The sequence below is a fragment of the Corapipo altera genome, unplaced genomic scaffold (assembly GCF_003945725.1).
Source record: "Corapipo altera isolate COAL_440 unplaced genomic scaffold, ASM394572v1 1, whole genome shotgun sequence".
In the NCBI taxonomy this organism is placed as follows: domain Eukaryota; kingdom Metazoa; phylum Chordata; class Aves; order Passeriformes; family Pipridae; genus Corapipo; species Corapipo altera.
In genome coordinates, this window is record NW_020884873.1 from 5758475 (window position 1) to 5830210 (window position 71736).

The 71736-nt window shown below is 41.6% G+C and overlaps 2 protein-coding genes across 4 annotated transcripts in view; both read left to right on the plus strand.

Annotated features, from left to right (window-relative positions):
• The first annotated feature begins 2234 nt into the window (after window positions 1–2234).
• Window positions 2235–45131, plus strand: DCP1B (decapping mRNA 1B). 3 transcript variants are annotated; one of them, XM_027658579.1, is made up of 9 exons: window positions 2235–2379; window positions 3929–3969; window positions 6310–6437; window positions 26049–26115; window positions 28295–28430; window positions 33908–34036; window positions 34783–35613; window positions 42133–42381; window positions 44179–45131. In XM_027658579.1, exons 1-9 carry the CDS (start codon window positions 2245–2247, stop codon window positions 44257–44259), a joined length of 1797 nt encoding a protein of 598 aa, XP_027514380.1. In that variant the 5' UTR covers window positions 2235–2244; the 3' UTR covers window positions 44260–45131. The 3 variants fall into 3 exon arrangements, with proteins under 3 accessions (XP_027514380.1, XP_027514398.1, XP_027514389.1); XM_027658597.1 differs by lacking the exon at window positions 2235–2379 and adding an exon at window positions 2476–2500; XM_027658588.1 differs by lacking the exon at window positions 2235–2379 and adding an exon at window positions 3238–3409.
• A 19796-nt stretch (window positions 45132–64927) lies between these two features.
• The window catches only part of CACNA2D4 (calcium voltage-gated channel auxiliary subunit alpha2delta 4), a 128929-nt gene continuing 122120 nt past the window's right edge, over window positions 64928–71736 (plus strand). The window contains exons 1-2 of the mRNA XM_027668482.1: window positions 64928–65016; window positions 69921–70002. Coding sequence (XP_027524283.1) covers window positions 64928–65016; window positions 69921–70002 — 171 coding nt within the window. The remainder of the gene's footprint in view (window positions 65017–69920; window positions 70003–71736) is intronic.

Sequence of the window (71736 nt, forward strand, 5' to 3'; positions counted from 1 at the left end):
TTCTGTCCTTTTTGACAACATGCCCATTTCTAGCTCCCTTCAAGAGATTCGCTGTTCCTACATTTAACATTATGAATTCTCAATTTGCTCCTATCCCCACTTCACACTACGGAAGCTTTTTCACCTGGGCTTGCCCATTTGCTCTCAGACCAGATGCTACTCCTCACTCTGCCCCACAGGCTCCTTCTGGCCTAGAGTGAAAAGGAGGGAAGAAAATAAAATGGCAGTCCTCATCCCATTTGTCCAGATACTCCCTTTCTAAAGATGTCGTGTCAGGAATATTGTAAACAATTTAGACAGCATCCATTACCTTTGCCTTGAGTTATTCCAGGGTATCCCATTCTCTGGAAGTAAATATATCACCCTACTGCTTCTTTATAGAGGAGGTGGTGACTCCTTCCAAAACTGCTACGTCAGTCTGAGGTGATGAAGTAAAAATAATTTGCTCTTGTTGGGGATTCAGGCCAGACAGTTAAGCAAATCTTTTCAGTATAAGTATGTGCTGAGTTTATTTGCATGCCTCATAAAGCTCGAGTATTTGCTGTAAACTGTTGGTATCAATAGATTAATGATAAATATATGTGTCTGACAGGAAAATGTGGTAACTGAATTCCTGGTCTTGTCCATCTGTTGCTTGTGGTTTGTATATCTCCGTATCATATTATGCTTGTTTAGGTTTCAGCTGCTTGTCACATGTATGAGTGTATATACATACACACACACACATATATATATATATCTACAGGAGGGCTGTATATGGTTTAGTTTACAATCCCTTTCCCTTCAGTTCGATGCAGGAGCCTGTGAGTGTGTGCCAGCAAACACAGACGGTGTGTGCTCATCGCTCTGAACCAACTTCTCTCCCTGTCCCGAGTGCTGAGTGTGCACTGTGCTGGTGCACGGCTGAGCCCATGGGAAGCACACACATCCCGACAGATTCCTGTGGTTACAGACACACCTGCTGGCTTTGCTCAGTCTCACACATATATCTCTCTCTCTCTGCAGGCACACGGAGTGTCCATAAAGAATCACAGAACCGTTAGGGTTGAAGGGACCTCTGGAAGTCATCCAGTCCAACCCCCATGGCAAGGCAGGGTCACGGAGAGCAGGTTACACAGGAATGCATCCACGTGGATTTGGAATGGCTCCAGACAGGAAGACTCCACGCCCTCCCGGGGCAGCCTGTGCCAGGGCTCTGCCACCCTCAGTGTAAAGTTCTTCCTGCCATTGAGGTGAAACTTCTTGTGTTTATGTCCATTACGCCCCATCCAGTCACCAGGCACCGCTGAAAAGGGTCTGGAGCCATCCCCTTGGCAGCCACCTTTGAGATATTTATATGCATTGATGAGATCCTCTCTGTCATCCTTCCTCTGGACTAAACATGTCCCTTCTGATAAGAGAGATGCTCCAGACCCCCCATCATCTTCATGGCCTCTGCTGGAACCTCTCCAGCAGCTCCTTGTCTCTCTCGAGCTGAGGAGCCCAGACCTGGACCCGGTAGCACAGACAGACACACAGACACACTCCTGTGCATGTGCCAGGCTGAGCACGCGTGGCTCCAGCTCCACCCGGGCTTGCAGCTCCCTGCCCTCCCGAGCCCTCCTGCTGTGGTGCCCCCTGCTCCTGCTCCAGCTGGGCAGGCTCGTGGGGACTCATCGCTCTCACGAGCAGGGGCTGCGGGAGCTGGGCCTGTTCAGCCCAGAGAAGAGAAGGCTGACGGGGGATCTCATCAATGCACATAAATGTCTCCAAGGCGGGCGGTGCCAGGCCCTTTTCCGTGGTGCCCAGCGGCAGGTGAGGAGCAACGGCCGCAAACTAAAACAAAAAATTTCGAGCTCGACGTGGGGAAGAGCTTCCTTTCGTTGCGGGCGGCAGAGCTCTGGCACAGGCTGCCCGGGGAGGGCGCGGAGTCTGGACCCATTCCAAGCCCACGCGGGCGCGCCCCTGTGCCACCTGCTCTCGGTGACCCTTCCTCGGCAGGCGGGTTGGATTTGGGCGATCTCCAGAGGCCTCTTGCACCCCTGACTATGCCGTGACTGTGATCCCGTGATCCGGTACCGCCCCCCCCGGCACAGCCCCTGTTCCCGCACACACACACACACACCGGCGGCAATCCCGAGCCGGCGGCGCTCGGCGCTCGATTGCGGCGCCTTGCACTCCGCGGCGGGGCCGCCACCCCGCTGGTGGCGGTGGCGATGGTGCCGCTCGGTGGTGGATTGCTCGCGCCTGGGCGCGGGGCGCAAGATGGCGGCGGCGGTGGGCCGGGGGCTGGACATCAGCCTGGCGGCGCTGCGGCAGCACGACCCCTACATCAGCGGCATCGTGGACGTGGCCAGCCAGGTGGCGCTCTACACCTTCGGACACCGCGCCAGCCAGTGGGTACGTGCGCCCGGCGAGGCACACAACCCCGCCGCACCGGGGACCGGGGCGGGGAGCGGCCGGGACACGCCCCCGCCGTGAGAGCCCCGCCCCCGCCCCGCCCCACCCGGCCATGGCCGAGGTGTGAGGGTGGGAGTGAGGGAGGGGTGTGCCTGACGCAGCTGAGAGCAGCCCCATGGGGCCCGGGCAGTGGGCTCTGGGAGGCTGCGGGGATGTAGGAGTTGTGTCCCGTGGGGCAGAGCGGTGGAGGATGGGGTTTAACCCAGGTCCATGGGAGGTTGGAGGTTTAACCAGGTCCATGGGAGGTTGAGGTTTAACCAGGTCCATGGGAGGTTGGGTGTTTAACCCAGGAACACGGGAGACTGGGTGTTTAACCAGGGTTGTGGAAGACTGGGGATTAACATGGGGCTATGGAGGCTGGGGCTTAACCCAGGGCTGGGGTTTAACCTGCAGCCATGGGAGGTTGGGTGTTAACCAGGTCCATGGAAGACTAGGATTTAATCCAGGGCCATGGAAGACTGGGTTTTAATCCAGGGCAATGGAAGACTGGAATTTAACTGAGGGCTGTGGGAGTTTAACCAGTGGGGTTTAACCAGTGTCCAAAGGAGAACAACGAAAATGGTGAAGGGCCTTGAGGGGAAGCCATATGAGAAGCAGCTGAGGGAACTTGGTCTGTTCCGCTGGAGAAGAGAAGACTGAGAGGAGACCTCATTGTGGTCTACAACTTCCTCGTGAGGAGAAGAGGAGGGATAGGCACTGATCTCTTCTCTGTGGTGACCAGTGATGGAACTCAAGAGAATGGCCTGAAGTTGTGTTTCAGGGGAGGTTCAGATTGGATGAAGAAAAATATTCTTTCTCCAGAGGGTGGTTGGGCACTGGAACAGGCTCCCCAGGAATGTGGTCACAGCACCAAGCCTGACAGAGTTTAACCCACAGCCGTGGGAGACTGGGGTTTAACCCCAGGACACAGGCCTCAGACACTCCTCTGCCCTTCAAACACCTATAATGGAACCCAAACATGTACAAAAGAGTGAGTGTAGGAGTTAACAATGCTAAAAAGATTGTCATAAGATTTAAAACCTTAATTAACTCAAGGAAACTTTTGGTATTCTAACATTCAGGCTCTTTCCAGGTGGTTCCTGCTTTGCTGTAATGGTGGGGCTTAGGGCCCATGTTTGAAGAATCTGCACAATCTCCCTTTTGTGTCATTTCCCCTGTACCTGCCCCAAACATTTCCCCTGAGGACAGGTGCCCTTTGAAAAATCCTCTCCCTGACTCTGGGCTGTGCACTGCCCTCGGGTGTAGTGGGGAGTTAATCGAGTGCATTTAGCCTTTCCATATCTTATCATAAAACTTGGGTCAGATGCGTGGTGACCTGTGCTGGCTCCAGCCTCTCACCACCAGCTGATGAAGTTGGGTTTATGTATTTGTGGCTTGGATGAGAGAAGTGAAACTGATGGTCCTGCTAAACAGAGATAAAGGGGGGGTTCGCTGACAGTGAGCAAAACACTGCCCTGATTTTAACTTCCTTAACTTTCCTTTTCTTCAGGAGAAGACTGATGTGGAGGGAACACTGTTTGTTTACACAAGGTGAGGACACTACCTTTTAACGTCTGCAGGATGTTTCCACAACCTGTGGATGTGGAAAAGCTAGCTGGGATGGAGTGTGAATGAAGTAAATGAAGTCATGAAGTAAATGCTCCCCCTTGTTCAAGGGTGAAAAGAAACTGAAACTGGTAGAAGCAAATGCGGGGAAGAAAACACTGGGAAGGAGGTACCACCTCGTATTTTGATAAGACTCCAAATGTGTTTTAAATCTCAATATGGGTAAACTGTAGAAATCTTTTGTGTTGGTTTAATTAGGATGTAGCAGTTTAAAAAGTATCTGGACAAAAAGCAATTAGTGAAATAAATAATGATATTATTTAAAGTAAGGGAATGGTACAACTTAGGAAGTATTGTTTTCCCTACTTAGGGTGCATTCATACTACTTATGTCTGATCATTTTTCATGCATATTTCATCCAACATTTTGGCTGATTTCAGTGCTTTCTTTTAGCAGCACCTCTGATTGTGGCTTTTCAGAGCATCATTTTTACATCACTTGTTCTAGCACATTTGTTCTGTTATGAAGCCTGCCCTATGTTGTAGTTTCCATGTTAGTGCCCCAGCATTTCCCTGTGACTGTTGTTGAAGTTGGAAAATAATACAGTCAGCAGATCTTGCAGTAGCTGCCGGGGTTTAACACCAAAGCAGAAAGTTTCTTCTTCAACTTTTATGTCAAAGAGGAACTGGTAGGAGAGCTGAGAGAGCTGAGATTGTTTTGAGAAGGCGAGAGATGTTTGTGTGAAGTGACAGAGAGGCCCAGGAGTCTGTGAGCTTTGTGTGAAGTGGGAATGCTGGTTTCAATCTGTAGAGATCTTTCGTAGGAGCAGTGGAAATGGTCAATAGTAATTTTTTTAAGCTGCTTTCAGGTGAGTGGAGATAAGATGCTTTTCTAATTACCACCGTGAGAGGAAAGAACCAGCTCTTTGTTGTGCAAGCAGTGGGTGGATGTGGGTAGTTACCGGCTGCAGAACAGCAGCAGTATTTCCTGGTGTGTTAGTTGTAAAGCTCAAGAACTGACAACATGTAACCTAGTACTCCTTGCATCTGTGATCTTTCACTGTTCTTTTTGTTGCCTGAGGAAATTTCCATTTACAGCAGGGGTTGATGCCTGGCTGCCCTACAGGCAACAGAATGGAACAGGTTGTTAACTGTGGGTAATATCATGCATCATCAGTTTTAACTTTAATTTTCTGTTGCTTTGAACAGAGTTATAAAGTTCTGTGGAAAAGACACTGCCAACAGATCATAGGTTGACGACCACTGGTGTTGCCTTGGTTGTTTCTCTTTAGTCACAATGTAAGGTGATGAGACCATTTTACTTGAGATAACTTATTTACTACCCATCCCATCTTAGTGAATTCTGAGGAACAGTCAAAAAGTCAGACTTCCAGCTGGGTTAACACCAGTGGAAGTGGACTGTTTGTTTGTTTTAAGTGAAGCACTGACTGCTGCAAATTAAGGATTCTTGTCAAGGATTCCACTTTTGTTTGTTTTTCTGTTGACTCTGATGCTGTAATGCAGCTTCCCCGTGCTTTGGGTTTCATAGAGAAATCCCCACACCAGCAGTTGCCAGAGATGGCACTTTTCCCAAATATTTATCCATGATCTTTCCTTTATTGTCATACTTAGTTTGGAAGTAGTATCTCCTGTCAGGATCATGACGGATTTAACAGCTCACCTTTATCTAAATGACTTGAAGTGTAACCCCCATGAACATGCATAATGATTTAGAGTCATAGAATCATGGAATGGTTGAGGTTGGAAGGGACCTTTCAAGATAATCTGGTCTAACTCCCGCTGCCATGGGCAGGGACATGTTCCACTACATCAGGTTCCTCAAAGCCCTGTCCAGCCTGGCCTTGAACACTTCCAGGACATCCACAGCTGCTCTGGGCAACCTGTTCCAGTTTCCCAGCAGCTTCACTTTTGTTCTTATGCTTCAGATGACATGGAAAATCCTCTTTGGGATGCCTGTTACTGTCTGCAATTGTTAACCAGAGTATTGAAATGTATGCTTGCACTGGCCCATGACTGACTTATTTTAATTGTTGCTTTCTACTCCAGCAAGAAACTATAGGATAGATGGTGGTGTTGGATAAGGTGATGCTGATAGTCTGTTTATTTCTCATATATAATGTAGGATTTTGCCATAATTAAAAGGATTACACAAAATACTGCAAGAGTCAATTGCTATTTCCTTGGCAACAAAATCAGTTTTTTGTGGTACCTCTTATTAATAAATTCGGAGAACTATACAGGAAAGAAATTCTAGTGATTTCTTTTTTTCCTCGGCTTGATGGGATTTCTGCTTGTTAATTTTCAGATCAGCTTCTCCAAGGCATGGTTTCACAATTATGAACAGACTGAGCATGGAAAATCGAACTGAGCCTATTACTAAAGACCTCGATTTCCAGCTCCAGGACCCCTTTCTACTGTACAGAAATGCCAGATGTAAGTATATGGGGTTAAATACTGAAGTCAACTTCTCCTCAGTCTGTTCTTGGTTAAGGCAGTCCAAGTGCTTAGACTGCAGCTCTGGAGGCCTGAAATTAGCTGGTTAACAGGTGAAATTAAGGGAATGTATTTTGCTTTTTTGGTGTGCTGAAAGAGAAGAATTGCTCAGTGCTTCCTAAAATGCCACTCTGCTAAAGAAGGTATTAGCAGGTGCTTAGTAGTAATCTCTTAATTTATCTGACAAAGAGTAAATGTTTATTGTCGTGTGTATGTGATGGGCTGAGAGAGGCAGAGAGTGTGTGTTTTCTGAATGTACCCCGGTCAGTGTTGGGAAGTTTTGGAGTGGTATTTGTAGTCTTGGCTTTCTGCACAAAAATAGACAAATGCAGCAAATTCAAACCCTGTTTTGTGCTCCAGCTCCAAAATACTGTCCTTGGAGCAAGCTGGAAGGCAGTGTGCCTCTCAGCCATTAGGCGTAACTCTTGACAACATAAACGTTGAGTCTAATTTAAACCCTGATGAAAGACAGAGTTATTACTCTGGGCTCTGTGTTTATCTTGCACGATTATCTTTATACCAGAATTAGCAAGTGTCAGGCAAACTCGGAAATAAGTGGAAGCCATGGGAAAGCTTACTTGTGCCTGCAGATCTGCATGCAGAGTGTTACAATGAGCAATTACACGAGAATGAGCAGTTGTAAATACACGGTTCGTATCTGTGCTCGGAAGTGGAGCTGTTGTATCATCTGTGCTTTGTCCTTGATGCATAAAAGCAGATTGCAAAAATGTTTTGTGTGAACTGTGACACAGGACTGTTCCCTCTGGATGAAGTAAAGGCAAAAGCAGCCCAGTTTGATCATCTGCTAGACCTTTTTACTTCATAAACTACTTTGGAGTCGGAAAGTGTATCAAGAGGGAATCCTGTTGTTCACACGCACTATGTGGTAAAAACAATAGAGAAATAACATTTTAAATAGCCTAAATGAAACTGCTATTTTTGAGAGTATTTTCTAGGTTGACAAAGTATTGGAATTCACAAAGAAACTGAAAAGAAATGCAGACATATTCAGGCTAACCTAGGACGTTAGGATTTTAAGTACCATCAGACCTATTATCCCATCTGTTTTTGAAGGGTCTTTCTTATGTAAGTGTAATCTTCTTTAATCTCATTTTGAAATTCCATTAGGAGTTTATGTGTGTATACACTAGTACCTACATTTTGAAACCTGGTCTATTGATTTTTCATTTTTGTTGAGACAATTGGTATAAAGAGTAATTAGAAGCTGTCATAACTCTATGCTGACATGAAGTAAGTCTGATTACTGCCTGTAAACTGTGACTGGTTAATTTTTTTATTAGGAGGAAAATCGTGGGGTTTGGAGAGTATAAGCTGTTTTTCCCAAGAGATGTCAGTCTTTTGGGTTTGCAGGGTCTCATATATTTTAAATACTAACCTGTTTTCTTACTTTTGCTCTTCTGATTGTCTCCCCCATCCCACCAAGTGGAGGGGGGCAAGCAACTGCATAGAGTTGAGCTGCTGGTTGAGGTGGACCCCCAGCATCTGCACTGACAATTTGCCAGTAGCAAACATGGAAGTAGAACTCCCTTTCTTTTAGTTTAGAATCTCTGAGCCCTGAGATCTGGCAGTTTTTTGGCTTCATGGCACTCTGTACTGTATCGTTCCCTCGAGTGCTGTCATGAAAAAAGAAATTAAGAGATCCCCAGCCCCTAAAACCTGTGGGTTTTAAGCCCTGATGTCGTAGTATTATTTTTCTCTGCTGCTTCCAGATACTAACAAGGAGTACTCAGTAACAGCTGTTTACTTGGCAAAACAGTGGACAGTTTGGCAGTAATACTCAACAGTATCTGGAAACAAGTTATCTTTTTCTAACCTTTTGCTTGACTTGGTGACTTCTTATGCAGTTTTTCATACATGTCTTCTTTTAGATCTAACAAAGCTAACAGTTTCCTCTGTTTTTCCAATTGATAAAGTGGCTTTCCTATATAACAGGGCTTTTGTCATAACATAAACATCAGGAAAATACAAAAGCAAGCATTTAGAGAAACAAAGAAGTCCTGCCCAGTGTTTTGCTTCTCCCAATATTCCGAGTATTTGTTGAAACCAACTTCATTTTAGTGCAGCTGAATATCTATGGCTGGTTGTACCACAGAGCCTAAAATAAAAAACCTCTTGGCAGCCAAAGGTGGTGCTTGTGTACTGGACAAGTCCGCCAACATTTGTAATAGCTGTCATTTTGTAAGGCTTGCTTTGCATCCAATATATTATTACAACAGAAAGATTTTTTCCAAAATTATACACAGTAAATGTAAGTTTTAGGAATACTTAAATTAAGAAAAAGAATATTTCATCTTACTTTGTTGCTTTTTCGTATTTCTTCTGTTGTTCTGTGTGATCCTGGTCATCTTAAGTTGAAATACTGTCTAAACACCATGTTAGAGACACAGTGTAATCCCAGGACTTTTCAGGCTGGATTTGGGATCTGTGCCAGTTGATGTTTGCACTGATCCACTGTTTTACAGAAAAGTTTAGTTTGAGAAATCTGTTAGGCTGGAGCTGGGGTTGTTCATTTCAAAGCCAGGAGGGAAGATCAAATTACAGTTTTTAATGTCAGCAGAAATCTTTGTCCACCAAGAAGAGAAGGTTTATGTATCAAATAGGGAATTTTCAATGTGACCTTTAAACTTATGTAGTTAACTGCAATTTTAGATGCTTGCTTTATGAGAGCAAGACAGGAGTCCTGTTTTGGTTTAGATCATCTAACAATTCTAAGGGGTTTAAAAAATTTCCTGGGTTCTATACCTGAATAATCTTAACTACATAATTACTACTTTTTTCACTGGGTTTTGGTGATATTTTTTGTAATAAAACCATTGTTTAGAACCTGTTGCTTAAGCCTTGGTGCAGAATAATATGAGATAGTTGAGAAGAAATACATGGTGGTAAATTATTGAGTAAATAGACTTAATTTTCTCTCTTTAGCACTGATCAGCTATATAATAATTACAGCTATTCCTCACTGTGTATTGTACCAGGTGTTTATGCCTTTGTACTGGGTCAGTGAATTATTTCCTCAGTTGACTGATTTAGCTTTTCATTGCTGAATACTGTTTTTCATGCTTACAAGACACAGGGAATTTGGTCAATAGTAGGTTGTATATCAGAGTTAGCTTCACCTTGAGCATTTCAGCTGCCAGAGAAGAACACAAGATCCTACCTTAAAATAGTGTGCTAATTGTGACAATGATCTGATACAGGTTAATTGGGTGCTTTTCTGCTATAACAAGGGGAGAAAGAAATTGTGTGGCAGATTGACAAATACTTTATAACAACTTTCTGTACCTGTTGGCAGAGCAGTTGCTTTTCATTTCTGTGCCACGTTTGTAGCAAGGCCTTTGATCATATCATCTCCTGGGCTTGAAGCAGAATGAAGCCTTTCTAGTCAGATGTGTCTACTGAATTTGAGCAGAGGCTCAGTAAGTGGTCCAAAAGCAGACCAGACATGCTTGTTTTTGCCAAACCTGCCTAGGCACATGTGAGACATACATAAGCTCATACTTGTTTCAGTTGTCCAGTTGTCCATATGTCTGTCAGAACCCTGAAAATTTTATGTTTTCCCAGATTTCTACACTGCAAAGATGTCCTGTAGATGGGATGGAAGGGAGAGGGAAGTTTGCCAGCTGTCCAAAGAAGTTTTGTGGGTTTTTTGTTTGTGGTTTGGTTTGGGGTTTTTTTCCTTCCCATGTAGGTCATAATTATTTTGTATGACAATTTTTCCAAATGTATCCCTGGGGACAAGTGATTGTAAAATGTTTAGGAAAAGACAATGGTGTATATTCTTCTCAAACTATTGTATTTCATTTTTGAATTCTAAATTACAGCATCCAAGGGCCCTCTTAAATAGAACAACTCATCTTCTTTTGAGACTGATTGTGGCTCATTTTAGTTCACCCTTCTAAGTAAATACATCCTGGTAAAAAATACTAAATGGATAACAAGTGTCCTGCCTCTGCAGGCATTTCTGAAGACCCAGTGACCCTGCAAGTAGCATTTCTTAGTTTGAAGGCTGTTAGAAGTTTACTTCGGAAGGAAAAGTAGGAGACAACACTAAGAGAATCTGTGTGATATCTAAAAGTTAATATATTATGGAAACCAATCCTCTTTTGGGCATCATAGTGTCTTGTTTACCCTGAAATATGTTTCCAGTCTATATTACATTATATATTCTGTAACATGGTGTTTCAGGTCTCTTCTTTCTTCTAAAACATGTTTTTAATCGAGAATGAAACCAGCATTTGGTGGTTAAATTTATTTGTGTATATATTTAGATTCAGCCTTTTGCATATTGACCAGTAAACTACTACTGGCTCAATTGTTTCCATTGAGACAGGCGAAATAGATATTCCAGGCTTTGTTTTTATGAGGTAGTAGAGTTTCTCTTTGGTTTTTAGTTCAGTTTAGAATGGAGAGCCTTATTTATCAGCCTCCTGCCTGCCAACATACAATATCTAGTCCAATTACAAAAAACCTGACATGATGAAAGCAGTAAATTGCAACGTGTATTCAGCTGATTATTCCCCAAATGCTCATTTCTTTTTCACAATTTTGAAGCAAATACCTTGAAGTGTTTTTAACTTCATTCAATTTGTATTATTTTTCTCTAAAATCAATGGTCTACTAATTCAGAAGTATGACATGGCTTTCTGTTGCTGCATCATTAAGCCAAATGCAGTGTTTTTGTCACAGCTGAATAACTTAAAACAATTTTTTGAGGTTAAGTTTGATTGCAGAATTATTATTCTGGCCTGCTACAACCTGCATGTTTTGTTGAAAATATTTCTGTAGTTTAAAACTCTTTGAAAAATGTTTGTCAATTTGGAACGAAAGTGCAAGCTAAAACTATAGAAATTCAAAGTGATTTTGGTAGAAGGGCCTTGCCCTCTTTAGGGGTATATTCTTCTCAGCCTGTTTTTTTGTTAAACAGATTTGGGTAAAGGTTTTTATAAGAAGTCTGCCTGGGCTGACTACTGCCACTTGTTCAGAATACGAATGCTTGTGGTTTACCTGCAGTTCTGTCCTTGGAGGCATTTTTGTCTCAGAGATATAAACAAACCTCTCCTCCTTCTCTCCATTCCAATTTCTCTCCTTTGATCAGCATTATAAAAATTCATCATGTATCCAGCAAGACAGAACAACAGCAGAGGTCACAATTGTCTTCCCTGAGTGTTCCTGACCTTAAAGTGAAACCTCAGTTTTGGTGAGAGTGTTGGGATGCTGACACATACCCAACAAGCATAGGTATTACTTCCCTTTTTTAAGTTACAAAAGAAAATATACATGCTGAAGATAATTAATGTTTTACTAAGAGTTAATTCTAAACCCAGAGAATGAAAGTTGCAGCATGAGCTTTGTCACGTTATTTGCTTTTTTTTCCTGAAACCTGTTATACAGTTTCTGTCCAGCTTAACTGCTTTAGAGTTTGTCAAGTGCAAATTTTCTTGACACAAGCAAGCAAGTTTCTTACTGCCTCTATTTATCAAGTGCATGGTGATGATTTATGTTTTTTCATGTGGGATGCTCTCTAGTACTCAGTTAATTGACTTTCTTCTACCTACACTCAAAAATTATGTGTTCATAGGCTAGTTTACAAAAGCATATTTAAAGGCATTACTAATTTCCTACTATGTGTCCCATATAGTTCCTCCCTTTGTGGTCTGTATTTCAACTAACTGATCATTTTAATGTGTTTAGAAAATGGTAAAAATTGCTTCAGAATGTCAAGAAAAATAATAAACTGCCCCTTGGAAGTGGTATAGATACCAATTTACATTTTTATAACTAAACCCATAAAATATGTACATTTATACATTAGATCCTTGTGCTTTCTGCCTCATTTTAATTTTCAAGGATGCCTGAAAATCTTGAATGCCCACCTACTGAGATATAAAAGTATTATTGTAACTTGATGGCATAAGTTAATACTATTTTGCAGTCGAGTATGGATGGATGTGCAGCAGTTCAGGCTCAAAGCAAGTGAGTTTTAAGATCAGGAATTGTGATTTTGCTATCTAGTGGTTATTTGGCTTGCCTGTCCTAGAGTACCAAAGCTGATACACCTGGTTTTATAACTAAACTCGGCACAAATCTATGGAAGAAGTGGATTTTTAATGTAGTGAGAGGGACAGGAAAATTTGTTTTAAAGAAGTATGCATAAATGCAAATTGATTAAAAATAAATTGACTGAAAAAGTGCCATAGGATATTGTTTTCTGTGGAAACTTTTAGTTGATCATAATTTTTTCTTTTCCTAAGTCTCTCTCTGACTGAAGCCAGCCCTGGAATAAATGACCTGCAGAGGTCCCAACCAAACTAAATTATTATTGTGATTCTAGGATTAGCAGATATTGGTTAATTCTACTTCAGAGTGTTTGGGGTTTTTTCTGCTTATTGTGGAGAGTAAATGTTCTGTGATTTAGGTTTTTAGGGTTCCAATGAAAAAAAAACCAAAAGAAGCGGGGGAACTGCAATATCCCTTTTTGTTTGTTGTTTTTAAAGAAAAATTGTTTGTACCAGTAAGTGTTTCTAAATTTAGTTTTTCCGTTTCTGCCTTATCTGTTTTCCTTAAAACTAAATAAAACCCATGTTTTTCAGGGGAATTTGTAGATACCAGTTCTGAAGGCCCTAAGTTTAAGGCATAAGTTTGGATGTGTAACACCCTGTCCCTTGTCACTCCACCCAACACAGCACAGGTATTTCTATTCAGACTTTCTTAAAAGGATGTTTGAGTTGTTTCTTCCTCACCCTTCCTACCCTGAGGGTTTGTTACATGGTGTGAAAGCCTTTGACTGAGCAAAGCAAACGATTTAGAATGGTTTTGCCTTCCTGAAGTGGCTTTTTGCTGCTGTAACTGTGATGACTGCAGCCATCTTTTTGCTCTAATGATGTGTTTCTGTTGTGCCTTGAGAGTGGTCAAAAATGAGTGTAAGGAAAAGAAGTACAGTAATCCTAAAGCAGGTTTTCAGTTCTGTGTGATGATGGAGTCCAGTAACTATATGCCAAGTGAGAAGAAACGGGCTAAGGAGCTAAGATAACAAAGCTATGTAGTTTTTTGATGGCTGGTAATTATTTTGTGTATGGTGGAATTATATCTCTGCCTGAGCAAACAAATTCGTAGGAGAAGTTACATGGAGTAGAATTAAAAACATGTATCAAGCACCCTGCTGTTGTGGATGAGTTCCTGTATAGAGTGGAAGGAGAGTAATACTGCATGTATCTGCTAGACACAGTCTTTGTTTCCCATTTATGGATGTCAGCATATAAGCAAGATATTAGCTTGTCTGGAGGTTCAGTGTTGAGAGTGTACTGCCAGTGCTGGGAATTCCGGACATCTTTTCAAGATAAGATAGGCCTATGATGCAGCAAAGCTCAAGGGTTCAAGTTGGAACAGATAATTATTTTTTTTTTCCAGAGAGGTTATTTTCATGTGACTACCTGTATACCCTCTACTTCACACACACACCTCCTTGTATAGCATAAAATAGTGAGTGTTTCAAGATCAGGGTAAACACGTACCTGAATGCCTGCATATTTCTTCTGCAAATGAGAATATTACAGAGCAAGTTGCTTTTAGAAATCTCTTGCATAACTGCCTTTTCAGCTTAATCCCTTCACATGCTAACACACATATTTAGTGTTTCCAGCTTTTGTATGTTTTAAACTTCTCAGCCTCTTTGTCCAAAAAAAACCCCAAAAACCTTTATCTTTCTTTTCCCTTATACTTGGATTTCTTTTTTTTTATCATGTCACAGTGGGAGTTGGAAAGCCATGTTCATTAGATGCTCAAAATACAATATATTGCTAAGAGAAGCCATTCATCTACTTCACAGCTTCGAGAATTACCAGAATTATCTAAATCCTGTGGTGGCATGAACACGCATTCAGGAGTTCACAGTACATTATCACCAAATATTACTCTAAGTTATTAGTGTAGTCTCCTACATTATACAGGTTGCTCTGTTTAAATAGGAAGGCAATACTCGTCGCAGCAGGCAGAGAACAGTACAATTCCTGTGCACACAACTTTGTCTTACCTCCAGGTTTGATGTAGAAGCAGTTCAGCTGAGTTTCATGCACCAGCTTCCCCTTATACTTGGTGTCAGGCTCCCCTGGCTGGTGGCTGGGGAGCGGGTGATACGCTTGCCGAACCAAGGCTTGAAACATTTTAAAATTCCAAGGAGCGCTGAAACAGCTGAACCTGAGTGTATTTTCTACAGACAGAAAAGGCACATTCCTTTTGGTCAACTTTTTCTTGCTTCTCAGTTATTTTATGCAATAGCCTTGTGCAGAAGTTAAAGCTTGAACGCTACTTTAAGTTAGTGACAACTGGATCTTTTAATCTAGAAACTATTTGCTGGCTCTTTGAAACCTCTGCAATATCTCTTGCGTTATCCTTCCTTTTCTTGCTCTTCAGTCCTAATCCTTTCCTTGTCCTCTGTGCCTTATGCTCAGTTGGAGCCTTCTCCTCCCCCTGTCGTTTTTCAGGAAAACTTGGATTGAGGAGTGAAGATAATGGGCGCCATCCACCCGTCAGCTCATCACCTCACCGAGCCACGACGATCTCTGGTTTCTGTATATCAGCACGGACTTCTCTGATAATATCCTCTTGTGCTTGAAAAAAAAATAGGTTTGTCTAGCAGAGGGTGGACTTCGCTCCTGACATAGCCAGAAAACTTCTCTTGGAATGTGAGCTTGCTCACTTGTGCTCTTTTATATGTGTGTGTATATATATAAAAATATTTGTAACCTTCTCTGAAAACATGGAAGATAAATATGTGAGCGAGCGCATCCCACAGCGCATATACAAGCTGCTCACTTCTGTCTAACATTGATTTAATAGGAGCTCTTGAGTGCCTCATCAGCGCTCCCTTCGTCAAAACAAGCCTTAAATCGGCAGTAAACAATACTTTTCAATTACAGGAGGAAAAAGGAAAGAAACCCTTCCCAAGTGTAAGATAGCATAGCCTTTAAAGGACAAGGAATGTGTTATATACAGAAACACGGTGCGAGTGCTCCACTGGAATTCCACTCAGGCTGCTAATGCAGGGTTGCTTTTTTGACTTAACTGCCTTACAAACTAGTAACAGCATTGGGCTTGATGCCTGCTGTCTGCTCTGCTTTAATGGTTGTGGCTGCAGCCCAGTTGTTGGTTTTGCTGCACAGAGCTTGCTTTAATAAAATATAAACTTTTCGTGTCATAAAGAGTTGCTTAAAATCAATCATAAAATTACCCCAGTGGGTTTTACCTGCTAGATTCATTATTTTGGACATATATAGGCCTAGCTAGGTCTTTTGGGGCCTGTTTCAGTAATCCTTTTGCAAAGCAGAGATATTATTTATATGAATAAAACCAACCAGAGATCCTGTAGCCAGGAGAAAAAAAAGTAAGAGATGTAAGACATATGCTTCAGGTCAGAAGTCAGCAATAAAGGGACAAGGAAGATTCTTGCTGTGAATCATCTGGTGTTGGTCATTATCCTAGCCAGGATATGGACTTTCAGTTTGGTGAGCTCCACCAATTCTTTTGTCTCTGCCAAACAAACTACCTTTCTGTAAAATTTTAGTATTATTTGCTAAGTAGCACACAGTGTTACATTCTCTACATGGGAATGTGTAGCATCTCTCAATTAAGAAGTTCATGAAATTTCATAATAATTAGAAAAAGGAGAGAAATAACATTGAATTTTTATGTAAGGTATCATATGCCTTCCTGCAGGGCTTTACTGCTTTCTTTTTATTATGTCTTTTTTTATTCTGGTTTCTCTCACATGAATATTTCTCTCTCTAACACTCTCTCTCTATCAGAAAACAAAGTAGATGTTCAAATTTGCACTGAGAGTTAAAAGCTGAAGGAGGGGAAAGACTGAGGAAGCAGAAGATATATTTTATTCCTAAAGGATTATAGATGAGCTAATAAAATACTTCTAAGTTCTGAAGCAAAATGAAATATGCATTTTTACTTTCTGTGTGAAAATAATACAGTTGCTGCAGTAAAAATAATCCAGTGCAAAATTCCAAATTTTTATTTAAATTCAACTATATGTCTAGTGTATATTCATGCATTCAGAGTTGCAAGGTACCTCCCAGTGCTGCTGTTGCAAAATGTCTGGCTGCTAATATAAAATTATTTTGATAAATGTGGGGGTGGGGTTCTGTTGGATTACGGGTCTAAAGTAAGGAAATGTTTACTGCTGAAATTGCATTTTCTCGGTGGCAAACTTGATCTCAGGGGTACAGTCTGTTTCTCCCTTTGTACATTTGCCCACATAGAATGTCTTGTGTTCAAGAATGCAGAAAAATCAGTAAACAAGTAAGTAATCTGAACACTGACTTCAACAGTTAAAATACAATTTTTAAAGACATACAAATATGTGTAAAAATAATTACAGAAATCAGAAGAAAAAAGCAGCGAGGTAGTTCGAGGAGGTGGTGTTTGTATCTTCATGAAAGAAATTACTATACTGCGATTTCACAAGAAAAATATAGATGAAACATTTCTATTCATACTTTAATGATCATTCAGCTTTCAGGCATGCAAAAATGCAGTGGCCATATGTGACTGATAAAGGGTTCAGGGGCGCAGTCATCTACTGAAATTTATCTTGGGAGCACAGTGTGAACCAACCCACAGCTGGAGTAAACCTGTTACTGTTTGCCTGTCGTTATGTGAGAACAAGGAAAAGCCTTTCTGGGCCTGTGAAATTCTGTTAGATCACTAAAAATTGCACGTACAGACAGACAGATGTCACTGAAGGCAATGTAACAGCTGACTGCAAGAGAAGGAATGGCTACAGAGTAGTAGAGAAGAATTCTTTGGTGTGTTGAATATAACATGGTAACAGGCTGTGGCAAAGCAATAAAAGGAAATATGTAAGATATGCTGTAAATATGAAGTAAGCGTTTAAAATCTCAGGAGGAGTAGTTGACTTTACTTTTGCCTATTTCTATGTGGATTTTTTTTTATTCTTTTTCTAACCATTTCAGAATAGAGATGGTGTAGGAAAAATCAAGAAATTCCCTGCTTCCAAAGTGGTGGTGTGTAAAGAGTATAGAAACAGAAAAATACAGAAGTGGGGTTTTTTAAAATTCTCTTAATCATAAGGTATTTCTTAGGTATTTCTTGTTATAAGAACATATATACAAGTATATACAAGTAACTAAGACTTCTGTTGTTACAGACCAAGAACTTAGTCCAGATCTGCAAGTGTATTTCCATTACTTAGGATCTGAAGGTATGCAGTAAAGAAATAAGAGATGAGATCACAACAGTCAGAATTAGAAACATCTTCTATAGTTAAAGTTGCTTATTTTCCTCATGAAGTCCTTTTTGAAGTTGTTCATTATTTTGTGGGAGTGACAGCTCATCAGACTGATTACAGCAAAAACTCAGGTTTCAGGAAAAAATTACATGCTATTGAACACCTATTTGAGGTTAAAATAATCTTCTTTTTTTCCCCTCTCTTCTGTTATACTGGAAAAAATGGAATCATCAGAGTTTGGAAAATAACTTGACCTTGAACTCGGCTCTAGCTCTGGAATTAGAGGTGTACTTTAACCTTTGGCAGGTACCTCAGAGATGCACTTTAAAAGTAATTGGGAACATATTCTTAGACTGGACTAAATTATAAATGAAAACCGTGGTGTTCAAATCCTGAGGAGTCCTCTACCAACTGTGTGTGGCACAGACAGTAGAGGAGGCTTTATCCCCACGGGACTGGAAGCCCAGATACTCCAAAAGAAACATGGAAACTGCTGCTTTTCTTAACATAATGGGAGGCAGGATGGAAACTGAGATGCAGAAGGCAGCTCTCCTTCCTGTGCTTTCAAATGAGAGCAATTTTTTTTTGTCTCCAGGAAAGTTCTCATTGCTTTTCAGTTCTAGGTACAATGTGAGATGCACACAATCAAGAAAAGAGTGTGGTTTCTAGTTTAAATGCTTCTAATTGTGATAGTCTTATGTTAGTGTAAGCTTTTCTGCTGATAGAAAATATGGATCTATATTTAGCCTAGATTTGTGCAAGGCATTTTTGTGCAGATGATTCCTGTAGATCAGGGCCTGGCTTCCTTTCAGTGTATTGAAGATGTTTTGTTGTTTGCTTTAGAAAGTTAGCAGAGAATATAGAGCTAATAAAGGTAATAGTTTCAGATGTTGAGGGGCTATGGATTTCTTTCCACTAAGCCTTTCTCTGATGGGTTTTTATTTCACAGGAAGGTTGCTTTTGTTGTCTCAGGATATTTGGATGCAGCTTTTAGCTTTGCTGCAGACTTACTCACTTGCCTTTCTAAAGTCAGTGTCTATCTCTCATTTTTCTATATCAGAACTAGAACAGAACTTTCACCCCCCATTTGTTTATCTTAATACCTCTTCACTTAGCTTTTACACTCCTTGAGTGAGACTCTTTTCCATCACAAAAGGCAGAGGAGCTCCAGCTCCAGTTTGATGGGGACATTTCGGAAGTCTATTGTGAAATAGTAATGAGAACCACTTGTTACTTAAGAGCAGCTTATAAATAAGAACAATAAAAGATTTATTAAGAACAACTTGTTATTTAAGAAGTTGATAGCCTGGCATTTACAGACTTCCTGCCTTAATTTCAGTGTCACACACCATCCTGATCTAAAAATTATTTGGAACTGATGATGCAATGGCAGGAGGTGTGACTGGAAAACCAGTGGTGTGGGGAAAAAAATAAATGCACTAAGCCAGATGGATCATAACACAGAAGCTATTCCTGTGTCTGACTAAAAATTTCTCGTTGCATCAACAGAATGCATTTTTACAGGAAATCTTGCAAACAGAGTTTGCATTTGGGCTCTTTTCCAAAAAAAGTAAAGAATCTGCTGATGGACTCTTACATCTGCTGAGCTTCATGGAAATATATGGATCAATGGACTTTAAATTTTCCTACAGAACTAACAGAACTTTAGCTTTGAGGCTATTTTAGGGGGCGTTCCAGGGAGCTAATTTTGTGTCTCTGCTACAGAGTTGATTTTTTTACCATAAAGAATTTCTGATAAATTTTTATTAAAAATCTGCCTGAAGTCAGGCTGTCACAGTAGAGCCACAGACATTATTTAGTAAACAGTTCACTATCTCTGTGTTGTCCCTTTTTTTGCCTCCTGAAATCAGAAATATTTGCTGGCTCTATCTGGAAGTCTGCAAATTAGTCACCCAACTTTCGTGACTGGTAGAGGATGGCAAGGACATTTCAGGGTCCATTCTATTAACAAAAATTGTTTCTTGTGTTGATTTTTAAGGCATAGTTCCAGGCACAATTAAACAGATGGTGGTGAGGAACTTTCTCTTGACTTCAGTAGTGTTGCCAATCATTGCCCACTCTCAAACCATTTGCTTTTGGGGGGAAGGGGTTTTGAGGGGCTTTTCCAGTTTCTTGGGGGTTTTGTTGTTGCATATTTTCGCTCTCTGTGTCTGATCACTGCTTTGCATTAACATGTCTCCAAGTAGGATTCTTTTCCCTTTAACTGGTTTGGTTGTTTTGGTGTTTGTTTTTTTCCTTGCTTGTTTGTATTTAATATTTTAAACATTTGAAATAACGGAAATACCAAGTCATCCTTTTCCCTCTCTTTATGAGTTCCCCAAGTAAGTGGATTAGAAGCTTTATCAACCTTTAAATGAAAGAACAAGTGTCTGATGATTTAACAGATTGGGTCTTTTCAGAGCTTTTTAGGAATTTAGGTTAAGCTCATATCAAAGTACACCTGAAAAACACTCTTTTGTAACCTGAAAAACTCTTCCCTTGCTTCAGTTTATTGACGTTTTTGTGCCTGAGGAGTCATAAAAGTTTCGGTTCCCCTTTAAAAACCTCCTGAAATAACAAGATATATCTAGAGCTTTATTTCCATTATTTAGAAGCAAATACATTTTTAATATATATGTTGTATTGTGCAGCTTTGCACAATGTAGAGAAGGAAGAGATCTAAAAATTCCAGTCCTGTTGATGGGCCACATTACTATCAATATGGTATAACAGGATAAAATTTAAATTTTTTTTCTAGTGTTTTGGTTTTAAGTACCTAAAGACCTAAGCAAAATGTTGTGTTTGAAAGAACTTAAAGTTCTTTCAAAGAAGAAAGAACTTCTAACTAGCTTCTAGTTAGAAGCTAGAAGAACTTTGACTCAAACTAGGAAATAGCAAAATCGGTGTTGCTTGTATGATCTCTCTGTTTATGGAATTTTATATCACGTGATCATTTTCTTTTGCAATAAGGACTTTGTTTCAGTTATCAAACAGTCAGAATGATGTTCACATGAAGAGTGGCTACTCAGTGTTCTGGCTTTTTTCTCATAACTGACACATGGGTCTCTTGCTCTGTTATGTGCCACTGCGCTAGGGACAGAATTATTAATTGCTTTTTTCTTATTGTTTTCTGCAAAAATAATCAGTATAAGAGCTGATAACTCGTGAACAAACTGAACTGTTTTACCTTGCTCAAATTAGAAATATTATTCTCCCCATTTTGCAAATTGGGATCCTAGGGCAGAGTAGTTAAAATTATAGAGACCAATTAAATAAGGGGTGCCTGACTTCCATTATTCGAGCCAAAGTTTTCCAGTATACTTATTATTCACGTGATCAAAACCACTTCTTACAGACTTGGATTTGATTGTGCTCGTAAGTAGCTGGTGTTTTTGCAGGTCATGCACTCAAATCTTACCCAGAGGTCTGGGATCTCAAATCAAACACTGGGAAATGAGGCACACACAGTCAGTGCAGCCACTTAAGATGACATTTCACAGCTTGTGTAGCATTGCACAACATCTCTGGGGCAGCATCAGAGATGGAATTCAGCTTCCCAAGAGAGTGTGCAGTTGCCTCAGCTGCAGGGTTTTTTGTATTTGCTTTCCTTTGTTGCAGTCCTCTCTTGCATTGTGTTGTAGAGCTTCAACAGGCAAGTTTCCTGCACCTCTTGAGCCTGAGCAAAGTAGGTGGAACATCATATGCTTGTATTGTGACTGTAAACATCATGGGCAAAAGAAACACACTTACACTGGAGTAGAGGAGCACAGAATTAACATGGCATGCTTTAGTTCATGTTTTAGGTGAAGAACTGGTAGATTAAAAATTATTATTGGGGATATAACTCACTTTGGTTCCTTTTTCAGTAGGTGCTGCATAGACCATACAAATTAGGGGCTGCAGTATTTTAAAAAGTACTAGGAGAAGATATGCAAGCATTGATAGTTTGCTGAAGAGGCAAATATTACAGGAATGGTAGACAGCAAAGAGAAAAGACAACCAACATGAAGATGTCTGGCTGTCATCTAAGATGTGTGTACAGAAACTGCTTTTTAATATAGCAAAAGCATGGATTTACATATTCAGGAGCAAGAGTCTAGACCATACCTAGGGAATAAAGTACCTTAAGAAGCGTGATATAAAACATGAAAGTTTAAGAACAATTTTATTTATGTATTTATAATGCCAGCAGGGTATGGGGGAGTCTCTAGTCAGTAGTTATTTCCGTAGCAATTTTTACCAATCTTAAATACTTTATACAGTCTGTGCAGCAATAGCTTAAAAATCGTGTGTTCCAGGTACAGCTTTGGTAATGGAAACATCTAGCCAATAGAAGGCAAAAAAAGCTAATAGCTGGAAAAATAAAGAGTAAAACAAATACTCCTAGAGAATGCTGTCCTTTGTAATAGAATATTTAATGTGAATGATTCAAGTTGATAGGAAATTCTGCATTATCATAATAACTAAATAAATGCTTCAAATACTGAGAGGTTAGAAATTGTTATCCATAATTCTGGTAGATAGCAGCTGTCAGCTTCTGCTTATAAATAGTATCAAGTGCTCTAGTGTTTGTGAGGACAGGAGAAATCCATAGCCAAAAAATGAAAATTGTAAGGCGGAAGCTGTAGAATTGGCTCTGAAGTCGTGATTTAAAACTTAAATAGTGTACTTCCTGAAATTCAACCACTGAGCTATTAAAGGAGCTTCACAGATTTTGTTAAAATTCTTCAGTTTTGATTTATGGGTAGTCTACCTTTTTCAAATTCTAAAAATTCTAAAGACTGATATCGCTTAATATTTAATAATTTCAATTAGATTATTTCAGTCATTTATTTAGCTTCCCATTCAATATTAATTGGATCTTCTTGATTCGATAGCTGCATTATATCCTTCTAGCTTTGTGTAATCTTGTTAAGAACATTGTAATTTTGGTGCTTTCTTTTTCCTTTAATGTCATCAATTGACTTTGATTTTTTTTTTTCCTGTTTTTTACAATAATCTCTTCTTGGGTAACTTTCTGGTTGAAGCTGGGCCTAAAAGTGACTTAATATTTCCTCTTCTGTTCAGCAGTAGAAAAATTTGCTTTTTCCTCTGCTTTTTCATGATGTATCTTTGATGTAAATATTTTAGTGAAATTACCACTCTGCAGATGATACTTAGGTCAGGAATTCAGTTTTGTCAAACAGTCTGATAGAGAGGGAGGGCAGATAAAAGTAATCTGTTTAGATTTAATCCTGATAAGACATGCAGTGTTTTCAGGATGGTAGAAAGCTTGCAGTGAAATTGTTATTGTGTGTGTACAAGTGTGCCAGGTTCACCACTTGACAGTTACAGTTCATAATTATCTTGGGTTCTTTTTCTGCTCGTGGGGTTTTATGTGTTGTCACACACATCAGAACTCTTTTTGCCATTTTGTGTTCATCATTAATCAAGGTGGAGGCCATTAATACACATTTTTACTACTACTATTTATACTTTTTTCTCCCTTAAATGCAGCTTATAGCAGAATATAGTACTGTAGTGTGAATTTACACCATGGTTACTCCAGGTATCTCAGATGCCCACAATTTACTGCCTTCTCACCAGTGCCTCATTCTCTCAGGCATGAAAGAGCTCATAGTATGTTGTGCTGCCACAAATGGAGCAGCTGAGTGATTATTTCTCAGTGTATTTCTGAAGTGTTCATCTGTTCTGGGCAGATGGGAGAAGTGTGGAAGGAAGAAGGGTAGAACTGTCCACTTCTGAAAGATTTTACTCCCGACAGGGTGAGCTGTAAGCTCAGAGGTTGTTGGGCTTTGGTCTTAGCTCGCTTTCAGCCGTGCTTCCTAATCTGAGTTGAAAGTACCATTTAACTGAGGTGAGAAGGTAACTGTGAGTGGGTTTGAAGCTCAGCTGACACCTAGGCTGAAGGTCTCTGGCTCTGCAGTATCCTGACTTAAAGCTGGAGTTAAGGGTGGTGGTTTGGTTTGGTGGGACAGACTCGGTGTCCTTATTCTGTGATCCGAAATGGGTTTGTATTTGTTGGAATTCTATTTCAAAATATTAGTTGTAGTTCTGTAAAATCTGAAATGGTCTGTTATAGTGGTTATCAGACAGTTTACTTGTGTTTGTCACTGAGTTGAAGTAAACTAGTAAACAGTTTACTGTTGATTCCAACAGTAGTTGATTCCAGTCTTTCAACTTTTAATGGCCAGAAGCCCTGCAGCATTTCCAAGGGACTGTCAGCATTCAGATTTATTAGATATTCATAAATAGTCTATGACATGTTTGATCAGTTGGCCAAAAGGTGAAGCTGCTCAACCTGTGTTTCATATTGATGGTGCCACCAGCTGTGGCAGACATAAAAAAATCTGAGAAGATGAAGCAGATGGCCAAAATTTCATCATTACTCTTCAACAAGGGAGACTTTTTTAGAACGAAGAAGAATCTTGATTAAAACCAATTTGATTTGTCTGGGGCTCTCAGTCTGCTTGCTGTGTTGTTGGATTGAAGAATATGGGGTTAATTGTGATTTGGACAGTAAGTTTTCAAATGTGTTTCATCAGAAGAATGTGTAGTTTTGCATAACAGGTTGGTGTTTTGGAAACTTGTGAGTTCACACACTCTTCTACAGATTCACAATTTATTATTGGATGCCTGTTGGAATGTGCTAGAATATTAATGTATATTTTCATGCATATTTTAATATTTATGTTAAAAACACTGAGACTATTTGTGCAGTTCAGCTCTTATGTTGCATGTTTGTGGAACCACTGGTGCGTATTATGTTACTTGCCTTTTTTAGGTGAATAATAGAAATCATCACACTTTTCATTAGTCATAGAAAGGACAGTACAACTTTTAAAAGTCAATTTTTGTATTTCTACAGGGTGTCTTTTGGTTTTTGGGGTAGTTTAGACTTTTCACCAATGTGCTGCATTAAACAGTTTGAACCATTTTTAGTTCTACAGAAGACAATACACAGCTGAAAAATTTGAGGGGGAACGGAGAAAAATATTAACTTGTGTCTTACAAGCAGCTGTACATTCGTTTTCTTTCCAAACACTAACAAAGCCAACATACACTTCATGTGCCACGGGTTTGGCTCAGTGGAATTGAAGGAGTTATTGCTTTTGGATTCTGCTGATCTAAGGAAATATTACATCATCGGGGTCAGTGTTGCAGTTGTTTTTAAGCAGGTACTCAATCCATTTCAAATGAAACCCATTTTCAAACAAAATCTAGCCACTACTGTGTTTGAAGACATATTAAGAACTGCCATTTCTTGGTAAGGTTAAGGGAAAACTCTTGCCTGCAGTAGGGTAGGAGGGGGAAGGGGGAAGAAACACAGCACCTACCTCTTTGGTGCCATGAACATGGATGGTGCACAAGGTTGTGGTGATAGAGGTGGGAAGATCTGTGTTAAGCCTTTGTGCTCCTGCCTTCCTCTTCTCACAGCAGATGCCTGAGGTTAAAACTAGGACAGTTACCCTGACAAATGTGGACAGATTGTTTTGAGACAGTGTTGTAGATTTATTCCCAGGCTATCTTACCAGAGCTATATCACATGGCTGTGAGTGGAAAAAAGCTCCCTGTTTAGGATGATTATGGAACCTGCACTAACTACAGTCCCATTATGGTTCTTATGATCATGATGGTTTCATTAGCAGTGTGTATGTTTGAAAATCTTGAACTACTAGTAAATTCAAATCTGTTGTTGCTGCAGACCCTTACTTTGGTGAAGATCTAAACTTATGCATAGAATTCTAATCTTGGGGTTGGCTGCAGATAATTACTCCTGTTGTGGTGAAAATCATGGGCAGCATTATAGGAAATCTACAGGGAGGCAGAGCTGTGTTCCTACTACTTCAACAACTTTGATAGGATAGACCTGAACACTGTTGAAAGCTAAACAGATTTTCCTACTTATGTATGCATGCAACACTCCCTGCAGTAAGCTAGTCACTGGAGTCTAATGGATGTGATATGACAACTGAAAAAAATGACAAAGATTTTAAAGAAAAAAACCCCGCTGCTTTAGTGTTCTGAAGAAAAGAATCAAATACCTTTGCCTCTATTGAATATGTAAGAGCTTGTAATTTACATGCTTAGAAATGTGCCTTTGATCTTTTCTGATTTTTATAGGATCTCAGGTGTCTTTTTTTTGTTTATAGATGGGGAAAACATAAGACAGAAATAAATTTTAGAATTTCTTTACAGGTCACTTTTAAATATCTACCAGGTAGAATTGCTGTCTGAGGAGATTCTCATAGTTTGTGTTTGATGTGCATTTGCAGTGTCCATATATGGGATTTGGTTTTATGATAAGGAAGAATGCCAAAGAATTGCAGAGCTCATGAAAAAGTAAGTGATGGGTAACCAAGACTTTTTTATGTGCTTTTTTTATGTATGTATTTCTGTACATACATGCACATTATATTTCTAGAATGATCGTACCTTTCTGCTTTAAACCTATATTTATAAACTTTGTTGCAATTGTCAAGCCTGCATTTTGTATGATCAGAAATAAGTCACTGTATTGCAATACTTTTTCCTAATTTGTAGTGCAGCTTTCCGGCTACATCCGAGTGTAACAGTTGATATGATTTATTTCCTGATGACTCAGAGATCTGTTTTGAAGAATTGTATTCTTTGGGGGTTTAATATATTTTTCAGTTTGGGGAGATTTTGTTTTTCAGTGTTACTGTTACCTTTTTTCTTCAATCAAGGTAAGTGCAGGCTATCTTGAAGGCATAATATATTAATGCAATTTCTGTGGGTTTTGTCCTGTTTGTATATCATGATTGAATTCCTGCTTCTTCATTTCTTAGTGTTATGTACAAAATTCACTTTGGTTTTGGAATATAAAGCAAGACTTCAATTATCTTTGAATTTCTTACTTTCATGTACATAAAGATGTTGTTATTTTATACATATTACAGAAGCTTTAGTTTTGCAGTCAAGTTGGAGATCACACAGAACTATATTCTCAGCTGGTTTTTAATATAAGAATGTCATGGATAGTTTTTTCCACTCTCACTCCTTTCTTCATGTGTCCAGGATGGACAAGGCTCATTCTTCTCCTCTGCCCTCAGGCAGCCTAATTATGGGCTGGTTTGCAATGAGCCTTTTCTTATGACTGTGTTCTGCAGGATTTAATGTTTGCTTGGAGGAGGAAAGAGCTGAAGTCTCACAGATTTTATCAGTATATGCAATCTAGATTTTTTAGAGCTATAATGTGGAGGATATGCTGAAGGGGCTGGGTAGGGACAGGCAGTGATTGGATATTCCAGTTTCCTGTGGTATACAGGGCTGGACATATCATTGCATCACAAATCTTGCAAGGGACAGGAGGAGGGATGATGTAGAGCCACGTCTTTATCATCCCAAGCGAAGCCACGGGAAGTGGGTACAGTCAAGCTGTGACAGTATTAGGTGCTAACAAAGCACAGTGCAAAGACCTGTGGAACTCTCCTTTTCAGGTCATCTGTCTCAGTCCTAACAGCTTCTGTAGCCAGAGGCTTGCTGAGGGAGTGACATCAAGTTTGATTGGCAAAGTTGCCAAGTGCCCAAAAGCCCATTTATGTGCCCTGCAGTACAAGTCCACACAGGGCTCATCCTCACACATCTCAATTCATAGCAAAGTGCTCTGACTCTCCTACTGCTATGTTCCAGGTAGGATTTGTGATAAAATACTGGATGGGAAGGTACTCATGTTTCCTCTGTATATCCTTTTTTAAAGTACTACCTGCTGCTTTTCATTTTGCAGTGACAAAACATTGTGAAACACTGACTGTGACAGTGGTGAGGGTTTGTTTAGTGGGGTTTGTTGGTTTTACTGTATATCCTACAGCTCTCAAATGAGTCAGTTGTGACCTAAGAAATAATTGATGGGGATGAATTTACAGAAATAAGCAATGAACCCCAGGAAACCCAGGTTTTTGACAGCTCGTTTTAGTTAACTAGCTCAAGTTTCAGTTGGTGGTGATTAGGTGCTCTCAAACTGGTAATTTACTACAATAAAACCTAGTTTTCAGAGGATTCATGCAAATGTAAACCACATGTAGTGGTTTATAATAGCAGTATTTCATATAGATAAAAAATACCCTGTTGCTCAGCCAATTGGCTGCGTGTTTTAATTCTCAGCATTCTACAATAATAGTAAAACAGCTGGGGCAGGAAATTGGTCATTTGCTAGTAGTTAATGCCTGATTTGTGTGTGTTTGCCATCCTCCACCACCAGCAGAACTGAATAACACTATAAATTCCCTGCTCCTTCTGGATATAGAAATTGTGACTCAGTTACAGAAATTTTATTCTATGGTCCGGTGTATTCAAGATGGGAGCAAATTGATCTCATGTCAAATTATGGATTTATATAGATCTTTTAATAGAGGTCTTTTTAATACATGCTTTAATGTAGATGGGGAAAACAAGAATATTTGAGTTTCAATTAAGCATTGCCCGGTAGTTGTGGTTAGACTTTTTATATTTTATCTGGTTTTTTTGTCTTGTATACTCTCCTCTCCCCTCCAACTTTCAGCCTCACTCAGCAGGAACAATTCAAAGCACAGCAGGGCACAGGAACAGGAGTGTCCCCAATGCTTATGAACTCTGCCAATAACAAAGAAGTGGATATCTTACGGATGCTTACCAAGGCCAAAGATGAGTATACCAAGGTGAGACTTTGCTGTTTAGGAAAAGAGGATGTTTCTTTTGGGCAATGCTATGATGCCAACATGCTCCTGCTTTACATTATGAAACATAAAAGGTTTGATTTTGGTTTGTTTCCTTTTTGAATGATTTACTCAAAAGCGAAGCTGCTTTTGGACAGTTTGCTCTCTCATTTTGTGGAGCAGCTGGTAGAAAAGTTCTGACAGAATTTGCTAAGGGTTCAAAAGAAATAAATGCCATCAATAAAAACTTCTGGAAGGAGAACATGTATGTGATTGATTATTTGTTGAATGGTAGAGGGTAAAAACAAGTATAAATTGCCTTTCATTTTTATCCTTAGATCTCCTGTGCTTATTGAGTAGCACCTTGTGCCCTTTTTCTGGGTGATGTGTTCACCTGGTAACAGTTTCTGAGGTTTGTTCGAATGACTTCGCTCAGAGGAGGCCTTTGACAGTGAAGTTACTGCTTTTAATTGTGGTTGTTAGCTACTTTCAGACACTAATGGAAGGAAATGAAAAGGTTGAAATGTAGTATGGTTTCAGCCCATGTGCTTCTTTGGTCTTCTGAGGCTTCTAAATAAAGAAGTAACTAATGGACTAATAATGTTCTCTATTATTGAGCAATCAAAAACGTTTTACTTTGGGGAATAAAAATCTAATAATTTTAACTATTCATATATAAGCTGCAAATTGTTACAGAGCCTGCAGGTTCCTGCTGCTGTTTCCTGTACTGCTTATGTGCTGTCATGCAATAATAAAGCTCATAAGTGTTCTGAGTCTAGAAATATATATCTCTTTTTTTCTCTCTTTAAATTTCGTGTGTTTATTTTTTTCTGAAATGTAGCTATGAATAACATCCTCAGAAAGATAATGGCAAACTCTTTGAGTTATGGTGAAATGTAGCCCTTTTTGTTGTGGTATAGTTTCTTTTGAAGCCTGGGGACTTTGTATTTTCTGATTTAAAGTATTAAATCAGAGTTAATTAAACACTTCCAAAACCAGGTATATTTTCTGTGTTTTAATACTGAATCTTTATCTAGTGTTGGCATTAGAGAGTGTGATCTGAGATGTTACCAAATGTTTAAGAGGTTTCCATTAAATAATCTTAAAATACTGTAAATGGAAAACTGGAAAAATATTAAGCTGTCTTCAGATTCTATGAAAAGGAGGTAATAAATCTAAAAGAACTTACCTTCCATTTCTACATTAGCACACAGAAAATCAAGACAAAGAAGAGGAAATGCTGTTGTTTAAATAACAGCTTTTAGGACTTTTCCCTTTGCAGATAAGATCTTTTGAAAACTTGCTTCTTACTTCATCTTTTAATCTTTGTGCATTTAAGGGATTGCCAAGAAAATAAAAACTAACATGATAACTTCCTCTTCATCTGGAACATGAGTACTAGGAGTGTCTTACCTCTTAAGAGCAGGATATGTGTGATTTCTTGTCTTGTTAGCAATATAAATTTCAAAAGAGTGTGATAGATAAAAGCAATGACAACCATTTTTGTACTTAATGTCAATATATTTTGGAGCATGTTTTGGCTGCTTTATGACATCTGCTTTATTGCCAGTGCATGTATTATGAATTAAAATGCTGACGTGCTAAAACCAGTTATGAAATACGTTGTGCTCCTTTTTGAATTCTGTATTGTTCCAGTGGAGAGGGTGTTTTAAAGTATTGGTAGAACACCAATTTTCTTGGTGTTCTTTTAAGAAAATTTGTTCAATTTTTAGTGGTGTAACTGATTTTGAAGGGTATATCTTGTTCCCAAGATTTAGAGGTTACGTGCAAAATAAAATACACAGGCCCCTCCTCCCTTTTTTTTGTTTTTAATGGAGCTTTAAGATGCTAAATCACTGGATTATTTTTTGAAAACTGTGCTTCTTATGCACTTGTCTTCTCTTGATCTCTGGCAAGAAAAGGTGATGTTAACTGGCCTTATAATGATAGCCAGGGAGATACACAGTACAACAGCTCTGAGGGTACAGAACAAAGCATGACAAAATGTGTTTCTCCTTAACCATTGTGCCTTGTACAGCAGGACAAGCTCTGGTTTTAGCTCTGTGCTGCACAGATCTTCTCCAGCATCTACCCACTTACCACACCATCTTTGATTCAGTAAAGGTCAAATTAAGTGGATGTCCTTTCTCTGCTTGATGTGTCCAATATAACTGAACCTTCCTTCTTCATTACTAAGGACACCCAACCATTTGATGAGAACATAATTTCTGGTGGTGTGTAAGCATGACCTCTGGACTTCTGTTTGTGTTCTTTGCCTGCATCTTCACTGGTTTTAAGCAAAATGTTCCACTGGTACTGCCCTGACCAAACAAGAATGTAGTTTCAAAGTTTTCATGTGTCTTAGCTTTTGGTTTGTTGACTGTGTGAGAGACTTGATGGCAGGATCCAGAAGGTCTAGCTTCCCTGAGAGCACTGCCATGGGCAGCCTAGATGATGCAAAGTTGACATTACTGTGCTTAAACAGTCTGAAGTGGTTCCATGTGTCTCACTTAAGCAGAGCTTTGACTGGAAAGCCTTGCTGCTACTGTTCTTCTGGGAGACAGTTCTTATCCTTTTTAGTTACTCTCTTCTGCTGAGCACCCTGTACACCTTCATGTGACTGTTCATTAATGTCATTTTGTGGCTGCACTACATCAGGTAGGTGGAAATCCTCGCTTTCCACGGCCTTTTAGGTCTGCACTCAAGCTCTGACTTCAAAGCCCACTTCATTTCTTTCAGCGCAGACATCAATTCACAAAGCTCTTCCAAGTTCCATCAAGCTGTAGCTGATATTCTTTCCTTGTATCAGACCTTCTAGCATCTCCTCCTTATTCTTGTCAGTTCTTTGTAGCTCACATGTCTCAGTCAGGTTTTCACTACAGAGCATAAGATTGGGATGTGACGTGGTATTTGCCTCAGGAGAACTGCAGTGCTGAGCTTCCATGCTTATCCATCATCTGTTTCCTTTGGCTCAGTTTGAGCTTCATGTCTTGCAGGTAGACTATGAAATCCCACAACACAGAGCAGCTGTTTTCCTCAAGTGTCTCTGCCTACACCAAACTCACCAAAACATCCTCGGTGACGTTCTTGCGCTTTTTGATTCGCGTTCACCGCGTTTTGTTCCAACGTTGCCCAACCTTTCTTTGGCTTGATCTTAGAACCTTTTGATTTCTTATGCATCCTTTGTAGGAGCATAGTTTTGAACAAGACAAAGTCAAATGTTGTAGCTGATGAGTTCTGTCACTAAAGAGCATGGTGACATTTCTTTCATGCTGCTTTTTTCTGTTTGTTGATGATGACATCTGGTACCTTCTTTACCTGTCTACCTGACAGTTGCTTAAAATGTCATGCTGGTGCTCCTAACTTACTCATCAGCAAGGCCATGCTCCCCATCTGCCAAAATGGCCTTATATTCTGAGCTCCAATAGTCACAGATTCTTTTGAAATCATCATAGGCTTTTTTTTCTCTTCAATGCACTATTTTGTGTTTGATACCAGCCTAGTAGCCATGTTATTAAATCACAACAATGATACCAAGTCAGGTCAATGTCATTCTCTATAGGCCTTTGTGTATACTGATGTTCATTTTGCTGAGGAATTTGGTCTGAAAAATGCTTATATAATGTTAACTCTGTTAAACTCTGCTGCTTCTCGCCTCATTTTTATGTGCTTAGTTCTGTGATCATGCAGAGTATGACAGTGGAATCTAAGGTATTTATGGTTTCTGAAGAATTAAGCTTTTTAAAATACCCCAAGGAAATAAGGATATTATTTAAGTTCTGCAGAACTCATTGTGAAATATTCAAGAGTATGTTATCCACCGTGTTAAAGAAAAAGCTTATATGGGTTATGCTGAAAAATAGCAATAAGAAGGAGGTATGTTGAAGAAAAAGCAGCATCATTAGAAAGAGAACAGTTTGGGAGAAAAAAGCTATTTAACCTTGCTGAAGTGCAGTTTTGGTCTACGTAGTATCATGTAGGATCTGTCCAATCTGAAAAACAAAATCTTCTTTGGTTGTTTTAGTATAGATCAAATAGGGGCTTCATGCTCACAAAGTGAGTCTTCATCACTCCAAACTTTCTCACCAGCCTCAGGGGCCTGGGATTCCTGAGGACAAATGTTGCAGAGAAAGCATTCAAGACCTCCTAGAGCCCCTTAAGTCCCCAGGAGAACTCTGGTTCTGCTTTACTGAGCAGCCCTGGCACCAGCATGTCTTTGTTTGTTGCTGCAGTAGGTGTCAGAAATCGATTAAATGATGAGTTTTGTATATTTGAGAGTGGGGGTTATTTTCTCACCTAGCCTAAGGAGCCAAGGAGTTTGTCTCAGAAAGTTCTGGAAAGAACACTGGCATTTTCATAATCTCACAGCAGTGACTCTGCTGTGTGCCCACATAGTCTGCCCAGCCCAGAATTCTGTTCCCAGTAACACACAAGACTGGGCTTTTTGGAGGAAAGAATGAGAAACCAAAATTGATCATTCCTCACCCAGCCATTTGTCCTGCAGTGTAAAATTAGAGCCCATCAAATTCAGATAATTAACTGTGAATATTATTGTTGGATAGAATTAACTTTTTGTTAGATAATTCTTCTCAAAGTCTTTCCAGTTTTTTGGTTTCAATTGTATCAAGTGACAATGACTTCCAATATACTGTTTTCTTTTCTACTGACAGTAGCATTCTTTGTATACCCAATTTTTTTTTAGTTTCATTGACTATATTCTTATACTTTACAGTGTAAATAGGAGCATCTTATTCACCTTTTCCTTTTCTATCTCTTTCATGCAGCATTTTCTGTGGGTTTTCTCTGAATTAAATCATGCCCTTTTCATATGGCAGTCATTCCATGTCCCTGATCACTTTTAGTTATTTGTCTCTGCCCATCTTTTTATAAATTTGTTATTAATATTGTCATATTTAATAAGGAAACATACTGATTTTACAAATTGATTAAATCTTTCATTAATTTTCTGTGCAGGTATATGCATCCTCCAAGTTCCCAAAAACTGAAGATTTATGTAAAGGAGTTTGAGTTATAATTCTGCTTTTTAAAAAAAGCATTTTAAATCTTCTTTATGGGCACATTTATCCTTTATGGATCTGAACTACTTCTAGCTGCCTATTGATGCAGGAAAAGCATGTCTGTTGCTTGGTTTCTAAAGTGCTTTTAAAAATTATTTTATGTTCTGTTAAGTGCAGGAAAAGCAGAAGATCAAAAAAAGTACTGAGATTTAAATTAGAGGGAGGTCTCATACTAGGGAAATGTTGGAATCAAGTGTTCATTTTTCATATGCCTCGTGGTTCCAGAAAATTAGGTTGCAGTTGTTATAGTTTTTCCAGTAGCATGATACTTCATAATCAGTGCTGGAATTAGCATTTTTGGTTATTGAATACCTGTTTATGTCTGTATTTTACTACAGTTGCGAACTATGGGGAAAAAGGGTATTGTCACACCTGCTAAAAGATACTTCTTTTCTGTTGCAGTGTAAGACCTGCTCAGAGCCAAAACAAATAACCAGTTCCTCTGCAATCTATAACAACCCCAACCTAATCAAACCGATTCCAGTGAAGCCTAGTGAAAACCAGCATCAACGACTCTCTCAGCAAAGCAAGGTAAAATGAGCTGTGTATTTTCTGACTAGTGCTTCTGTAATCAAGTAACCCTGTAGGAATATTTATTTGAGTGGGAAGGTCAGTGCAGGAATCTGAGATGGAACCACTGTAAGGAATGATTTTAATGCACAACTAATCTGTTTTATAAAAGCTCCCCAACCCCCATACGATGTGGAAGCACGTGAATTACAGACATGCTATCCTGATGCCACAAAGAAATATTAGTCTTTCAAATTTTAGATGCTTCTTTGATCACAAGTTTATCTAGTCAATTGCTGGACCACAGCTTTTGTGTTTATTGTGTTTTCTTTAGGTAAAATAATTTAATCTAAATAAAGAAAAGTCTCAATATATCTTCAAGCCAAATCACACTGCCAAATCCTAAAAACTGAGTTCAGCTGTGACCAGCAGGTGCACAAGAAGCAGCCCTACTTCATACACAGGCAGATTTCTGTCTCTTACTAATATTGCACTGATGGCTGAAAGAGAAAATGCTCTCTCATGATATTTAAAGCAAAGCCACTGCTATATCTCAGATTCAGTGATTTTTCTCCCACATTAGCAGCTTGGCAGCAGTCTTCTTGCCCTTCCTATGTGACAAAACTCTTAAAAATCCTCTTGGGGAAAAAAGAGCATAGCAGTTTTCTCAGCTTTTCCTTGAATACCACTGGCTAAATATTGTCACCGCTTAATGCAACTTAGGCACGAGGGAACTACGCTTACTCTTTTCCTTTGTCCCCTCACAGAATGCTGATCCTGAACCCCAGCACTTGTCTCTGACAGCGCTGTTTGGAAAGCAGGATGTCTCAGAACCGCTTAACAAGCAGCACCAGGAGAACCTTCCCGTCAGGCAGGGTGTGGTACGTTCGCTGTCCTACGAGGAGCCCAGCAGGCAGTCGCCGTCTGCAGAGAAGCAGCTCTGCCCCGCCATTCAGAAGCTGATGGTGCGTGGGACAGACCTCCACCCCCTTGCCGAGTTCCCTGAGAACCGGCTCTGTGAAAACGGCAATATCCACCCCGCGGGGGAGACTTTCACAGGACTCTTCCAGCCTGTGACCTCTCACGGTATTGCGACATCTCATGTGGTTCAGGATGCTGCTGGCACTCAGAGCTTGCTGCAGAAATTGCAGAGTCAGTCGGGGTCAGTGACAAAAATGGACCCCGGTGTGACAGCACCTGTGAACTCGACGGCTTCCGTGTTCAGCAGGACTCCTGCTGCTGTGGGAGCCCCAGCAGCGACAGGGAGTAACATGAGCCAGCCACCTTTGGTGTATTTCAACGGGTCCCTACCGGGCCAGACTTTAGAGGCTCAGACACTCGGTAAAGAGCAATCCAAACTTCCCAGACAGCCACTTTCTCTCTCTGGCAATCAAACAGCCAGTTCTGGGGTGATTTCACCTCAAGAGTTACTGAAAAAACTCCAGATAGTGCAACAAGAGCAACAGTTGCACGTATCCAGCAGACCAACGTTGGCAGCTAAGTTTCCTGTTGTTACTCAGACTACAAATACACTGAAACCACTGGATTCCTGGATAGAAAAGGCACCGGGTACAGAAAAACAGAGTGCACTCTTTCAGGTAAATGGGAACTTTAAAAATTTTAAATAAATAAACAAAATTCTAGCAGTCTTTTAAACTTGATGATTTATTATGTTAGTCTTTGCCTCATTTTGGCCAGCATATTCTTGTAACTGTCTTACCGCATGTTGCATGTCTTTCATTTTGCAGGTGATACTTTAACAACATCAGGTAAGTTCTGATTTACCAAAATGTGGTATTGTAAGTATTGAAGGCCACATCTCTTGCACATCAGTGATGACCAAAAAATACTGCAGGGTTGGGTTTTTCCAGAGGCCCTTTGAAAAGTCACCTACTTTTCAGTTCCCATATTTAGTCTCAGGCTGTTGTGTGTCATTGCTGGTTAATGAGTGTAATATTTTGGGTTTAATAATTTTTTCTACAAAATTAGTTATAGCTTTCTCTCTGTAGATATGCATTCTTCTGTATTCCAGTTGCTAAAGATGCCTAAAAGGTCCCTTGTTTTCTAACAGCAGCTTTCTGAAGTGTTTGTATATTGGTGAATTAGTTGTCTTGTCCCACACCTGTTACTTCTAGCTATTCATTAGCTATTCTTTTTTGTTTGCTATCTATTATTTTGAAAAAAGGTCTCGTACCTAAATGCCATCAAAAAAGCAAATCCCCATAATTCTGGTGGTTTTGATCCTAAAAGTCAGATTGGTGTCTTAAAAAATTCAGATGTTAAGAGACTGTATCTCACTCATGAGTACTTTTTTCTGGTCTTCAGAAGAGCAGCACATGCAATTGCAAAATGTCCCATCCTGGACAACTACTGTCTTTAACAACTTCATTTTCTAAAGGATCTTCTACACTAGAATGTCTTTACATGTCCTGTTTAGGGATGCATCTAAGGTCTTTTCAGCTTCCTTTATTGTGGACAGACCTTCCACTAGACTTGTGTTGCACTGGAGTAGGACTTGTATTTGAGTCTGGAAGTTACTTATCCAGTTGAAAAAACATTCCCCCTTTTCAGTGTAATGTTCAAAAGCTGCTTTTCTATTGCAACGATTCCATTGTTCTATTTTATTCTATTTTTCTATTTCTATCAAAGCCTGAATGAAAGACTACAGAATACTTCAATGTGCTCCAAGAATCCTCCCTATGCTAGAAAGTTGTTCTATATGTGAAGAGGCTGAAACAGTCATTTAACAATATAAGGGCCACATCTGTCACTAAGTCTGTGACAGGTCAAGTTTTCTAATTCCATGAGAGAGGTCAGAGGAAGATGAATTTGATATAGCAAATAGCCATCATTATTTTTGTTCTCTTAATTAATGCAGCATGATTTTGAATCTCTGTGTGAAAGAGTTTTTGGGGGATTAGTCATTAAAATTATTCAGAATCGGTTGCTTACAGATGGTAACTCTGACTTTCCAGTGGAGAACTAAAGAATAAAAAGAGGATCCATAGTCAGAAAAATTCACTTGTTTTCACTGGGAATGGAACTTGCCTGCTTTAGATGTAAGAAGTTGTCTGATTCACTGGTACATGTACTGATAGCATAAGTACTTCAGACATTCCTGCTTTGAAGGTAAAAGTGAAATGAGGCAAGTGCCAGTCATTAGGCATAAATAAGAAAAAAGGAAATATGCTGATATATTTTTTCAAATTAAAAATCCCTACAGATGCTGCTATGGCTAATGACTTTGTGCATATATGAAAAAGAAAACAATGCCAGCATTCATTGCAATATTGAAAGGCAATTACTGAGGTCTGACATAATGCAATTACAACAATTTTACTGCTTGAGTTTGGATAGAACACTAGCTTGTGAGAAAAGAAAAATTTTCTCTGGACCAAGTCTCGTTCGCTGTGATTATTGCTGCAAGTTTACCTTAAAAAAAAAAAAAGGAAGCAACTGAGACTCTCAATCTCCTTTTCCATGGCTGTGAGCAGACCAAGGAGATTGAGACTGTCTAGGAGTGGCTTCACAGGCTGACACAGCCACAGCTGCTGTCGAAACACTATTGGATGCAGCTCTTCCTACACATTTAGTATTGCTTTTGAGATTTAATGCATAGACTAAAATGATAATGAAAACATGACTAATTGTTGTTTAGGACACCTAAAGCTCTGCAGTCTGGAAGGAATGGCCCCTTTCACATGCAGCAGATTGCCAAAAAAGCAAAGGCAGGGAGGCTAAAAATGAAGGAGCGAGCCTGTGTTCCTCTGGAAGCCATGAATTAGCCACATGAAATATGCCTCCTTTTGAAAAAGAAAAACCTGCAAGATGGAAAACAACTTTTAAACCCAACGTTAATCTTTATAATATTATCCTTGCAGTAGACCAGAGGCTTTAAGTGCTGCCATGCCTGCAGAGTAGACACTGGAGCGAAATTGAATTGGCACAAATACATCTGCACATGCTCATGCAAAATTGATCAAAGCAGATTCTGACAACAAACGCTGCAAAAGGTTTGTTCTCTGTAATTATTTGTCTTTTGGTATTGCCTCTTCTGCTACACTTCAGCATACAGAAAGAGCAAATTCGAAAAAGTCTGACAGGAATACAGAGGTATCTGGACAGTGTCTGTTGTTGGAAAAATCATATTAAAGGAACACCCTAAATCCATCAGCAGCACTAAGAAAATGAAAGCAATAGTCTTTTCCACAATTGACACATTACAAGTCCAAGTTTAAATTGGCTTCTGCTGCATCTCCATATGGTATAAGAACTGTGATCTCCCACATGGAAAGGAAGAGGCCAGTTACCAAAAAAAATAAGAGGGGGGAAAAAAAAAAAAGAAAAGAAGAAAAAAGCAAAAGCCGAAGAATAATACTTGGAAGCATTCAGTCTGGTCTGGAGCCAGCCCTATTCTGTGAAGTATTCCTTATGCAGACAGTGAGTAACATGTGCTTAAGACACAATAAAAAAGCATTAATCTGCAGTGGGCTTTTAAGGATATGTTTAGTGTTAGGCATGTGTTATCCTGATTATAGATACATGCGTGCTTAAGTGTTTATGTTAATCAGAATTATGGTTTTAAAAGTGCTTACAAGAACCCAGACATAAATTTATCTTTTCTACAGAAGGCCACTTCTCCTGCAGCTCATTTTTCTCATTTCGTGGAGCATTTTTCTGTCAAGAGTGTATTTTGTACATGGCGTTACATCGTCTGAGTATGTGCATGGTATCTTGAATCCTTGGTGTGAGCATCACACCATTGCCTCTCCTTTGTCCTGACTGCAGTTCCAGCAGGAGATTGTAAATGCACAGGAGGAATGCAAATATGTGCATTAAACTTGTTTCAAAAATTAATTTAAGGTTCTGTAGCTAAACATCAATTAAATATTCTAAATTGAACTTGAAGGACAAAACCATGTTAGCATTGTAACCAGCTTTATTTTAATTAACTGCATTTAAAGTTCTTGGGCCATTCTTAGATTAGATGTTCTCAGTTTTAAGTAATGCCACTAAAAACTGTTGCAGGCTCACAGCACCCACTGGGTGTTGATGTTCCAATGTTCCAGAGGAGCACCTGGTGCACGTGGGATTCTGCTCACGCAGGAGCAACAGAGGTATCAGTTTGCATTACAGGAGATCTGGTGCATTCCTTAGCTCATGGTGTTATGTGAATTTGCCAGCTACCATGTCATCTATCTGCCAGCAGCCAGGCAGAATATCAGACTGATATCTTAGGGAGCACTTGGGCTTCAGAGGAGGAATACTACATACTGCAACAATTGTTTTGCACTTTTCTCATTGTTCTTATTTCATTGCTGCACAGTTGATGGTAGACTCCTACTCTTAGTGACTCAGAGATTTAAGTGTTGACCTGATAAAGCTGGAGATAATTTAGTAGAGGCCGGGTGAACAAGCAATTCAAGTTAGGTTCTGTGGGAAAGAAGTCGATCAACAGAATTTTGGAAGGGCTGTTATGACTTGTGACTCAAAGCTGTAAGATCAGTCCAAAGGCTGTTAATGTCCCTACAGAGCATTTTCAGTGCTTTCTTCAAAAGTATGGTGTTATAGGAATTGCAATTAATGCCAAGATCAGCATCCCATTTTTTGGTGGGTGTCATTTGTCCCAATGACTCAAGGTGATCTGAACTGAATCTGAAATGAAAATTTTCCTTTATATTAAAAAACAAAAACCAAAAAACAACCCATGTGGTTTATGTAAAAGTTTGTTATATGAGAGAAGTTTTGAGCATGAACACTTAGCAAAAAATACATTTTAATATTGTGTAGAGACACAAATGCTATGCACTGAAAAAAAGAGTTGCATGTTTTCTGTTCTTCTGACCCAAGTGTTTGAAGTTCTGCACTGACCTGTAGATGTTGGCTGTGTCACCAGTAGATGGCAATATTGCTCATTCCATATAGTTTCCATATGCTTGGCAAGTCCTACCAAAAGCACTTCTATACTGAGAAGACATAATTCTTCTCATGTCTTTTAAACCACAGCGTGTGTCCATGTTTGACAGGAGACATTGCATGTTACTAAGAGGGCAGTTTGTCTCAGGTTTTGTTTATTTGCCTTGGACTCTAGAGAAAAATGTCTTTTGATTTCGAGGGATGCATTATCTAAGGTCTGACACAGTCTGTGGTAGATTCAGCCATGTCAGTGGGACAGATTATCTCCTCCAGCTGCTCCCAACCTTCCCTTTGCGGGAGGTTTCTGCCCTTGCAGAGCAGTTTGTATATCCATTCTTTAAATCACATTAGGGAGAGTCATCTTGTTTAAGCAAACCCTGCCAAATTTGCTGGAGGTAAATTAAAGAGAAGTTACTTCAGCAGCATGGATGAGTAGAGCAGAAATTATGATAAGTGTCTGGGGACAGTCAGTGTTCCAGAGGCAGGAGAAGAATCCTCTCACTTACAGGAGAACATCTGTGCCCACTGCGAAGGTCTCGCTCCACAGGGGGATGTCACTTTGGACTCACATTGCTTTTCTTCTAAATTCAGTGTTGATTTTCAAGCAGAGGTGAGCAAACATAAGCACTACCTGACTGTTTGGAGCAAACCTACAGCGAGTTAGTGAAACCTCTGCTCATTCAGGAGCTTGTAACACAAGGTCTGATGATCACTGTTATGATTACATGACATTGGGGTTGGAAAAAAGCTGCAGGTCAAGAGTTTTGAAGTAGTGCCCTCTATTTGAGAAACAGAAACAATATTTACCTAACTGGGTAAATATTGAAAAAGTAGGGGAGGTTTTTGCATTCGGTGCATATTGCATGCTCTCTAATATCCATGAGTCTTTCCTAACCCCTAGTCTTTCTGCTTCCTTAAATTTTCTGTAAAACAGCATGAGAACTGTCCTCATTTCTTTCTATTTCTTTTAGTGTTTTGGTCTCACTAACATTGTTCAAGAATTTCTTGGGTAGAATGATCATAACTGGGAGTGAGACCAGCTACAAAAATAGGAATGTTCTTTAATATTAAATTATGTGGGGTTTGCATACCTAGGGGAGCAGCCTCAGTAGTATTTTCTTAATTTTAATTTTTCTTCAAAACTGAAATGTAACCCAGGACACAGAATGAAGTGATTCAGTAGCTTTTCACCTTTATATAATAGCAATAAATCATGTTCCAGTTCAAAAGGAAGGAGCTTCGGTGAGCTCGTATCAATTAGTTTGTATTTTCTGTTCTTTGAGCAGAAGGTTGGATACATGAATAGCAAGAAGATGGCTGTTAAGAATTAAGATTCATTATTAGAATTACCTGGAGAGAGGCCTAATATCTACAATCCGAGTGAATTAACTTTGTTATGTTGTATGTTACATCTGGTAGTATTTGCTAATCCCACATGTTTCACAGCTCCAAGATGCATTGCAAATTTTGAAATTAAAAATTATTTGACACCCATCTTTGCAGGTTGCCATAGTTAGGATACTGAGTGAACTTGCAGAACTGCTGCAGCATCAAGGCTTTCATTCTCTTTGAGGGTCACTTTGGTTTTGGCAACTCTGTGTTGGTTAGGAGTTCTGTTTCTGACAGTGCCACCATATCACTGTGACTCTTAGATAAATCACTTAATCTCTGGATTTTTTCCATTCTCCTTAAGAAAATGAGAAGATAAAATATATGCATATATATATCTATAAAGTAATGTGAAAATTTTAATTGGAAAATACTTTCTAGTGTAAAAAATACTTTCTAGGTACAAAGATCAGTCTTTAGTAGTAATAGTTGCATGTAAGTATATTATCAAAGATTAAACTTACTGACTTACTGTCCCTGTGTAGAAGACTTTACAGCTGCATTCTCTAAGTACTGATATTTAATAGTGGTCTGATTTCTGTAATAAGATGCTCTTGTCCTAAGATCATGTGCCTATCAGATAGATTTAATCACATTTGAATCCATTGCTGCAATGTCAAGTTGGATGGAAGACCTTTTAACCTGAAAATAGACCATATATAGGTGGTCTTGAGCCGGAGTTTTAGATCATTGTATCGATCTCCAGCAGTCTTTGTGCCTGTTGCCAACTTCTCTGCAGTTTTCATTGTCTCCATTCCCCCACAGAATTAAGTGGATAGGTTTAATTGATGACTTTATTTTTGTATGGACAGGTAATCTCACCTCAACGCATTCCTGCCACTGTGACTCCTACCCTGCTGATGTCCCCGATGGTGTTCACTCAGTCCACACCTGCTCCACCAAAAGCCAGTGACAGTGGGCGGTTGGCAGGGGCCAGCCAAGACCCTGCTGCCAGCTCAGCCAACCTTCTCCTGCCTCTGCAAACCCCAGAGCCAGCTGTGGCCAACAGCACCTCCATGACAAAGATGCAGCTGCAGGAAACACTTCTACACCTGATCCAGGTAAAGCACCAGGGATTCTCCCACTTTGCTTAAAATCCTGATGCCCATTTTGGTATAAGCACCCTCTAATCAGTTGTGTCTGTCTAGAGGCTGAATGAATAATTAAAATATATGTTGGAAGTTGTGCTCCCTGTGGCTGCCTAGTAACAAGGCACCATGGCATAGGCTGGGGATGTGAGAGCTTCTGCTTGCACACTGGTGGTTCAACTGCATTTTGATTAATGTGTCTGATTTTGGGTTCAGGAAAGATAATAATTTTGATGGAAAAGAACAAAATGAATGAAAGCTTTGTAAGGTCAGCCTGTGAGCCAGAGAGACATCTATTATATTTTTAGCTAAGGATAAATAATGGGTGATTATCCCAGCTGCCAAAAATTTCAGAGATGCGTATAAGCAGTAAGAGGAATTCAGAAGGGAAATTAAAATTGCAGGATGAGTGTGAGCAACTTTAAACTATGGGTTAGATAACATGAATATATACTAGTTCAGCTTAGCATTTGAACTGGAGGATGACACTGAATAAAATTCCTTTTGCTGCAGTTTTTCAGGTTTGACTGTGACAAAGCATTAACAACATTATGAGATGCTTGCTTACTGCTCTGGGATGATGTATAATTATGAATATTTTTTTCCTTAACTTGCCATGTGATGAATATCTGAGGAGTAGAAGTTGAGGAGACATTACATAACGAAAGACCTGCCTACAAAACACAAGACACAGAGACACAGGTTTAAGGGTCCACTTTGTAGGCCAAATCTATGTGCCTGTATGGCTTTGGAATAAAATTAAAAGTTATTGGAATGTTGAAGTTACTTAAAACGCTATTTATATTATAAACTCAGGAAGAAAATAGTATCTTTAACAAATTAGAGGCTTTTCTCATTTTTCCCTGTATTTTTATTTTGGGATTAAAAACAAAATCTCATTATCCTGCCTTTACATACTTTGAGTATCTGGATAGCATATATAAAATTAAAAAGGAAACTAGTCAAGGAAAATTGGGGTTTACCCTCTGTAACTCTGTACTTGTAAAATATGTATTTAACCCTGCTTTTCTTGGTGGTAGTTAGGATTAACTGAGTTACCTGGAAATTATTTACTGCCAATTTGTTAGCTGTCATTTTCCATTATATAAAACAACAATCTTGGATGCTCCTGATTTTCCACAAATATCATCTTGATTGTAATTATCCTCATATGTTTATGTGAGCTACTTATAATATTCTTTCTTAATGTGGGTTGACTCATTCTTGCAAATTGTTCTTCAGAAGGAAAAAGTTAAGCAGCAGAGCAAAAGGAGCAGCATCTGTTAGGAGTGTTAAGCCTAAAAGAGCTAAACAAGATGCAAGGATTTGCCCAGGTAGGATTTAGTATGGGATCAAGACCCAGGGTGTTTCACTGTTCCTTTAGACATGTTTGGAATTATGACTGACCTGACGGAGGACACAGTTTAAGGAAATCCCTAGGTCAGTGCTGGTAAAGAGAAGGAATTACAGGGTTGTACTGTCACTGGGTTATCATGCAAGAATAAATCCATGATGAGTCTGGAAAACTTATTCTCTGTGTACTCATTGCTACTTGCTGAGATACAATCACGTCCAGTTCTTGTAAGGCTGCTGGCAAGGCTGGGAAATAATATGTATTTTTACGTAAAGGAAATAGCCTTCCTGTTGCTGGCTTTTTAAAACACAGTAAGGCTGGAAAGTATCTGGTCCATAAAATGCAATAAATGACCTTCTAATCTCTTTACTCCAAGTGCCTGTGCTGCTAACAACTACCTGTTTTGTTTTTTTCAGAATGATGACAACTTCTTGAATATTATTTATGAAGCATATCTCTTCAGTGTGAGGAAGGCGGCGATGAAGAAGTCTATGTGAAAGATGATTTTTTTTTTTTTAATTCAATTTCCATTGCTTCCTGAACTCCAGGAAAAAAAGATTTCAAAATTTTCAAGTATGTTTATGTTTGAAGAAATGAATGGTCTTGGGCATGTTGCATACACGTGGATTTTGCTCGTTGGCAAAGAGATGCTGTACTGAGGAAGAAAAGAGCGGAAATGGATTGTGCCTTTAGCGAAGGGAGCGTCACAATACTGAAGACTTAATCACAAAATATCTTAAATTATTTTTGTTATCTTGGTCCACGCTTAGAATTGGTTTCCCTGCATAAGGACTCGGTTCTAGGGATCCAGTTTCCCTTTTTTTACTTGCAGTGTAGTCATTCATTGACTGGGTATTTGCCCTGGATTTTCTCCGTGCAGCTGTCCCGGTGAACGTGCCCATCCCTGACCACATGGTGGCAATGTTGGACTATTTTTAGGAACGGGTGAAAATCCGGGTGAAATCATGGAACGGAAAGTCTCGGGAAGATTGATCATCGTACTTAGTTGTCTGCAAAGCAATTTACATGAAGTGTCATGACTTCCCCCAAAATTTTTGTAGAAAAATCTTTTTCTATTTTGACAAGAATATTTTTAGCTAGACGTAGAAGTGGGATTCTGCAGGTGTTCTGAGGAATTGCGGGGGGGGGTGGGTTTGTGAATGTACTTGCTATCACATAGCTCTGGGGTTGCACTGGACTCATGTTTCTATTATTCCAGGCCCAATCTGCATTATTATAAGCAATGTGAAAATTTGTTAAGGGGAAGGCTACCTGGTGTAAAAATCCTATTAATTTTTTTTTAGTGTGTTCCTGGAGCACAGTGATTTCATTGATCCATTTCTTAAGAAAATAAAAAGGATAATCCCTACTGTGTGTTGATTTCATTTTATTGTACCGTGGACTATGTATTTAGGATTGTTGGGTCTCTTGTTTGTATGACTTTAAAAGGTTTTTATGCTTGTCAGAAGACACATGAGATCTTAAATCAATTAGAATAAATGACTGAAATAATTTTTCACCAGCATCTGCTGCTGAAGTGCCAGTTTACTACACTTTAGGAACACACAGTTGTTGCTGAGGAGGCATTTCTTGTGTGGGCGCAGAGAACCCAAACTGCAAGCCATGAGTGATTCTACAATCTTCTTTGCTGTGGGCATTGATGTAGGCACAACTCATTAGCCTCATCTGTGAAAGTTCTTCACGTAAATTTGGCTCCAGGTTTCAATTAGTGCAGTTGTAATGATTCAAACAGTTGCTCCTACCCCCATACCCATGCAAGGATGGGGTGGAATTCACTCTCTTTCTTTGGGAAAGGCTCTAAATCAATAGTAAAAAATAAAGTCAAGAGCTACTTTCTTTATTCACATAAGCCAATAACCCCAAGAGACTCGTGCCCACAAAGCTGCCAGACTTTCCCTTCACTAAGTAACTGGCAGACAGCACGTCCTACTCTAGTTCCATTTTGTTACCAAATTGCTTACAATTCTTGCAGATTCAGTGAAATGAACATGTTGAGTAGATACCAGGAAAAGCAGACTTCAAAGATAGCAAGGCCTTATTCTAATCCTACAGCCTTCGTAATTTATGTGGCCATTATAATTTGTGGGATTCTACTGAGTTAATTGGTATTATTTCTGAATGAACTGGTGTGGAAGAAATTGCAGTTTACACAAAAGGGTTTGAAACTAAATACATGGCTAATTGGTGTCTGTGATGTTGGATTATCTGAGAGTGCAATTTAAAGATGATGGGGACACATAGTTAATACCTCATATGACATACAGAACTTCTTTAATTGGTGGCTAAAAATAATCCTTCAGCATTTCAAGCTGTGTTTGTGATAGGTTTTCTACTCATGGGGGAAACATTTTTATTTACAAAAAGGCAAGTAGAAATTTTAAAAACCTCTTTATTTATTGCTTTTCAGAGCAATTTACAAAAATTAAAGGCATATTTTTTAAAACATCTGTTAACTCTTGATGCCTGTGACAACTGTAGTATTGGCATTACACTTGACAAGCTGAGGCTTAAAGCAGACAAGGCTTGAGCTAATTCAGGGTTTCTTTTCACTGCCCTCTCTTCTGGTTGCATCTACACCAAGTAACACTGGCAGAGTTGGTTTTCTCTCACTGTATTATGCTGCAAGGGATTTCTGGGATTGTTCATGAGTGTGGAAAGTAGTTGCTAAAGAAGGGAGGTGCTGTTTTAGCTCACTATCATGCTTATTTAGAACAACAGCGATAAGAGAACAGAACAAACTCAGAAACTCTGAATGTTATGACAAGGAACAGAAGAGGAGGAGTAGTGAGAGAATTCTGCTGAGAAATAAAGACAAACTTCATGTTTAGGTTTCCATCTCAGATGGCAGGATCTGCTTCTTCAGGTCCATTTGGGAATTGAAGACTGAGTGTGGAGTGTAAAACTGAGCTGCACCCCTTTCTTTCTTCCTTCTGCTACAAACTGAAGTATCTGTCTCAGAAAAAGGCTTTTTCCAGAAATATAGTCAGAGCCTTCCAGTGCTGTGGAAACCTGGAGGATTCTCACTTAATACTGAAAACTTAATCTCTACCTTTTGGTATGGTGGATTTTTAGCAGGTTTGTATCAGCTGGTGCTGTCTCTATGCAGCACCAAAAAGGTTATTTTGGGTTTGATAGATCACCTCTGAATACAGTGGTTGTGAACACTCAAGTTCCCCTGTTTTATTTTATTGTTTTAAGATATGGTTGGAGCTCTTAAGATAAGGAGGCCTTTTGAGAAGAAAAGGGTGCAGCAGTTGGGATTGCCTTACTTTGGGCCTGTTTTTTATCTGTATAAGGAAAAAAGGTAGCAAGCAGAAAATTGGAAAGTGTGTAAGGATCCCATTAACTGCTTTAAATGATTCCACAGAATGTATATGTAATATTTTTAGTGTCTGTGTATTTCTTAATATAGTGCTTGCTTTGGGTTGGTTGGTTTGGTTGGTTTTTTATTTATTTCCAGTAGAATTAAATAACTTGTAAATTGTGGCTTAGCAGGAATTCCAGAAGTTGCAGCAGTGCTTTTATGCATTAATCCCAGATTCAGCCTTGAACTGATATTACTTTTCAGTGTAGTTCCACTTAACCACTGTCCACTTGCTCGGAGAATTCCACACCTTTAAAACTAGAGTGAGAAATCAAGGAGTAGAAAGTTAGTGAAAATACTGAGGCATAATTTCTGTCAGTGTTTATCATGGAAATCCATAATATTCATTGAAGGAATCCATGTATTTTCTCACAGAAAATTCAGATCCTCGATATGATTTTTATTCAGTAGCTCTCTGTTGCTCCTCTGTTGACTCCTTCTTGTGGCTGCAATGGTTACAGACCGTTCAGAGGCTGTAACGAGGTTCTTTTAGAGCATTACTTCGAAGGCAAGATTAAGGCACAAAACTCCAAATGTTAGGTCTCAAACACACAATTAACTTTATTTGTAACAATAAGTAACGGTAAAAGCGAGGAGGGGGGGAGAAGAAGAGGGAGAGATAAGGAAAAGGAAAGGCTACAAACCACCACCAGTGAGAGAACCGGGTGTAGTCAGCTCCAGGCAGTCAGGGAAGGACCGCTGGAGAGAAGCACGTGGTGAGCACACTGAATGCAAGACAAGCAGGAGACGCAGGCAGGTGGGACGGAGCGAGGAGTAGGGCCAGCAGCCAGGAGACCGTGGGCAACACCGACTGGACTGGACCAGTCAACAACGCTGGGCGCTGCCTTAAATACCCCCCGGGGGACGCTCAGTGGCCACCTTGGCTCCGGGCGGATCTTTTCACGATGTCGATTGGTGAAGCTGCTGGTATCCAGGCAGGCTGGCTCTGCCAAGGCGGGAAAATGTAGCAGCTTTCTGTTGTAGACTCTCCAGGGGGCCAGCGAGCAGCCCAAAATACCCCCCTAGGTCGATGAGGACATCCGTGTGCGCCATCATGTTCAGTCGCTAGGCTCCAGGGGAGGCTCCTGGTAGCCTCCAAAACTTACCCTTGGCACGTCCCTCAAGCTGATGGAAGGGGCTTCGTTAGTGTGAAGTGGTTAAATGCCTTAAATGCCGCTTGTGCAACTTTAAACGGCTTTGAAGAAACCTTGCCCAAGGCGTTTAATTGCCCCATTAACACCTCTGGCGCCTCGGCAGAGTGGCCAGTTATCAATTGTTCATTACACCGGTCAATGTAAAAACAAAGAAGCGAGTCAGAGATGGAACAATCTCTTACAAATGGGAGTAATTAAAATGGTACGGCGAAATAAAATTTTCCAGGAGCAGGATGCAGCTGAACAGGCAGGATGCTTCATCTCCTCTGACAGCCTATTTAGAACGTGTTGAGCTCTGAATTTCAGTCATAAAAGTGGAGGGTATTGGAGATATCTTAGTCCCTTTAGGACACATTAAAATCATGGTTCAATATATTAGCAAACTTGGAGATCTTTGCTGAGGAAAAGGCAAAATTAAAAGATATTTTTCAGTAAGTACAAAAAATTCGGGGGACGGGGGAAAACCCGGACTGGATTTTTCCAAAGTACGGAATGTGGGAAAACACGGACTGGAGTTTTCCAAATTATGGAATGGGGAAAACCCAGACTGGATTTTTCCAGAGTACAGAATGGGGAAAAAAACTGGGCTGGATTTTTCCAAAGTAAGGAAAGGGGGGGGGGGGGAAACCCGGACTGCTGTTTAAAAAAAAAAAAAAAAGAAGAGTTGGACTTGATGATCTCAGAGATCCTTTCCAACTTGGCTGATTCTATGATTCTATGAAAATGTTATGAGAAGGCAGCTTTACCCAGGGAGATCCATGAAACCTAGAAACAGGCAAAATTTTAGGCCTGGAGATGAATAATGTACTAAAAAATTAATCCTCAGTCAACTTCTAGTAAACTTTACTGCTAATTCTGATGACTTTTAAGAGACTCTTCCAAGTCCTTGCCTTTTCCAAAGTGCTGTGAATTTCTCTAACAAGCGTCTTCTGGCCTTTAGATATAAATCTGTGCACAGCTGAGTTGGAAATATAGGAGGAGGGAGCTTGGCATATATACAAGCAGCAAGTGGAAAATGGGGTTCTGCAAGACACTGAAGAAGCAAAGGTTGTAGCCCATCCCAGCCACCCACTCCTGGCTGCTCATCCCTGCTCCCACACTAGTCTTTCCTGCCTTTTGCATTAATTTTTCTCCCTTTTTATTTTAAGATGGCTAGATGTTGCAGCAGAATTAGTCCAGGCTAAGACTTCTGCCGTGCCAAGGTTGGTTTTAATGTCTATGAGCTCAGTGGGCAGCAGCCCAGGAGCCTGGATCAGTGTATGGCTGGGATGTGCAGGAGTTAAGTAGGGGGCATGTGGGGAGAGGAAAGTGAAGCAGGAGATGTGAGCTGTGCTACTTCGTTAAACTGATTGAAGCTTTTGTGAAATTGGGGTGCAAAGGCCTTTGCCTCTTCACTGACATTGAGACTTGGATGGTGGCACCAAGACCAAAATGTGACTTTGTTGTGTCCCCTACCTTGGCTGTCTGTGGAAATCCTTGGGAATGTTCGCAGATACCCTCACAAAGGGTAACTACAGATCATGAGCCTGATCTCACCGCAGGCCCAGCAGAAAGACAGGGTCCTTTTGAGGGCAAGTCTCAGTACAAACCTAATTTAGCTTGGGAGATTAAATGTCTGGGCTAAAGTTAGCCTTCCCCACCACCACCATCTTGTATTGACCAGTACTGGCATAACAGCCAGACCCTACCTTTCCTTGGAATATAGCAGATGTTGGGATGAATATTCCTTTTATTTATTTATTTATTTTATTTAATGGAGGTTGTACCACCAAACCAGGACAGACTGTTCAGATATAAATCTGCCCAGCATGAAAGTGAATGTGAGATGCAGGAACCATAACTCTTTTGTATGGGTAGCTGAAAAAACTACTGAAACAAGCAGGAAATAAGCTCTGGAAAAATAAAGGGGAGAGGGGAGGAAAAAAGAGATTTTTAGGTCATTTTAAAGAATAGCTTTTGGAGAAAGCGTGTTCAATATAGGAATGCCTTTATGTTATAGCTGTTGTGGAAAGAATTTGAGTTGCAAGCAATCTCCATGCTTCTTCCTTTTAATGGGTGAGCAACAACATAAAAACTTCCAAAGAATGAATTTAGAATAAACATCTGGTGTACACAACAGGAACTCACTGCACATTTTTTGAGAGCAGCAGCTTCAGTCATACATGTAATAAAAAAAAAAAAAAAAAAGAAAAAAAATGTAAACCATTTGGAGCATAAATTAGTTAAAAGCCCTTCTAACTATGTTTGTATGCAGATTCCACAAAAAGCAAAGTAAGCTCTGAGTTCAGAACAGTGTGTCTGCACAAACACCACCAGTCACTAAAGGCAGAAGGAAAATCCTTCTGGCGTGTGGTGACTAAACAAAAGTCAAGAAATCGAAAGGATGACATCTAACTATCAGCAAGAGAATATCCTGCTTTCACGCCATGAGGGAACTCTGGGAGATGATGGCAGTCCTACAGCTGCTACCACAGAGGGATGCTAATCCCCTCCTTAGATCCTACATAAATATTAACGCATTTCTTGCCCAAGTGCTGCCACCCTGCTCCATGGGCTGGATGCAGAGCTGCTGTACTGCCTTGGACTGCTGCAGCACATCTCTGTTACACCCTGTGAATGCAGGTACAGCCGCTCGTGCCAAATCTCTTCACCAATACTCGAAATCTGCTTCTGAAACAGACTGAAATGGAGAGAGATATTATTAATATGTCACTTCAGAAGCCTACCCACCTGCGGGTTTTGCTTCACCACTTGCCTGTAAATGTCGCGTTGAGAGGGAGAGGGGAAAGGAGCGTGCAGGCTCTTGGCAGCCCTCCCAGAGCAGGGCTACTCAGGCTGGGAACAAAAGCTCTGTTTTCCTTCATTTTTACTGCTGCTTAGCAGTCTGGCTCACTAACAGCTGCCTTCTTTCTGCTTAGAGCAGTAGCCCCAGACCTACCACTTAGTAAAAGTGCCTGCCTTTCACATTCGTCTAAGGAGGGGTTTTTTAATACCTGAGGTTCCTCTCTTGGATTCTTATCATGGAAGTCCTGCCTCTCCTCTCCTGGCTTCTCCCGTGGATGCAGTGAGCTATGGCCAAGAGCTTGAATTAGAGGAGCCATCAAGCTGTAGTATCATAACACTGTTCAGGAGTTGCACACTTAATGCTTGAAGTTTGGCAGCAGAGGTGTAATTCCCATCTTCTTTAGAGATATGCTTGCAAGCAGGCTCAACTGCTTGTCTCTGCCGACTCACCCTCTTGTGATACGCCTTTCCCTGCTCCTGTTTGTACCCCTAAAGGCCAAAATCCAGTGCTTCCAAACAATCTGTGTCCTCCCTTCTTATCCCCGCCCCAATTCCTATAGTCACCACCTCCAGTTCCTCTAAAGCAGCTGCGGGAAGATATTGTAACATTTGTCTCCCCCATTAGTAAGCGCATCACCATGGGATACTTTCAAGTGGATCGCATCCCACCAAAAGTGTGCCACAATTTAGGAATGTCTTAATGGTGCCAGCAGGACCACACGAGCTTCATCAAAGGAAGGGCAGAAGGAATGGATAGAAACATGAAGAAGTTGAAGAGTCTCCACCTAACTCCTTTGGCTGAGAGGTGTGAGGAAATGATGGCTGTGCACTCAAGAAAATCCAGTAAGGTCTTCAAGATGATAGTGAATAATTCAAAAGAGAAGCAAAAGCTGGGAATTTTCATTTTAAGGGGCAGAAGTGAAGTCGTGACAATTGGAAGAGGAAGCAGGGAAGATTGAAAAGCACAAATGAAACATCGTATTGTTCAGGAAACTTTTACTTCCTTGTATAAAAGCAGAAATTTAGAGAGCATTAAAGTTCAGAACACTAAGCTAATCCCTCACTGCAGGGGGCTGCTAAATCCAGCAGAAAAAATGCTCTTCAGTGCCAAGTGCATTGAACAGTCGGATGCCCAAAGATGAAGACAACAAGCACTCGTGTCTGAGACATGGGCAGGCCGGCGAAACAGCCCGGGCTTTGCAAAGCAGAGCACTCTGCAAGTGCTGCTGTGCATACCTTGAAGAAACCAGCTTATGAAATGGGAATATGTCAGAAATAAAACATCAGCTTTGGAGGTGACAGAAAGAGAAAAGTCGGGGACTCTTCTTGTCACACTGTAACAACCTGCTTAATTGCACTGGTGCTGTGGGGGCAGCTCTGAGAAGGCAGATGGTGGGGTGGGGAACCTGAGCAGGTTCAGGTACAGAGCACAGGGATATAAACACTCTGGTATTTAACCCAAAGTGATATGCTCTTTTTTTAGAACAAGTGATTTCATAATCCACTAAAACACTTTTGGATGAAAACTCTTACATGGTTTTAAAGGATTTCTATTTCTTATATATATTTTCTGTGAATTCAACATTGCCCTAAAAGTGCATTTACACAAATAGCTAGATAGATACAAAGCATCTAGAAGTGCCTTTCATACACATTACCCATGCAAAAGAGAGAGAAGGAAATACTATCTCCATTTAAAATGGACATGAAGAGTGGTTTGATAATGGATTTATAGAGGTCACAGAAGAAGTCAAGAGGCACAGGCAGAGACTGATGCTCAGTCATGCCTCACTGGGGCTTCACTCCTTTCCCCATCTCTTCATTTTTGTTTGCAGCCAACTGAGAAATCCCTCAGTCCAGCCCAAAACTGCCCTATTTCCCAGATGTAGCGCTTCATCAGAGATCAGCATGTTGTGTAGGCAGTGAAAACTGGAAAAAGCAAGGAGCAGATAGCAGCAGCCTAGCAACCAAAAATTAGTCCTGACAAATTCAGGATTTCTGATATTATATTTTTTACCTTTGCAGGTGCTATATCTCCCAGCAGTAATCCCTTCCCCTCTCCCTTCCTCTGCAGCATCCCAGTGGCTGGCACATGGCAGCCTGGTGTGCCCTGTGCCTGTTGCAGGGCAGGCAAATGAACAGACCCAGCAGGAATGATCAGAAGAGCGAGAGTACTTTCATATGCAATTCCTGTATTGATCAAAAAATAAATTACTGTTGCTACAAAATGTACTCTCCCCAGCTGTGCAATAAAGCTGACACTAAAGAGGCCAGTTGGTGCAAGTTTCCCATTATCCTTCCTGTCCCATTAACGTCTGCTCTTCCCTCGGCTCTTTGCTCGCAGTCTCTGATGTGACTTGAGACGTACTGCTGACAAAGATGCTGTTGCTCTTTCTCCTTAGAAATGTTTTTCTCTTGCCAGATGACTGCAGCAGCCTAAAGCCAGCCTTAAAGATTTTTTGATGGCCTGTCCAGAGGTGAGCAATCGCTACTGGCATTTCAGAAAAGATGGGAATTAACAAAAGGTCCATTTTCAGCGGGAGAGGAAAAGGAAAAACCTCCCGTGTGTTAGCTACTCCCCCACAAATGTGAGTTTGCCAGAATAGGATGGACTATTGATCTATTGAGATCTGTTTCTGTCCTTGTCCTTTGCCATCCCAGTCTTCATGCACTGGAGAAATCTCAGGGCCCAGCACAGCACTGCCCAGTAATACTGAAAACCACCGTGGATGGTAAAACATCTTTCTGACTCCTGAACACAGGATCTCCTCATCTTGTCTCCACAAAGCCCCTGTTCAGAGATTGAGCTGGCTGTGTGCTCTCAAGTGTATTATCTGCATTTGTTTCTACACCTTCTTGGCCCCGAACTGCCATATGCTCAACTTGCAATTTTCTAGAGCTAATAACAATTTTCTACTTGGTTAACATGTGCAGCAGTGTACTAAATCCAGCTAATCTGTGTCCTCCCTGCCAAAAAGCAGGAAAAGGGCTCCATGGCTATTCTAGCCTGTCAGATTTCCTCACCTTCTTAAGCAATCAGTTCTAAGAGTTCTAGTTACATTGATCTTCTCTGCTTCCATTTTATTCCGTAGGTGTGTTAGCTTATTTCTTTTTAATCTCTTAGCCCAAATATGACCAGCAGCATGTAGAATTTGAAAGCCTGCTGGAGCCCCCCCAGCATTTTTGGAGGGCTGTGAAAGCACCGAGCTCCTCTCTTTCCCAATCACCCTCAACAGATGTTCGTGTCAGTGCAATGAGAAAGAACACCAGCCTGCCCTTTGCTGCTAGAGACAATCCTTGGAGGGAAGGCTTTGGAAGTAAATAACCTCTCCAGTTGCCAGTTCTGCCTGGGTAGATGAAGAAAGAACAGCTGTTGGTGGATGTGGAAACAGACATCAGGGAAAAAATATTGATAGAGCTCTGGAAAACCTCCAGAAGACAAGTAGAAGCTTTTGGCACTTTAAAGATGGTACAAGGCTGACCAGTAACTCAGGGCTGTAACAATAGGAAAAGCACAGTTTGAAGGTGCCCCAGCAAAGGACCTATGAAATCCCAGGCACAGTTAGTTTACATCCAGGTGGGGTGAGGAATGCTGTGTCTCTGGCCTTGTGTACTTCCCGCGTAACCCCAGAGAACCGCAGCCATTCTCAGGAATTCACCTCTTAAATGAGCTGGAGCTTGCAAAGTGGAGGTACACACTGAGTAAGGGGAGTTTGCTGGAGCAGGTGAACGGGTGGAGTATCCTGGTAGAGGTGGTTGACCCTGTGCCTGGGCAACAGAGAACGGATAACCTTGTGCAACAGCCTAAGCTGTAAAACTCAGCTGCCTGTTTGGTCGTGGCTTCCCTCCAGCACTGGGCTCCACACGGGTGGGTGACACTCAGAGGCTGGTAAAGCCTTACGTGGCTGGAAAGTGCAGGGGGAAGACTGAGTGTGACCTGTCTGACATAATTTAGACTGTGTACACCACTAGTGCTAAAAGGGCAGGTCCTATCACAGTGAGCCACTGCTGCCAAGACACAGCCACCAAGTCCCAGATGCGGCTGCTCAGCTGGGAGCCCTGACCTGGCTTGCAATGGAAATGTCACCTACATCTGCCCAGGGCTCTCCTGAGTCGCAACATCAACAGTATGATGGATTCCCCATGCTGGCAGAGGCTGCTGTTGCTCTCCCTCCCAACTGGGTGCAGCTCTCGCATGCCCTGCGAGAGCAACCACGGGGACCTGCCCTTTCCAACCAACTCCAAGGTCAGCATCGCTGGAGCAGCTTTGCTGACTCCCTCCATCATGATCTCTTGGGTGTGGTCTTCAATTCTTGCAACATGCTTTGAAAATGGATGAAGATATTTAATGTCTTGAGACAATGGCTGTTGTAAGGGTTCAGAAGTACTCCACCAGGGTTACAAACATGCAAGCTGCAACACTGCTGCCTGCTATGGCACTTTGCCCCACACACAGCCATAAAATAACTTAGTGGCTATCAAAGTGTGACACTGTACAGTGAAGCACAAGAAGAGCCAGATAATGCTTTTTTCTTTCATGGGGAATTATAGGCCTGGGGACCAGAGTAGATCTAGGTTTAAACTGCAGTTGTAGAAGGGAATCACTCCAAACTGAGAATGCCAATTAACTCCAGCATCGCTTGAACGAATTAAGCTAAGGTCAGAGCTGCAGCAAGCAACCATCACTAATGAGCTTTCAGCACCGCTCTGCCTACTTTATGCACATCAGATTTCCTGTGAAGGAATCCCTCAAGGCACAACTGTTTGGCTTCTGTCTGAAACTTCAGGAGCCTCTGGCTCAGAAAGACATTAACTTCAGCCTTGACGCTGCACTAATCAGAAGGCAGGAACTGGAGTGCTGCTTTAGCAAATGGCAGATGATTTTAGGTAGGCATCACAATTTGGAATATAAATTTTCTTTCTTACAATAAAAAATGTATAAACATTTATTTATTTTATTAAAATTTTATATTTAAGCTTTATATTTATTAAATATTTATTTATCTATACCTCTGGTAATCCTCAATTCCACTTTTGTCACAAGGAGTGAATGCAATTCTTAGTTTTATCTCAAGCATGCTGCAGACTGCTCTGTCCCCATCCCAAGCAAATGGTTTTCTGAGCTCTCCCTGTCTCTCTACTGCCTGTCCCACGTGCTGCCCAGATGCTGACAACAGCAGGAGGAAGCAGAAGAAGTGCCACTGCTAGAAACTGATTTTTTCAGACACATACTTCGCACAATGTTACACGTTCCAGCGTGAGAGAGATTATTTGCTCTGAAAACATATGTACCCAGACCAAGCTAAATCCTTGAGAGACCCTCTTTCCTGGGGTGGGGATTGATGTTCTCCTCAGCCAGCACCCCCGTTGGGAGGAGATGGCTGTAACCTGGAGAGACCTCATCCACCACAGGGGGCTACTGGCTCTATCATCCCATGCCGATGGGGATTAAAAAAACATATACAAAAAATACCGGCAAAAAACGCGCTGGTTTGCTTCCTCAGCTCATTTGTGCTCCTTGAAGGAAATCAAAGAAGGCATTTAATGATCCTTCTGGGCGCAACATGATTTTGTATCTTCATCCTTCCAGGGCAGGCTCACAGCACAAAAACCCCTGGGGTGGAGGGGAAATCTGTTTGAAAGCTGCTCTGCGAGCGAGATGCTGTCAGATGTTGAAGGGAGGGAGAATGAGTGTGTGTTATGGAAGTTGGCAGGTGACGGAGCTAATTACGGACTCGGAGGCAATTTAGGGTGACGGGAAGTGACTTGAATTGTAACCAGAGGTTAAAAGAGTTTAAAAGGAGGCAGAGCCTGTGCTGCTGTGCTTGGACAGGTGAACACCATTCCCCGTCAGCCCGCTGAGCAGCCGGAGGTCAGGGAAGCACCTTTCACACTCGGTACAGACTAATTTCGGAGCAAAACACAAGCCGCTGCAAAATGGTGTTAATTGGATGTGGAAAGCCTTGCGGAGCCTTCCCCCACCTCTTCTTCAAATCTGTCAGGTTTTTTTTTAATAACAATTGATGGTTGCCTAAAATCACAAAACATGTTTTCATTAATATTCATGAAAAAATGGACTGTTTTTATCTACACCTACATCAATGTGTGGTAAAATGTATCCAAAGCCCAGCTTTTATCTTTAATCACACTGAAAATGATCGCCTCTGATTTTTGCGGGGAAAAAAAGTAGTCCTGTTTTCAAAGGAGAAAAGCATGAAAAGCTATAATTTCTGACCTAGAATTTTGGCAAAAGCCTCTCCCTTCTGTGAAATCAAAAGGAAGGCAAAAAAAAAAAAATAAGTCTTTTAAGATTTTTAATTGAGTTCTGAATATTCCAGAAATTCCGACATGCATTTCTACAATACCTCATGCCTGAACACTCAATATCAGCAACAGAACAAATAAAATTGTCAGGACACCTTTGAAAGGTTAAAAAAAAAGAAAAAAAAAGTCTTTCTGCCTAGACATTGCCCTTTATTTATGCTCTGGTAGCATGCAGCAGCTTCCCCAGGGATCAGGCACAACTGCTGTACGTGCCATGCAAACCCACAGACGCAGAGCCCGTGGCCCACAGACACTTCGCTGGGGATAGTCAGCTCATGGGTATTGATGCCATTTCTCCTGACAGGCAGATGTTTAACGCCTGGATCACTACAGAGAGGTCTGCAGAATGCTGCAGCCCAGCTCCACTGGCTCCCTGATCCACCCCTATTGTCAGGGAACAGATAAAACCACACTGTGGGCTCAGTCCAACCCCATGTAAACTGACAGTATGATACAAATAAATCAGGGGAGGGGAGGGAAGCGGATGGGTTGGTTGCTTTGCCCCTATAGATCACTTGCCAAGTGAGAAGAGGGTCATTTGTCTTTGAGGTTCTGCTGTCTTCTTCTGTAAGAGCTCATAGAATTAGACAACACCCTATATTTCCAAAATATCCTACAGCCATTACCTAACAAATCCTTATCAGCAAATGTGTGAGGCAGTAACATCCAACCACAAAGGCAGGTAAATCATCTCTGCACCCCCCACACCTGCTGACCCTGACAGGGGAACACATGGGAGAAGGGACCCTCCTTCTTCCTAGCCCAGCCAGGTTGAAGAAACTCTAATTTGGCCCAAATACCTCTGTCCTGATAACCTTGCCAAACTCTGAATCCTTACACACTGAGTAGAGAGAAGGAAGTGTCTGTCGTGTGTTCCCTGAATAGGGTCATTGCATCACACATTTAATAAGAAGGATTTGGCAACGTAGATGATGTTGCTAGATGTGCACTGAGTCAAGTGTCTTTGCAGCATAGAGACTAACAGAATAAGTGGTATAATTTATTTAGTCAGTTGATGCAACACGGTTCCTGGGACTCACTACAAAGCAAAGCCTCCTCCTGCGAAAAAGTTGTTTTAGTGCAGCCAGGTTATCATATAAGGCTTTAATCTCTCTAAAATGGGGTTTCCCTTCCTTTTAATCAAGTTCTTTCAGGTGGACTTGAAATGGAAAAAGTTAAGTTTAACCCTTTGGTAGTGGAGAGATAAGAATGACTTTGCACTCTGGGTGCTTTCGTGGCATCATCCAGGAAACCTACATTTTGCTCAGAGTTCTCTCCAAACAGAGCATCTGCTTTCACTTACTTTTCCTTTTCCTTTTATTATTTTCGACTGATTCTTCTTTTTCTTGCTTTGGGTTCAGAAGTGGTGGAAAGGTGCTTCAGTGCTCTTTGTTTCCTATGCATTCTGCTCTCTCTTGGTGTTTCCCTCTGTGCCCTCAATTTCCTGCTGCTCAGAACACTGTGTCTGATGAGGGTTTAAAATGCTGCTAGCAAAAACAAATTTAAAAAAACACTCATTTCATCTTGGAGTATTTAAACAAGTCTAAATTTAGAGCGAAGCTGTGGAAAAAAATAAAAGGAAAGAAGGCAAAGTAACCAGCCAAAGGCATTAATTAACATGACACCTATGTGGCTGCTTCTGTAAACTACAGGGAGAGCACGTGGCTTGCAGATGAATGGGTCTGCAGGCAGATATTTACTGAGCACAGGGGTGGAATGTGGGGTCTCGAAGGATGCACGTGGTCCAAGTCATCCTGCTGATGCCTCGTGATGCTCTGCAGGCCAGACATTCATGAATTATTTACTGCCTCTGAGGCAACCTGAAATGAGTCAGTGGTGTAATACTTGCCTACATGCCATCCAGGGTACCTGTACATTCCCCTGTATAACCCCCCTGTGTTATACATTAGGGGTGACTCTGTACTGCCCTACAGAGAGTCTAGTGAGTTATCAGGTATGCAGGTATTAGGTGCATTTTGTAAATAGGCTTTTGTGTGCCTTCTCTGTGCAGTCATATCAGGGTCTCCTTATGACCACTGGCACTCATCAGCCCAGTCTCCAGCAGCAGAAGAACCCTTCCATGTAGAGCTGCAAACTGTGTCAAGCATTTCCCCTGCAACTGGAAGGTGTTAATAGCAGCTAATTTAACCCAAAACACACCTGTGAGGGAGGGAGGTATTTTCCCACCAGGGTTGCAGTGAGGAAGGGGCACTCAAAGAGGCTGTGCTCACCCAGCACCACACGGTGATGAAGATCTGTCAGGTCTCACCATTCCAAATGTCCCAGATCTCAGGTGCTGCCAGTCACACGGCCAACAGAGTCCTCGGCCAGACAGCATCTCCCTGCCTCATTGCAGCTTCTCACGGGCCAGTTGGGGTTGTGCAGGCCCTGATTTGACCAAATAGGGTGGGAGGGCAGTGTTCAGCTGCAGGGACCCCTCTCCAGCCCCCAGACTGCATTCTACCTGCAGCACCAGCACTTGTGCAGAAGCACCTCCTTCCCCATCCCCACTCAGCGATCGAATCCACACCTCTGCAAACTCAGCTTGCAAGTGCTGACTCTCCACAGCTCTGAAACCCGATCAGAAGAGGTTTGCATGCCCAGCCAGTAAAACTGTGACTAAAAGTGCTTTTCCATCACTGCTTCTGGCAAGGGCCCCCTCCTCCTGGCAGCTGCTGAGACGGGGAGTTCGGATTCTCTGGTATTGGCAAAACACTACACGTCTGCTTTCCAAACCACACAGAGGAACAGTTAAACCTACTCAGACAAGCCAGAGACATTGTCCTCATATCTCCTCAACAGGACACAAGCTCAAACACTGGTGACAGAGCAGTTTCCTATGCAGAATATTTGACCAGGACAGAAAGGAGCTTTTGTACCCAGATACTCATCTAAGGAGTTGTGTCAAGAGATAACGAGAGGCACAAGATTATGATCTCAGACAAATGCATCTGCTGTGAACAAGACCGCATAGTTTATTCCCATCATGCCTTGTTTTAAGTTATTCAAAATCAAAGCAAATTATTCTTATTAAGTGGTTATCTCCCAAATGTTTTTAGTTCAGGATCATGATGGAGGAAAGACTTGCCTTGAGGTGTGCAGTGGTGGCAGGCACACAGCAAGAGTGCAGTGTCTCCAGAAGGAAAGACAAATCAATGCTGATCTCTTGCAACCTCTTCCCCAGTCCTGATGGTGCAAAATGGTGCAAAAAGGTCTATGGTGCAAAAAGGACCCTGATGTTTGCTCTGTGTGAGCTCTGAGACACTGCTCCAGAGTACCCAGAAAATAGGAAGGAACAGTTCTACCTCACTGCATAGGCCATCTGGGAGAGCAATACTATGGATGCCATGGGGAAGAGGTGTCTCTGTTGACCAGTATCAGCCCAATAAAACTGCTGGCAACAAAAATAGTAACTTCACTATGAGCTTGGTGCCTGAGGAGCTGAGACACTGTCCCATCTGCTCTTCATCTCCATGAAGCTGCATGATCCTCTCTTTGCTGTGCTCAAGGTCGTTGCCATATCCCCTGTTCCAAATGTCTTTCTAACAAAGAGACACTCGGCTGCTACAAAATGTGGCTTATTGACCACTAGTGCATGGAGAGAGGTTGCCTCAAGAGGTTGTGCCATGCCTGGCATCTTTCTAATCAGCTTTCTTAGAGGTATTTAAAAGATGTGTCAATGTGGTGCTTAGGGATGTGATTTAGTGGTTGACTTGGCAGTGTAAGTTAATGGTTGGACTGTATGATCTTGAAGGTCTTTTCCAACCTTAATTATTCTATGATTCTACTCTGTGATTCCATGACACTCAGTGTAGATTCCCCTTTCTTCATTTTGACCTGTTTTCCTTGTATTTATCCCACTGTAAGACTACACTTCCTAACCAGTGTTCTGATGTTGTTTGGTCTTTTGCTAGTCTTAACATTTGCCAGTATCTTCTCATAACATGATAATCCAAACTGAACTCAGGTTCTAGTCAAACCAGAAATAAATAGAGCTGGTAAATTTTCCTTGTGCCTTTGAACACAGCACAAAATCACACTGACATTTCTTTTTATTTCCTCATGGTTTTGCAAATGTAGCTCTAAATTGCTGTACTTGCTCATCTCATATCTCTTGCAGCCTTAAATTCCCACTCCTTGTTATGTATTTGCTTTCATTCTTTCTCACAGGATTAATTTTCTTTTTCCCCAGTCAGATCCTGCCATTGTTTATCTCCTTCCCGTGCTCCAACTGTGCTTACACACTGTGGTGGCTGAGCTCTGCAGAAGTAACTGGATGCACACTAATCCCATTAAGGGCCCTCCAGGCACCTGGGGTTTTCAGTTTTCAGTGCTATTTTCATTTAATCTTCAAATCTTACTTCCTTGCAATTTTAGATCATTAAGGGGTTAAGTGAGATATATCCAGTAAATGAGATAAATCCAAATAAAGGGATTAGATCTCCCAGTTCAGCGTGTTCCTGTGTCTCACTGCCTTTTCTATCAATGTTCCAGGGGTTTCCAAACACACCCAGACAAGGGCTTTTGCCAGAACCCATCTGGATTAAACTGGGTCCCAGCTGCAAATAGCACACAGTGGCTGGGAGGGTTAGTGAAAAGATCCTGTAAAAATCACTCACAATAACTATTTATATGGCTCCCTGAAAAGTGGAAAGAAAATGCAATCTAAAATGTTGATGCTCCTGCTTTCAGATCTCATTTTAGATTTTTTTTTTTTTTTCAGAATACGAATTTTTTTTATCTCTTCCCTGAAGGATCCAGACAGGGAAGCCTGCCAGCCTGGATGCTACCCCTCATTTGTAATCCTGGTAAACACAGACAAATGGAACCTTGATTGTCAGTGTTCCTAGCTCCTCTAAGAGCAATCTTCTCCTCTTTTCAGGCTGCAGAGGAAGAATAAGGCAGCAGAAGCCCAGCCTTGTGGCCCCCAGCGTGAGGCTGAACTCAGGGGAAGGGTAATTAGCTCCCTCTGTTCCCATGGGGGCACATTGTCTGCAATTTCTGGGAGGAAATACATTTCTCTGTACTATTCTCACCTACAGATTCCCCCTGGGACCATGCAGGTCTGTATGTACTCCTTTTTGGGGCAAGAGCCCTCATAGAATATTTTGGCAATTTTAGAAATTCATTACTAAGACCCAGATCTGGTCCTCCTAAGCTGACTGTGGCAGTTGCCGTGCACTGGTGGTATGCTGAAGGCACTGTCTCTAGAGTGTTCATGTGCGTAGAAATTGATTTTTTTTGTAGATTTTAAGGTCAGAAACAACCATTTAAACCTTCCCATGTAACCCTTTGCACAGACTTAAGAACATTATCTGGAAATTTCTGCCCTTCAGGCCCACAGCTTCCGCCTGAAGAAGATCGTAACTTTCAATGAGACACTCAGCCTGGAGTAAAGATTGTAATAAATGATGAAACCATCCTATCCTGAGGTGAATTATTCCTGTAATTAGTTAAGTGCTCACCACAGGCTTTCAGCCTCTTTGTCATACAATTTAACCTCTATTTCACGTCTCATGGTTTTATTCCCTTGTCTGTATTTCCTCTGTCACTTCTATTATCCCATTTAAAGTGCACCTGTGCTGGTTTTAGCTGGGATACAGTTAATTTTCCTTATAATAGCTGAGTTTTGGATTTGTGCTGGAAACAGTGTTGATAACACAGGGATGTTTTAGTTACTGCTGAGTCAAGGTCTTTTCTGCATCTCACACCACCCCACCAGCGAGTGGACTGGGGGTGCACAAGATGCTGGTGGGGATGGGACATAGCTGGGATCACAGACCCCAACTGACCAGAGGGACATGCCACACTGTCTGGCACCTTGCTGAGCATACTGAACTGGGGGAAGGATCAGGAAGGGGAAGACTTTCAGAGTGATGGCATTTGTCTTCCCAAGCCAATGTTACACATGATGGAGCCCTGCTGTCCTGGGGGTGGCTGAACACCTGCCTGCCCAATGACGTCCCATTTTTTCTGCTTTGCTTGTGTGTGCAGGTTTTGCTTTACTTATTAAACTGTCTTTATCTCAACCCACGAGTTTTCTCTCTCACCTTCTGATTCTCTCCCCCATCCCACTGGGGGTGGTGTGAACAAGCAGCTGTGTGCGGCTTAACTCCAGTTGGGGTTAAATCAGAAGAGGCACCAGTGCTGCGCTCGACAGCACATCTGTAGTACATGCCTTAATTTGATTTCAGTGCTTTGTCAGTCAGCTCTGCCCTCCACATCCTCATGAGAAACCCAACAATATAGCATGGCTTTGCATTTTATATTAAATAAGCCATTTGTAAAGGTGCAAAAGATGATTGGAAGATACTCTTAATAAATGGCTTAATTCATAGCAATAGAGTAAAGCAGCTCAACAGGTTGCTGTAGTAATTTATAATCTTTCTGCTGCCATATCTGTAGTTATTTATAATTTATACTTCTTGTGATGATAATGAGCTTTGATAGCGTGTCCCTCATGCGAGCATGCAGTTTGCTACTTCCTGCTATTCATCAAATTCAGCCGTTGGGCTCCTTTGATTCATTGGTCTCCAGACACAGATGAGGGGATGGCAATCTCAATTGAATGTTGCCCAAACGGAAAGGTCTGACTATTAATAAATAATCATTCACATTAGGAGGTGATCAGTTAAAACTGGCAGAGTCCTTTCTTTCACGCCGCTTTTGCTTCCCACTGCTCACTTTCCCTCCTCTCCCCTCACCAGTGTGAGATTCCCACTCCTGGCTTGGAGGGCAATTTCCTTGGCAATTGCCTTGGCAATTGCACTGGATGCTGCCAAAGCACCAGCTCTGCCTGGCCTCATCTGTCCTGTGCAAACCTCAGCACCAAGCAGTGGCTGGCATGAACCTGCTGGTACCTGCAGGACCCCACCATTGTCCCCACACCCCCAGTGCCAATCCCAGGCACCCACTGGGGAGGAGGCAGTGCTGGGCCGACCTGTGGAGGGACCTGTCAGCATCCTGCAGCGTCAGACAGAGATCAAAGCTCAGGCAGAGGTGTTCGAGGATGCAGATGAGACCCCTTTAAAGCAGGCATGGCCTGACCTCCGGCTGTAGAAGCCAAGACCCGTCTTCAGGAATCAGAGTAATCCCGGGTGATTTTATCCCACTCCACTTCCCTAAATCTGTGGCTGCTGCTGCTTGGCGAGGGGATTAAGGGGCTGGCAGGGGATTACGCAGCCACTGCGGCTCCCGGCGCAGAGCTCCCTCCTGGCGCGGCTGCACCTCGGGGCACGGAGACGCACCGCACCTGTGGGTACCCATCCTCCAGAGGTGCCGGCAGGTTTTTGGCTGCCTGCCTTGCACTGGAGACCCCCGACGGCGCCTGGCAGCAGGAGCGACGTTCCCGGGGCAGAGGCAGCCGGGGTCGCCCCGGGGCTCGGCCCCGCAGCAGCAGGGCCCCCAGCCTGGCAGGATGGCGGGGGCCCTCCGGGAGCCCCCCCAGGGCAGCAGCAAGGGGGGGGAGCCCCCGCACCCCGCCGGCCGGTCCCCTTGCTGATGGTTGGTGCGCGGAGGATGGGGCCCTGGGCCATCCCGTGGATGATGCTCTGTCTCTTCTGCTTCCTGCCCCCTGCCAGGGCCCAGACGAAGATCCCGCTGGAGACGTAAGTGTTCCTCTCTCTCTGGCGTGGGGTTTTCCTGGAGTGGAGCGGGCAATGCCATGGGCATGGCAGGCGGGTGGGAGTGTCTCCCTGGCAGTGGCAGGTTCCGTGGGCGCAGCTCCTCCGGAGGAGCACAGTGATGCAAGGAGTGGCGTTTCCTCATGAGGGTAGGGATGGCTCGTGGCGGAGGACACAGACACGGGAGCCACAAATTCAGTTCCCCAGGTCTAGCATAGGATGCAATACCTATTTTCCCCCATTCGTCAAGCATAGCAATGATACTCATCTGCTTTAGTTAAGCACTTTGACATCTATTAATGCTCTGCTTAATGCACTAGGCGGCAGAAGGCAAAACCAGTTTAAAGACGCATTCGTAAAACCCCGCTGCTGCTACAACTGGTGGAGATCCAACCATGGAGGCGCACGCAAGTGGCCCCAGTTTGGCAGCTCCCCAGTTGAGCAGAGCGGTTTCAGTAGACACTGCTGGTTTTCAGTATGGTGGGAATGCCCAAGAGGTGCACAGCACTGGCCAGGATCTGGTTGTGGGAGGATACACACAGGGTGTTTGAGCAAAGACGCATCGCTTCGTCACACACGAGATCCAGATCGTGCAGGGCAAGGTTTGCAGCTCTGATCCCTTGCATTGATCTGGAACACTGATGGCTTAAAAGGGCCCTCGTGCACACACGTTTACTCACGTGTGTGGACGTCAGGGGATGTTAGTGAGAGGAGGCTGAATAGAGGAAAGAAGCTGTGGCACTTCTTACTTGTTCCTGCTCCTTGTCACTACAAAGGGTGTAGTAGCCCTTCCCAGAGCTCTGGAGCAAAGGACTGAAAAGATGAGCTGCAATATAAAGCATACACAGCCACATTTTGTGCAAGCACTGCATTTGGGTCCAGGTGCTAGTGCACGTGCAGGGAACCTTGATGCACTTTTTGGATGTGGGTTTGCAGGGCACCCATGCCTGTGCTTGTGTTGGTGTGACAAGCGGCTCCTCCAGCATGGTCACTCCCTGCCAGCCATGCAGCCTGCCGTGGCAGACCCCCAGGAGCCTAACAGCTCTCAGCAACCCCAGTTTATAAAAACTTCACCTTGTTAAGCTGATTTAGACGAGTTAAATCCTTTAAGGATTAAAAATGTCAGCACCATGATTGGTAAAAGTTGTTGTGGGGCAGCTTCTTGGGTGCTACGGTATCTTCATCAGTGCAGGACAGTGGGCTGGCCTGGAGAGGAGACAACACTGCCATCCAGTTTCAGAAGGAGATATGTCCAATAAATCAACAAGTCAGCTCAAGCCCTTTCCTGAGTTTAGGAAAATGTTTTACATTCAAAAACTGCCAATAAAAACCCTTACAGATGTGCCCACCAGTACAGCCCATGGAATTACCAAGAGCTGAGCTGATGTCCAAGAGGGTCTCAGGAAACTTTGCTACCAATTTTATACTTGGCTGCACTATCAAGCCCTTCCTCAGCAAAGTGGTTCTGATTTGGGTTTCACAAAAAGGACACAGTGGCTACCCAGAAAAAAATCCAACTTCTGATAACTGCGAACTATGCAAATTGACTTTCCATGCTCAGGATAAACACTTCATGGAAATACCTTTTGTGTGGCATTAAGAAGCCACCCAGTCTGTTTCACTGTTTTTGCCACTGAATGCGAGTGCAGGGATTACATGCAGGCAATCTCTGACCAAATCCTTTTCTGATGTGTTTAGTTATAATGTGATAGCCCTTTACTACTGAGAAAAAGATTTACGTCACTTTGCACAGTTTGGAACTTAATTCATGTACAAGAATGAAGAATAAACAATAGAAAAAGAGCTTTTCTCCCCTGGTACTAAAACCAGACCAACAGCTGAATTAATCCCTGGTGTTTCACATCCACTTATGAATTTAAGTAAAACACAGAAGTCACCCTTTTCAAATGAAATTTCAAACACATTGGACAGGGGTCCAAAGGGAGTAAATCAGCAGAAAATGGACCTGTTCCATAGGTTACACAGGGACATTTTGGGGACAAAAAAACAGAGTCTTTTAAACACCAGCTGGGTTCCATCACAGTTAAGTGACACAAGGCTGAGTCGGCCTGTGCTGCTCCCCAAGTCGTGTCTGGCTTTGCTGCATCGCGCTTGGCTCGTCGCCGATTCGTTCCCATCTTTGCAAAGCTCACTCAGCTTTAACTCCAGCAGTGCAAAAATCTGCTCAGTTACTAGCAATGCCTCTGGGATGCACTGCAAGTTCAGCACAGAAACCGCCTCTTCTTTCCTGCTGGACACAGCTCTGCTTGTCCAGTGGCCACGGCATGGGCAGGAGTGCTTGCAGCTGTGAGGATTTGGGGCTGGATTCTTCTTGAGCTGATGGAAACATTAGGAAATGCTGGTGGGAGAGGTAAAGATCGACCTGGTATGGCCTCTTTAAGCTGTCCCTATTGCCTTTATACATCTGCTCTTGGGTTGATGGAACCAGCAGCCTTGGACAAAATTTCTCTACAACTTGATGAGTTTTAGACTGACCTTTTCTCTCACTTGTTTATGAAAAAATTAAGGAAACCTACTTAAGTTCAGCAGGCTGCCCTTAATTCCCCAGTACTCTAAGGTTGCTCACTTCTCTGGCAAATAATTGTCTTTTAAATATGTAAATGCCAGTGTATTTCTGCCTCTTCATTTTCTTCCTTTTCGACTTGCATGAAATGCCACCAGATACTTTTAATTACCCCATCTTCAGACCTGTTACACAGGGATTCTGAACCTTTGTGCCTTTAATTCGTTTGTGCCCCCTAACTTTCCAACAACCCCTCCAGTGCTGCTGGTCTCTGGCTCTCTCTTTGGTCCCCCTGCCTTTGCACCTCTTATTTCTGCTTTAAGACTAGCAGAAATATCAGCCCCTGAGCCAGAGTAGTGGCTCAGAAGTGGCTGGGAGAGCCCTCCCAGAGTAAGGGTCCACTTGATATGTAGAACACCCATGCAGAAATCCCAAAATTATACCAACCTCAACCTTTTTATTTGAATTATGCCATTACTGGAAGCTTCAAGAACTTTCAAGATGCTCAACTGCACCCACTAATCAGAAATTAACACCACAGACACTTCCACCCTGCTGGGTTGAAAAATTATGAGGGCTGGAAGGAGTAGGGGCACACACATGGCCACAGACATGACACTGAACAGAAAGGCCAGGGTCAAGTGCACCATTTTTGTAAGGCAAATGGGGTAAAAATAAACATCCCTGTTAAAATTACTATCCCAAGTTCCATGTTTATGTTCTCTCTTTCTGCAGTAAAAGGTGAGGAGACTGGAGAATATCAGTTAATATCAGCATAAAACATCTCATACATAAAAGTTATAAAGCCAGCAGCAGCAGATGGGCATCAAGTTAGTTGTTGATCCAGAGATCCTCATATCTAAGGGAATGTGTTAGTTACTACTACAACAAACAAGAAAACATCCCATGGGATCCCTCTTTCTGGTTTCCTCTTTTATTCTAGGCTTGCTAAAATAACTCTGATATGGCCCAATAAATCCTGGTCTCCTAGAAAATACTTGTATTCTTTTTTCTCTGAGGATGACATGATGAGATAAAAGCTCTGGTTCTCAAAATAAGATGCAGAGCACAATGCAAGAAAAAAAACAAATTGCTTCAGCTGGTGCTAGTTCACACTCAGTGGTTAAATATGAATGCCTCATTGCCAATTAAGGAGTGATTTAAAAAGGCACCCACTCTCTCATGCTTTTTTTATAGGCAGTGGAGAGAGGTGCAGATCAGAGCTAAGGTCCTGTGTCTGTTCCAAATTGTTGCCTGTAGCTGCCTAGTCCTTATTTGTAAGAGGGGAGTCTAAACAGGCTTTCCTAGGCTAAAGCTAGCAGTTGTGATTATTCTACCATTGCTGTGCTGGCTTCACTCCAGAGCCCATCTCTGTGTTGGTGTATTATTTGTGGTGCAGTGCACTGGGGAATCAGGCCCCGAGGTTAAAGTCTGCTTGGGACTCAAAGAAATCTGCTGGAAGCCATAGGTAAGACTGTGCACACCATAAATAAGTGGTGTATTCGGGTAAGTGGAGAAGGCCGCTTACTGCATTAGAGACATCTCTCTGAAGAGAATCCTTGTTGAAGGAACTGCAACTGTAGGTGGAACTGCCTAATGTGGATCGTGTAACAGATTTCTGATGAAGTGCTCTGTCAATTATGAGAGCCATCTATTTTGATTTGGATGGCTCAGCGTTCAGGCTGCTCTTCAGCATCCGTATGTTCTCCATGTGGTATTGCTACTGTCAATTATTTATAGGATGGCATGAATGTGAGTAGTGCTTTACAATGATGAGGTGCATCATCTACTGTGGCATTATCAAGCAGTAGTGTCTCCACTGAGAGCAGTAAATTCATCTGCCTTATTAGTCTCTGGCCTGCACCGCTGCAGGAACTGAATCCAAGGGGTGAATCTTGACAACTTCTTCCAAATCTGACACTTCTTTCTCTTCAGCAGTCCTGACACTAGGCGTCTAGCCCATCACCCCAGGCCCTGTCAGTGAAGACAGATGTCTGCAGAAAGCTATTTATTTCACTTTGGTGGTAACAGAAGAAAAACAGATGATACCTAAGATGAAAATTGTACCTCTAAAGTTCGGTGAGAAAATTTCAACTCCACACATAATGACCAAGACCAGCAGAACTCAATGTTTCCCCTTGCTGACAAATGTCCTGAGCAGAATGTCCAAGAGCAGTGCTTGTCTCCTGCCTTACTGCTTGTCTGGCTAGCAGTCTGGGGAAAAAACATGGTTATTATAGTAGCTTAGACAAATAGAGCAGGGTTTATACTTGGAAAAATGGAGTTTTCTCTGTCTGAAAAAGTGAGGAGTTGTGTAGACTTTGATTTATTAACATTGACTTTCCTTTTCTTTTTGTCTTTTTAGGGTGAAGTCCTGGGCGGATGCCTTTGGTGGGGAGCTGTACTCCATTGTGACTAAGTATTCAGGCTCTCTCCTGTTGCAGAAGGTAGGCAAAATGTGTGAGGGTTCCCTTTATCTCCCTGTGTAGCCCTCCAAGGTTTCCCCCTGGTGTGGAAGAAAGAAAAAGGCACAGGTCTCCAGCTATCTTTCAGATCTATCCATGAGCACAGAATGATGCTCTGTGCCCATTCTCCATGTACTGGAGAGGGGGATCTGTTTAGTGCCTTTCCTATTTCACCAGCCATTGCCAAACACCACTTAAATTGTCCCATTTTTTACTAATACTTTCTAACAGTTTCTATTTTTCTCCCCATGTTTCCCCTCTAATGACTATTTCATGCCCTCACATACTGTGCCTTCGCTTCTCCTTTCCCAAGACTGAATCAGTCCCTCTGCTACTCATCACTCACCTGCTTGTTGTCACCCCATCATCCCCTCCTGCAGCTCTTCAGCTGGCACTTATTTCTTACTGCTTCCTCATCAGTATTCATCCAGTTGTTCATCAATCCTTTGAATTTTGCCCTTGAAACTCTGCTTTGGACAAGGTCCCTGAGACAGGTGCCCTGGGAAGCTGTGATGTTCCAGAGGCACAGACCTCTGCTTGGCTTCATCACCAAACAGGCTCTGTTGCACTAAACTCTACCAGCATTAAAGGGTGTAGCTCCAGGGGCTTTAAACAAATAATCCCATTTGCAGCTCTAGAGGAGTCTCCTTAAGTTAGTGGTGAATGGCTGCTCCTGTTTCAGACTTGGTGATCTCCACCCTCTGTGCTGCTCTGGGGGACTGGAGGGGGCCTCAGGAATGCAGTCACTTCTCTACTTCAGTTCTTTTTCTTTACTCTTTCTATAGTTCTTCTCTTCAAGACAAGTAATGAGTCGCCTCTGAGGCCTCCTAGGTGTCTGATTTCTGTCCCCATGTTAGTAATAACACCCATATCTCAATGCAAAAAAAGGGATGTGGATATAGTTTTCCTTTCCTTGCTGCTGAGCCCTGTTTCCCTGTCCCCTGAGTGCTGCTTTTTGTCTTTAGTAAGGGAGCATGTCCTGCAGCATCAGCTTTGCTAGGCTTTGACCAAGAAAGGCTTTCAGCATCCATCACAAAGGTCTGTGGTGATCATCAGTTCTTCTTGGGAGGAAAGGGTCACAAGGCAATTAAAAGCTATCAGGACTGATATAGGTACTTCATGCACTAACCATGGGGCAGCTGCAGCGGGGTATTGATAAGGCAAAAGTTTACCTTGTAGCAGTTTTGATGATGCTTCCACATTGCCTATCAACCCATGGGGTCCCCAGGTAATAGTTGTCAGAGGCAAAGTGACATGCTAAGGCATCTCTGGTGGGTACTGGAGCTTCAGTGAGGAGGAGATACAGGCTGGGGTTATTTGATAGTCAGGCTGATGCTGTATAGGTGTGGGTCAACACAGGCAACTTGCACTGCTTCTGTGGCTATTTATACTAACACATTAAGGGAGCTCATGTTCCTTTAGGTCCAAAAGTCAGTGGGACTAAGAAGAACCAGAGTTAGCTTGAAAATACAGCGTTGTGAAAGATAGCAATGCAGGACAAGGATGGCAGATGTGATACTGAGGTGACTGTCAAGGCAGCTGTGCTGTGCTGGCACTTTGGATATATTGCACCAGATTGCCTTACCTACCTCTGCCCACACTGTGGGTTTTATTTTTGGGATCTTGATCCCTTTGGGATAGGGGTTATGTGAGACCCGTAGATGCTAGTATAGTACCACTAAAAATTAGAGTCATAGTTATCTTGAACCAAAATTG

Excerpts from the sequence above, each read along its gene's own strand:
- DCP1B (XM_027658579.1), top strand. The coding sequence starts at position 2,245 with ATGGCGGCGGCGGTGGGCCGGGGGCTGGACATCAGCCTGGCGGCGCTG. Across the intron at positions 26,116-28,294 it reads ATTGCAGAGCTCATGAAAAA|CCTCACTCAGCAGGAACAAT; the intron begins GTAAGTGATGGG and ends TCCAACTTTCAG. Across the intron at positions 42,382-44,178 it reads CACTTCTACACCTGATCCAG|AATGATGACAACTTCTTGAA; the intron begins GTAAAGCACCAG and ends TGTTTTTTTCAG.